The sequence below is a fragment of the Papaver somniferum genome, chromosome 2 (genome assembly GCF_003573695.1).
Source record: "Papaver somniferum cultivar HN1 chromosome 2, ASM357369v1, whole genome shotgun sequence".
NCBI lineage: Eukaryota > Viridiplantae > Streptophyta > Magnoliopsida > Ranunculales > Papaveraceae > Papaver > Papaver somniferum.
The window spans coordinates 110,828,834-110,900,922 of NC_039359.1; the positions used below are offsets into that span (position 1 = coordinate 110,828,834).

Here is a 72,089-nt window from a genome sequence, read left to right on the forward strand (position 1 = left end):
AATACTGCAAAAGGCAACCGGTAAGGAATCATGTAATAACACCATCATCTACCACTTGGAAAATTTGTTGATGGTGAGGTTTTCCATTTGGATATGTAGTAATTTTTAATAGTAATGTAGATGATTGTAAGATGAACATATTAAACAAAAGTTAGTTTTAGTCTTTTAGATTCATTAGTATTTCGGTTTTATAACTAGATTGGTGTTGAAATTGTTAGATGGTTTGAGAATAACCATGTCAAAGAATCCTCCTACGCTTCAAAATATTGTAGTTGTTGCATATCCTTGGAAGAAACTGACTTATAGCATCTCATGTGTATAGAAAGTTTGTTCACCCACAAAAGTATCGGGATAACTACTCGAGAGTATGAAATCACGCATTTATGCATCTAATTTCCACGATCAAGGTTCATTTGAGCGAAAAGGCTTACGCGGTATTTGCTTCAACGGCAGTTGGCCACTTCCTGGATATGCCTAGAACCCTAAACAGTAGTACAGTTTTACATTATTTACTGTCACGAAAAAATGTGTGACCAGATGATGGTGATCCATTTTGTATGAACTTTGGGGTTGGAGGTCATATCTTGAGGTTTGGATGAAAGAATTTGCACTTGCTAGGGGACTTAATTTCAAGTTGACAGCGGCAACAAAGGAAGATCTAGATAACCCCACTCCCAAAATATATCGCGGATTCACTAATCATGAAAACTCATTTCCCTGGGGAAAAAAGGGTAACATTAAGAGAACTCCGGACACGATTAAAAAATGGAGATTTGACCACCTGCACTGACGATGAGAACGCTAAGTTGGCGCTTCTCTTTTTTGTGCACGTTTTGCTTTTGGGCTGCCATCGGTGAGATGTATTAAAGGGAGAATATTGTCATTCGATGGAAAACTTGAATAACTTCAACAAGTTCCCATGGGGTCATGTTACTCTCATAAAAACCATCCACAGCTTTTGATCAGCTCTGGTTGTGAAAGATGGAAAGAAAACTAAGAAAGCCAGTGTTGTCAAGAAAGACGAGGAACCAAAGAAAAGTGGTCGGTTGGGATCCCCTTCCTACAGGGTGTCTGGACTGTCATTCGCTCTGATGGTAAGTTCACATATTTGTTTAAGTGGACTTATTCATCTTGTATACTTGGGAGGTTTGTAGTTTGTACAGTTCAAGTTCTAACTATTGCTGCTATTTCATACTTGGGCATTGGCAAGTATTTCTGCAATTAGGGGTTTATGTGGACAGGTTGTGTTCAAGCATACTTATGGTCGGTGGCGCACTGTCATGGAACATGTATCCTGCACCAAAGAACCGAGATACATTGAACTTGTATTCTTGAGACAGGGGCTAATTGTGGATTATGATGAGTACGATGCTCTCAACTTCTTCCGTTCGAAAACTTGTTGAAAGGTCTGAATAACATAACAAATAACTTTTCATATGTGCGTAATTCTTTCTACAATACAGCTAACTTCTGTAATCAAAGGATGGTATGTTGTAGAACCGAAATCTCATTGTCTTCATACGGAAATTTGAACTCTAGAAAACAACCTGCAAGAATAAGGATTGTTGACAATCGCCTTCAGCAATAATATTAAGAACTTCCATCCGCTGAGATAATGCAAATGCCAGGAGAAAACCGTGAACTTCAGGAAGAATATGTATTATGGAGTTGACGAAAGCTGAGCTAGCACCCAAAACCAAACCATTGCGATCCCTAGGAATTGTAGCAGCATAAGAAAAACGAACAATCAGAAGCAACCGCGGTTTCGACATTCACCTTGATATAGTTAGGAGGGCGGATATAGTGGGGGTGGGGGGGGGGGTGTATGTAGGAAACGACCTTACAAATATAGTTAGAAGCAAACTTTCTTCTGTGAGCTTAGTTTCTTGCTCGAAAAGGTCCTTTTAGGACCAAATCAAGCAAGTTTAATCCGTCTTAAAGTAAACCTTTAGCTTTAATTATTAGTTCTTTGTTATTTTATTAGGCTTTTCATCTAGTTTTTTGTGTGGTTAGTTTGGCAGTGGTTGGCTTCCTTCATGTTGACCATTGGGGTGTCAGTTGTGAAAGGGATGTGCTTTGGTGTCTTTCATAAATTTTTTTGTCATGGTTGGTGAAAACGCGGGGGTCAAACAACCACACCCAATATTTCGTTTGGAAATATGTATGGACAACTCAAATACAATTTCAAGAGACTGAACTAGACAGTCAGACTCAATAAAAGAAAAGTATCCAAGAGTTATATCTCAATGTCTCAAATCAATCTGTAATCGAACAGATAGAAATCTGTGAGCTGGATCGATATGAGAAATAACTTGGATGGTACAAAAGACCAATATCCAAGCATCGATCAATTCATATCCTATAAGCAAGGGATTTACCAATTGATTGAATTACGCACAACTTGTGACATTTCAATTATATAAAATATAATGCGTAAAAGAAATAACACTGACACCAGAAGTTTTGTTAACGAGGAAACCACAAATTCAGAAAAACCCCGGGACCTAGTTTAGATTGAACACCACACTGAATTAAGATGCTACAGACACTAGTCTACCACAAGATTAACTTCGGACTGGAATATAGTTGAGCCCTAACCAATCTCCCACTGATCAAGGTACAGTCGCGTTTCTTACGCCTCTGAATCCCAATAGGACTGTACGTAGTTGATTCCCTTAGCTGATCTTACCCACAACCAAGAGTTGCTACGACCCAAAGTCGAATACTTATAAACCAATCTGTCTCCCACAGAAAAGTCTATTCAGATAGATAAATATGTCTCCCACAGAAGTACCTATGAATTTTTGTTCCATCTTTTGATAAATCCATACATGAACCAATTGATAATCCGGTCTTATATTCCCGAAGAACAACCTAGAAATATATCTCACCTCACAATTACTTAACTATATGGTAGTAGAACAAGTTATTGTGGAATCATAAAGAATGAGACGAAGAGCTTTGTGACTACTTTCTTATATCTTACCTATCAGAGATAAATCTTAGCCCCATTTGTTTGAATGTTTTATAAAAAAATATTTCGACCGAGCTCCCGCCGTCGATCAGTATCTTAGGTAATGTCCACGGCAGAGCCTTAAGTTTGTCAACCTCGCCTTCGTGTTCGGGGAGTGCAATCGCCATCATGATTATTAACGGGTCATTATGATTTCTTCCGCCTTTGGGTGCTTCTAGGGACGAGAAACTAATGGGTTGTTTCATCCATTCCTCCATTGGAGGTTCTTTTGCCACACTAAAATCTTCAGTTCCTTCAAATTTTCATTATGAATCCTCCATGTGATATTTCCTTCTATCGTCGGTGCTACAATGGCTAAATGGGAGATCGTATTGCACCATAAATATTGGGCTTCACGAGGAATTTCCACACGATGCACTTGGGCTCCATTTTCCGGTGGAGCTTGCAATGCGATATACTCTTGGAGTTTTCCATCATCGATCATGTCATGTACCATTTTCATCAGACCTCTGCATGAGTCTGTGGGATGACTATAAAATTGATGGAACTCACAATAGTCTTTTCTGTTTTTGGCGTGTTCAGGTTTTTGTCCTCTGTTCCAGGGGAAATTTATTTTGTATTTCCCATCAACCTTCTTGAAGATTTCATAAATCGGGGTATTTAGCTTCGTGTAGACGGGATCTACAAACTTCCTTTTTTTATGTTGGGCCTGGTCGCACCCTTTCCAGCCCCCACTTCTTTGTTTATGAAATCGTGCAGGTTCATTACGAGGTTGTTCGGGGCCTCGGGCTTGTACTGTGGGGCTTGCGATTTACCACATTTGATCCCCTACTGTTTCCTCAGACCATCTTATTGTACGTCCCATTCTGAAGCTCCTACAGAGCGATATATTCATGAGAAATTTCCTATTTAGTCCAAAAAAACCGACCCGGGTTAATCTGTAGTCCAGCGGGAGAATACATTTAATAGATGGTCCAAAAAATATTTGAAAAAGCTAAAATTACTAAGCTATCCTTAACAACACGCGTGTTAGAGTCACAGGCAGAAAACGCAGAAAAGAAACCACGCGTCAGTTCAGTTTTCTTCTTGTTTTCATCGACAAACAAGAACCCTAACTATTTTCAGTTTTCATTTTGCTGCTCCTGCACTTTTTCAATCTTCTCTTCTTTTTTAGTTTTTTCAATCTTCTTCGGAGAAAACAAAATCTACCAAACAGATCGAAATTGTTTGATCTACAAGCACCGTATCACAAAAGAAATCAAAACTAAACTGATTTCCTACTGAAATTCTCGAACTATTTTGATCTGAAATTCTCGAAGTTAATGGTTAAAAAAGATTGAAAGAAATCGATAAAGGTCACAAAAACAATTACCGAAATTTGAAATCGAAAATCTATCAACAACAGTTACAGAAAACCTAATTTTCAGACCTAATTTTCATTTCATTCAATTGAAGAGAGAAAATGGTATTGAATAGAAAAATTAAGAGGACAATTACAGAAGAAATTACAGAAGAAAACCCTTCTCCAGCAAAAAGAATAAGAAAAAACGATGATGATTCACCAACAACAAACCCCGAAGAAACCCCCCTGATGTAGGAGTAACAAGAAGTAAAGTTGTTACTCCTTCACCAATAACAAGAAGTAGGAGTAAAGTTGTTACTCCTTCACCAACAAAGAGGAAGAAACATATTGATCAGAAAATCGGTAAGTTGTTGTCGTTTTTCTTTTTGATTTCTATGCTCAATGGAATCACTACATATTTGTATGTAGTGCCTGGTATACATGTTTTCATATGTTGTATATTTAATTTGAGATAACATATTTCCAAAGCCTAATTTGTGCTGTTTAATGATAGCATCTCAAATTCATATGTGTGTTACATATTATTGCCTGTAATATATAATGTGTACAAAACTTTTGGTTTACAAAAACAGCAAAAACCAAAGGAAAGAAAGCAGATGCTGCTCCTGAAGCAAAAAGCAAAAGAAAAACAGCAGCGGCAACTACTAAAGCAAAAGGAAAAACAACGACAAAGGCTGCTACTCCTTCACCACCAGCAAAGGTGAACAAAGCACTTGTCCTGAGAGCCGCTACTCCTTCTCCAAAAGGAAAGGGAAAAGCAAAAAGGGGGAAAGCAAAAGCGCTCCTGAAATAAGGTTTGTAATGTTAAAAGTGAAGATAATTCTTAATAACGAGGGGGAGCTGCCCCCTCGACCCCCGTAAATTGTGGTTCATATGTAGTTATCAGTATGTAGTTATAAAATTACCAGTATGTTGTGGTATTTGATATGTAGTTGTTTCATGTTCATGGTAGATACATTAACTACATATTTGATATGGTGTAGGGGACGAGAAGGGGAAGAAAGCACTTGCCTTGAGATCTGCTACTCCTTCACCAAAAGCAAAAGGGGGGAAAGCAAATGTAGAAGGTATGTAGTACAACTACATATAAAAACAAAGCGTATGAATAATATGTATCCTTAATAACATATGTTTATGAGTATGTAATGATGCATTGTTGTGCTTGTTTTTGGTATTAAGTGTTTTTACATTTTTACTGTATCAAAGCAGATACATATGCCATACGTACTATTACAAATCGATATGTAGTTAAAATAATACGTAGTGGTATCTACTATTATATATCAATATGTATAGGTAAATACTTATACTCTCATAACATATTACATATCAATATGTAGAGGTAAATACTTATACTCTCATAACATATAAATATGTAGAGGTAGATACTTATATTCTCGTATGTACTGTTAATAATATGTAGTTTCAAGACTTGGTAGATATTACAACTACATATTGATGATGTAACTACATATTTGATATACCATATTGATATGTACTGTAATAGTTTTTGGTTCTTGTTATTGTGTAGGTGCTAATAAGCGTAAGAAAGGAGATGGAAAACCACGAAGTTTATACCGTGGCGGTTTCAGGGGCTTGTGGGGGCTTGCGAAGACTATTAGGACCACTAAGAAGGCTATTGCGAAGTCCACTGAAAACCTTGAGTTGAGTGAGTTGCAGCTGAAGATGATTTCTAAAGCATCATTCGGTAACATGTTCCTAATGTTCTGGTACACAAGATTTGAGTTGGAACATTGGTTGAAGATTGAAGATGCAATGAAGAAAATGTTACGTTGTTACGTTAGGGGTCAAGATCCAAACAAGCTTAGATTTGTCTTTAAAAGGCATGGCCAACCGAATGAGCTAGTATCCACACCAGAAGAAATGGCACTTATTTGTGGGATGCCGAGAATTCCAAATAGGGAATATCTTGATTATAGGCTTATACAAGTCAATAAAAAAAGTGGATAGCGTGAAACAGAATTTTTCAAAAGGACTTTTCCTACTGATATGAAAGCTGGTGATAAAGTGACTAGGCCAATGATTGTGAAGGCAATCTTGAAAATCCTTAAACGAACACCAATTAATCTGAAAAAGAAGAAGTCTGATGAAGAGTCTCTGCAAAGCGTGGGTGATCAATCAAATGAAGATTCTGAAGAAGACGAGGAAGACGAGGAAGATGCCGAAGATCTTGTTAGGCTTATCTGCCTGTATATGTGCACTTCATTATTTTTTGCTACAAGTGATGCAAACGCTTTGACTTAAAAATATATTGGTTTCGTTCTTGATCTTGAGAAGGCTAAGAATATTTCATGGCCTGACCTCATCCATTCTCATTTAGAGAAAGAGGTGAATGAAAACGTGGAATCCGTAGAACGCACAAATGGTTGTGCTATTTATTTGTTGGTAAGAATCTATTTATTTGTTTATTCTACTTCAAAATGTTTTTGTTTTATGTGTTTTCTACATTTTGATAGTATATCTAATACTGCATATCAATATTTTGCATCCATGGTTTGCGGAGCATACCCATTTGGTGGCGCCCGAGGATATAGTGACAGAACCTGCAGGAATGTATGTGCCAAGAGTGGCTAGGTGGAATCATACAAAGATATGTGCTGAGTTCCTAAAGGATATTGATCTTTCTGAGTATCAGGTAAACTTGCCGTACATATTTTGTCATAATAAAAATATATATTGATAAGTACATGTAGTTCGACATATTGATATGTAGTTATTAGCATATCAATATGTAGTTGTTATTAGCATATCAATATGCTACTACATATTAGCATATCAATATGTAGTAGTTATTAGCATATCAATTTGTGGTGATACATATTGATATGTAGTTATTAGCATATCAATATGTAGTTCTCCCTGTGTATCTAATAGACAAAGAAGTACGACATGTTTTTTTTTGGTAATGTCTAATATGTAGTTTCTTTTTTACATTTATTTTATTTGTACAAGTTCCATGTTGATTTCAAAGACGAGATCATACACGAAGAAAGACAAATCCTTAATCGTATTTCAAGAAGGATTCAACAGGAAGCAAATGATGATGTTTTTTGTTTAGATGACAATTCCGAATCAGAAGAAGATAAAGAAGAATAGGAAGAATAGAAGGAATAAGAGAAGGAAGAAGAGGACTCAGTATTGGGGGGAGAAGATTGGAAGATTAAATACGATGATTTGAGGAATACAATATCTGCCAAATGAAGCGAATCCAACAAAATGCAGCAAGAGGGCGAACCGGTTGACGCTTCAAAGCTTGAGTTCATGTTGCATGATATTTACTGGAAAGCTTTCCCTTTGCAGAGAGAAGCCAGCCAGGAAGATTCGTAACAAAAGGGTCCCGTTAGCATGCAAATTGCTGAAAGCATCTCCACCAGAAATCAGTTGGCAGATAACACAAAAATAGTCTTACTTGCTAAAAGTAATCTGACAGTACATATCACTATTTACCTATTTTCTTTTCTTTTTATTCTTGGTTACATTTAATTTCATGAGTTCAAGAATGTTCAAAAACATATAGCTTTTCCAAACATGTTTTTTTTGGGTATATCTAATATGTAGTGATTTTCAATTTGAATTTGGGTTTAACTTTAATGTAGTGATATTTCAATTGTGTTACTTAAACATGATTTTGTGTTGTTGATAAGCTCCCCCTCGACCCCCGTGAAGATGGTGAATCAGCTGGAAAACCACATATCATAATTAAACTAACCACTACATATCAGTAAGTACTGATTGTTTTCTTTAATATGTACTAACCTGATTGAAACCAAAAAAGTTTTTGTGGAATTGTAATTATGATATGTTCTAAATAATCTTAGTGGAAGATGGTTAAACCACAAACCAGTACATATTTAATTGTTTTCTTGTTACAAACATCTAGTATGGTTACACTACAACCACTACATATCAGTATGTAGTGGTAGATACTAACACTACAATACTGACATGTAATTTCAGTATATAAATACCTCACTAATGGTGATAGATACTGACATTTTGATAGACTTAACAACATATTTCATTATTCGAAAATAACTACAATAACTACATTTTGATAGACTTATAATGTTTCAAAAACCAAAAGATGTTCTAAGAAACAACAAAAACAGTATTTTCAGTACACTTGTAATGTATGTACTGTAAATGAAATACTTATTAACCAAATTCAGTTGGTACTGAAAAAATCAAAAAGAAAAACGGTAGAATAGAACAAGGGCTAGAGGAAAGAATTGTGGAAAAGGAATCTGGCAACATCATCGATATAACATTCTGTTGCACGTTCAATCCTGTGATAAAAGAAAAAGAGAAATCAGAACACTACTTGCTTAAAAGTACATTGTATTGTATCATACTTACTTAATTAAGACATTAATATGTATCTGACTGAAATACATACCCGACACAAAATCATTCTTCAGAAAGTTCATACTGTCAGATAAGATTGCATGTTGCCTTGTTGTGATGAGTCTTCAAATTACAGTTTGAACACTTGACAGATTTTCTACTAGTCTCATATGCAGACTTAATACGTTTCCCTTTTTTCCTGCCTGGTGGAAACCTAATTACTTCTGCTGGTAGAACGATATCGTCTATGTGATACTCATCGGGCCTGTGAGAAAAAAACAGTATCATATATATGGAATGAACCACAACTACATATGAATATGTACACGGTATATTGTTCCTGAAAAAAAAATATCAAAAAATGTAGTGGTATCTACCATTACATATCAGTATGTAACATCCATATGTAAGTAGGTTTATGTTGACAGTTTCAATTTCTATTACATGTGTAAGTGGTATCTACCATTACATATTGTTATGCAAAATATGAAAATGTACTAATTAACGACACATACCTGTCGTGGTTAGGAACGGGTATAATAGCTATTGAATATAGCTTACGAAAAGTGGTAACTTTGAAATAATCTTCAACGTAATCAACAATCCTTCTCCAGATCTAGTAATAGCTGCAGTAGCGTGCGAGCATGGAAAACCATAAACGCGCCATCGTTGGCAAGTACAAGTTTTTCTCTCTAGATCTACCATATGAGATCTGCACAGTACATATTCATGTGTTATTTTTCAGTACACCTAATATACACAGTACATATTTATATGTTATCACAGAAACATGGTGCTTAAAAAAAAAAAAAGTAAATAACATTCAGATGATAGAGATTAGGGGTAAACGCTAACCTTGGAGAATGCACTTCATAACGATTAGCATCTGACTGGCTAACTTTCCTGGGACGGCCAATTTGGATGTGTAGTTCAAGCAAGGCTTGATACGTAGGGGTTAGCAGTTCTGGGTCCATCGAGAGACTCTCTTCACGACGTTCTGACATCATTTCCATCATATGTATCCTACACGACAAGGGAATAGCAAGTCTATTATACTAAAAATATACGTAGATTAACAGAACATATATGCTAATACTGTTACAAAAAGAAAACTAATATAAGCTTGTACTGTGACTAAGGAAACTGATACAAACCGGATCGAGTCAACGAACGCACACGCAGGTAATTTCTTCTCTTTGTTAATCCAGCTATTAAACGATTCAGCAACGCTAGATGAAGTGTAACCATAACTACAACCCTTGAAGAAAGCACTAGACCACTTTTCTTTTGGAATGTTGCGGCAGTAGTCAGCAACCCAAGGCCTTCCCAAATTAATCATTTCTTGAAGTCATTCCTCGTATGTTGCAGGAGAAAGAGCATATGTCGCCTTTCGGAAAGCATCAGTCACTTCCTTATACTTTTCATCAGACTTTGCGATAGGTAAGTTTTTGTCCAAATGGAAGTAACAATATCTCTGATGAGAATCAGGGAACTCTTTGGGAATATATTTAACCAACCCTTCACCTCGGTCAGTCATAAAAGTGATTGGGCGATCATCATTCAAAGCCTCCTTCAGTTTCTTGAAAAACCATTCCCAGCTGATATTGTCTTCACCGGGTACTAAAGCAAACGCAAGCGGATAAAATCCTGCAAAAAGGAATTACTAGTTATTTTAAGAAACTAATATTGACACTACATATTGACATGAAGTATGGTTTACCTCTTTGTTGATATGTGAAAACCTGACACTACATAATGACATGTTAAGCAACTGATTGACACTACATTTTCACATGTAGTATGGTTTATCTCATACTCAGTAAGGTCAATATGTAGTATGTAGTATGGTCAATACTCATTGTCAGATAGTGAAGTAAGGTCAATATGAGTGATCTAACTACCAGAGGCTACATATCAAAAAAAAAAGAACCAGTTACCTTGATTGCCATTAAGGCATGTTGCTGTCATGAGACCTCCTTTAAAAGTTCCAATGAGAAATGTACAGTCACAGAAAATCATGGGACGACATAGTTTATATCCCTCTATACAAGCTTCAAAGCAAACAAAAAATCTATTGAATCTTTTTGTAGCATCATTGAAATCGAAATCAATAAATGACCCAGGGTTTGTTTCCCTAACAACATTCACCCACCAAGCAAGATCAGTGTACGACTTCACATCAATACCAAAAATCTGTTTATGCGACAACTCAATTGCATGATATGCGTGGTGATACTGGATTTCAATGCCACCACCAACTTTAAGATAATCTATGATCTCTACTGGTGTTATGCGAGGGTTGTGCCTGACCATCTCATGAATTAGACTGTTCATGAGTTTTTTTGTAACTCTTGGATTCTTCAACATATAACCACCGCCACAGGTGTGCCTTCCCACATATTCCTTTATCTTAAAAACATCAATAGAACTACCAATGGCAGTTGCGTGAAGCTTTCGTGAACAACCTTTCACACTACATACGGCGGTGAATCTCTCAAGGTCATTCTTCTTCTTAATTACCTCATATCCAGTTCTCATGCAGTATTTTTGGCATGCTATACGTACGGCATAAACACCACCATAGAATAATTGATCTGTATCATCAAAAATCTTATCCAACCATCTGGAAAAAAAAACACTCTCGGGGCTTCTTTACCTTTCTTTCAAATAACTATTCTTTGCACTGACAACTAAGTCTGTATTACTGTCAACTTCCATACGCCTAGATGCGCCATTTGAAATTACATCCACGTGCAAATCAAAGAAAGCTGATTGCTTTGAAGAATGTAATGCAGAGATGCCCTGGAGTGTTACATCGGCAAGAATAGGAACTATCGCTTGATTCTGGAAATAGTTAACCAGAATAGTCGATGGAGTCAACCAGCTCCACATATTACAGATGCAAAATTTCAAATCCTCTAAAGTTGAAAACGATGTAACCTCATATGCAAAATGATATTGCTTATGGTATACATGAGAATAGATGGAGAAGTCTGGTCTGGGAGCAACGTCAGACATGTTAATCCTGTAAAAAATGACATGTACTGAGATGAAACAAAAAGAGTCTTTGTATTGACATGCTATAAGCAGTACGTATAGACATGTACTGACTCATATTGATATGTATTGGCATCTACTGCAGGATGAAAAAACAGCATGCTATATGCAGGACGTATTGACATGTACTGACTCATATTCATATGTATTGGCATCTACTACAGAATGAAAAGAGAGCACGCTATATGCAGTACATATTGGTAATACATACTACACGATCTGTCTAATGAAAACTAAACAGAACAGCAGCAGAAAAACGTAGAAAATACAAAAAATCAGATTACAAAAAACAGAACAGAAATCATAAAAAGAAATCATACCTTGTTCGAATCTGAGATAAACCTAATTCGAAGCTCAAATACCTAATTGAAACACACAAAAATCACGAAAATTACTTCGAAACTGAATTGACATTGTAAATCATCATAAAACAGAAATCATAAAACGAAATCATAAAAAGTTGACAATGTACATCATATACAATTATCCTGATAGAAATCAGATCAGAATAAACCTAATTATTCATCAATATTTCTAGAACAGCAGCAGAAGAGGATGATTGAAAGGATAAATACCTTGGTTCGAAGCTCAGATGACCTAATTCGAAACTCAGAAGAACCTAATTCGAAGCTCAGATGAAGATGATTGAAAAACAGTACCAGAAATTGATTCTATCCAAAACACAGAGTGAGAGAAACCGATCTGAGAAGAAAAAAAGCGGAAAGAAACTGACTTGGTTTTATGTTCGTCACTTTGAGTTGCAGAAGGGTATGTTGGGAATATTTGAAAACTGGTCTTGTGTAAACCGCACGTGGATGGACTAGGGGATAAAGTTTCTGGTCCAAAAACATGTTTTTGGACCAGAGGATAAATCAATTCTGGGAGTGGACTAGCCAGTAACCGATTCCCTCATTCCTGGACTAGCCAGTAATTCCTAGTATATTCATCATAAATTTCCCTCAATTTCCCTAGACATGGGGGCATTATTTCGTACATTCTTACGAAGATTGGGTCACTATTCCTTACTATTTTTGAAACCTAAGATCACATAGGCTTCGGGGACTCGTCGATCTTGGCACAGAGTTTTCTCCATCTAGTTACCGAAGACCGTAGAGACTCGTTTGGTCCTCTACTTATTTGGAATAGCATGTCAATCTCCGTTTTGACTCATTGTGCATCTAGGCTTCTAAGAAAAGCTCAGATAAATGTGAAAACGACTTGACTGATTCCTTTGGTAGGTTATTAAACCACATCAGCGCCTCTTCTTTAAGACTGGTTTGGAAGAATTTGCACATCACGACAGTGACTCCATTGTTTTAACGGCATACGATATGACCAGAGATGTTCAATGGCATCGCCTGTACCATTAAAGGTGGTAGTGAAGTTTGGAAGCGAGGATTTCCTCGGGAACGGGTTAGCTAGTAAGCTCGTCGCTATGGGAGATTGCGTTGCCTCCTGAATTACTTCTGCCAGCTTCTGTCCTCCTAGCCTTCCTATGGATTCTTTGTACGTCGCCTTTAATTGACATAATCTAACCTGCAGTTGATCATCGATATGCCTCCTTTCAGCGTTTTTTTTTCTCCCTTCTTCTCTTTCGGGTGAGAAAGATACTTCTTCGTGACGATACCTTGATCGTACTGAATCCTCATCTGACTGTTCTTCGTACGATGTATGTTTGGCATGGGTCGATCTCTCTCGCGAGATCTCAGGTGTGTGATTTATTTTGACCTCGTCCTTATTTGATTTATCAACTCGTTTGTGTCTAGGGTTAATATCGAACGAGCCTTCCGAATGATCATCTTCATGATCTCGGGATGCATTGCTTCCTCGTGGGAATCTATCCTCTGGTACTTCGTTCGAGGTATCAGGTATATGGATATGCTCTTCGTCCTGCAAATTCTACAAGGGATTGTCCTCCTCGGGGACCTCCTTCGGGCCAGCGAACGTCACTTTGTTTTTCGCCAGATGTCTCAATTTCCTGTTTTCCTTTTCCAATCTTTTGTTACATCGTTCGAGTTTTCTCATTCGCTCTTCCTGCATTTTTTGTGCTCTCATGATGGATGCAAGGGCAGCAATATTGTTATCAAGGCTAGAGGTATCATCCTTTTTAGTTACGGTGTTTGTCACTTGATTTGGAGGCCCTCCTGGCTGGGTCAAATGGATATCACCTTATCCTTCGAAGGGATTTTCTTCCTCCCAAAAATCTGAGTTATCTGTTAACCCTTCACGATATTGGTTATCGGGTTTCCCCTCGCCTGGGAGCACACCATTGAGCCGAGATTTTCCTAGCTCTATCGCGTCAAGTCCTTCGTGTGACGTGCCACCAGTGTCTTCTTGGATTGTACGAGCAGATCGTCTCGTATCCATAGTCTCACCTGCAAAATATACAATAATTCTTAATTTGTCTTTTCTTTTAGAAAAGTGGGACCCTAATTTTGCAGGTCACGTGCAATTACTAAGTCATAGTTAAGATTATGCAGGTAGTTCAGAAAGACTTACTGGTACATTTTGTGAAGATGTAATGATGTCAAAAAATTCCCCAATTCAATAAAGTTTTGGTGACGGGAAAAAGGCGTTTTGTTTTCCTCTTTTTTCGAGTAAACTACCTCCCACTACATGTCATACTTTTAATGGGTAAAAACCAAATTATGAATATTGAGCACATTATTCCATTTTTGGAAGTGTCTCTCAATGCCTTGAATTTTTTATTTTTGACAAACTAAAGTTTGGTGAATGATTATATACTCTTTTAACCTCTCTTCCTTGCTTATATTTGAGTTTCTAAGAAGAATATTTTTGGTCATATGGAGTTTCAAAAGATGAAGAACACTTCAAACTACTCTTTCTTTGAGTTTTTTCAACTGTCGTAGCATATTTCTTCTCTACGAACCCTACTTACTCAGATTTTGTTCCCAGCTTATTCATGGAGGAGGTTTTTTGAACTTTTACAAGAAGCTTTAAGATTCTCTGATGTTCTAACCATCTTCTCTCCCGAGCCTCTTTAGGAAGCTAGTCAATAGACTACGAAAAACAAACGCTTTAAAAAAATAAAGGCTAAAATTGTAGATCTGATGCCTTTTGAGAGTTTGTTAGACCCTGTTGTTAAATAGATCTAGCTACTTTCCGAGATCGACTCACTACTCTAAAGGAGATCGACAAAGAAAGGTAAGAAACAACTTTTTTAAGAGATTTTGAAAACAACTTTGAAAACTTGTCAAGGGAGGTAGATAAATTCTTCATACCTCCCTGTTTCTAGCGACAAAATGTAGTTGCATCTTTTCTGATGACTGCACCCAAGTAGATCTAACGACTATAAAACTATAAACATTCAAGATTGAAGCTAAAATAAGATAAACATAACTTTAAAGTAAAGAAGAACACAAGCATATAACGTGGTTCAACCATGTTGGCCTACATCCACGGTGAAACAAACTATCTCTTTATTATGAAGGTCTTACCCTTAGATGAATTACAAATATCACTTAGATTTCTCTCTTTACTTTTATCTAAATCTCTCTCTAGAATTCTATGCAGAATGACCATCTAAAATTACATGTCAATTTCCTTCTATATGGACTGGTATTTATAGACAGACTGGACTCATGGGGGTGCAACCTGATGTAGCTCGGATGGTGATGTTGTCGTACATCTTGCCTTTACTCGGACTGATCTTCTGTAATTCTCCTTAGAAGTGTCTCGTTCGAGTCTCCTCTTCGAGTTATCTCGCTTTGTTCATTCATCGTGTTATTCCTTCTTTGGGGACATCGTACTACACCTTCTTCGGATAATACTAATCGTCCTTCGTCCGAGTATTTGACATGATGTATTCTTGTCACAGTCGTGTCACACCTCCTCTGATCCTTCACTAAATGTTTTGCTATCTTTTTAGAATTGACCGTCTGAGTGATCTGAAAACTCCATACACGCGTCATACATGTGGCTATGTAGTAGATATCTCGATTCAGTTGCAAATCTCCTTTTAGGGCATGATTCGGTGTATTCTTCTCACCTTCTCATCATGAGATCACCTCCTGTGATGCTTCCACGTGGTGATTGGGTATTTTACCCTCACACATAACCCAATATTCTTCATATTTGTTGAAGGACTTATTCTTGAGGTTGAAAATGACCTTGAAAGGGCACTTTGTTTTCTTCGTCTTTGTACTATTCTTTCTCTCGGTCTTCCCAACATATACAAAACCCTTTTTAGCCTTGCTATCAGCGCTTCCACTTTGCTCACAAATCATTTCAAACCGATCCCGTCGGCTTTGTCGTCCACAAACTAGTACGCAATTTATTTTCATTGCATGTTCCTCAGCCCAGTCATGTGCTTCGGGTTTACTTTTCCATGTCTACGTTCATTTAAACAAAAATAATTAGTAAGAAAAACTTCGGAATATTCCAACAACATTAAGTTAAACACCAAATTCTTACATACCAAATCATTTTGGAATTGATCCTTAGTATCTTCGTGAATTACGTCTACGGGATCAGGTTAATCGTCCATCGGTACAAGTTCACCAAGCACAATCTACAATTAACCAACTGGCCGAACCTAGTACATTTAAAAGGTTCGGCTATTACGATATTCCAAATATGTGCTGAACCTTTAACAAATTCTGACCCCAACAATTCTCAGGAATACTAATGATAATGTTCGACATGTATATTAATTAAGTAACAAGCCGAACCAAGTATTTACAAAGGTTCGTCTCTTATGTGAATCGCCAAATAAGCCGAACCAGTAACAAGTTTTTTCCAACAACTTACGAGAATAGGTTCGGCCTGTTATGAAACTTTCATATAAGACGAACAAAGATCTAGCAAATAGGCGCAAAGTTATAAAATACAGGTTCCGTGGAAAAATTAAACATTTCAGCTAGCTGAAATGTTCATCATTTATACAGTTGCAGGTGGGTTCGGTTGCCAATTATAAGCCGAACATATTCCTGGTTCGCCGAACCTTGGTGAAAAAATTCGAACTTTTGATGATTTCAACCTAGAAAAATGAAATTAAACATAAGATAGAAGTATACATGTGTATTACTAGCATTGGGTTCATCATCAATGTCTTCATCATCTGGATTTGACTCATAAAAGTCATCATCAGTTTGAGTTTGAGTTTGAGTTTGAGCTTGAGTTTGTGTAAAATCATTCTCATAATCTAAGAAATCAGTCATTTCTGGATCATTGTTGTAACTGATGTGTATTTTACTAGGTTTTTGGATAAAGATTATCCCTCCTGAATCAAAAAGTTTTTTTCTCACTTTCCCCTTCTCCTTCTCCAAATAAACCTAACTTTTTTTTCTTCCTCGAAATTTTTCATCTACACAAACTTTTATAACTAAATTATCTTAATCACTAATCAAGATTATTAATAACTAATCATTATCATTAACACTAATACTGAAAGGGCAGATTTGCCATTACCAAAAATATTTGGTTAAGGGGCTAATGATTTTACTATTTCCAACCTTTTTTTTAAATTCGTTTGCCATACCACCTGGTATGTCAAACATGTATTTTTAATCTTGTGAATGAGTCCAAATCTGTTCACACTCTAACGAGTGTATGTTTCACATATTCTTCTGATTGGTTGATTATTTAACTGATGACCCCATTACCCTCCATGTTTAGAATCACGACCCTCGTTATATAACTCCCTAAATTAAATCAAGGGTAGAGATTGAAATGTGAAATATACACTCGTTAAAGAGTGTGCACGAATTCGCACTCCTTGTGAATAGGAATAGGCCTAATGACTCATGGCTGCCAAATTTGGTAGGATAGTGACTCATAGCTTCCAAATTTGGTAGGATAGTGTTGTCATTGTCGATACCTATAAACCATGACGATCCAAGCTGCCAAATTCATTGTCGATACCTATAAACCATGATGATTCAAGCTGCCAAATTCCTGGTTTTCCTGGAATTTATGGTTTGCTAGGATCACACCCGTTAATAATGACTCATAGCTACCAATTTTAAGTGAGATAGAATCGTCATGGTCGCCACCTATAAACCAAAGACCAAATACTGAAACCCGTTTTCAGTAACAAGTACCGGGTCGGGTAGGAGACATAGCTCCTGAAAGTAGGACAATAATTTTTACGCCGCCCTGCCCAGGCCTTGCACAACCCGTAGGAAAAAGAGTTTTCCATATGCCATGCCGCAAAGGTTACGGAGCAGTGAGTGGGTACACTACTCTAGTTGGATTTACGCATTCGCGACCGTTAAAGTAGAATACCCGTAGTCCCTTCTTAGCCGATGGTGTAACAAGTTCGCATGCTGAGGGTATAGCCATCGTAAAATTTAACCCTGGTGAATGGCCCGTACACATGAACAAGAATCCATGGATACGGCTGACCACCCAAAGGGCATATCGCCAGATGCTGATATAACGACGGCCTTAACGGTCAACATTGTTGAAGGGTCCGGTAGTCTGGTCATTCCGTCCTAGGCCAATGCAATGATTTATCCCCAAAAACAAAGAACCAAAGCTCTTTTTCCAGTAGCAAGTACTAGGTAGATGGTAGGTTAGGAAACCTACAATAAAATACTGCAAGTGCACAGCGTCTAAGTAGTAGACAATGGCAAGTACAGGTCGTTCTCACGAGATGTGTGAAAATACTACTACTAACTAATACCAAGAACTAAGTAATCAAATTCAATATTTCAGAGATTTATGGATTGGTAACTAAAATTATGAAACTAAAAAAGTGAAATAATGAAATACGTAACCAAAGATGTGAAGGTAACTAAAGTTTTATGGAATCCACCACTATTTCTATTCAATTACTGAAATGAAACATAATTATGAATATTTTTTTATCTTTCGTTCTATTGACATCACCTATTATAAGCATAGAGTCGCAAATGTCACTGGTATACCCTAAGCATGGCATATCAAAAGATTAAACTCATGCGTGCACCATAAAATTGCATCAGCAATAAAATTATATGAAGCTGAATATTAATTCACAAATATTATTTGACTATTCTAAGCATAACCTATCAAAGAATTTAACCCAAGTATGGACTATCAAATACTGAAACCAAAAATATTTATAAAACTATCAATTACGCGCATAGGTTCGTAGAACCGGCAATGCAACAACTCATTTTCCAATTAACTGATAAACAATAATAAAAAATCAATCAATTCAAATCATAATGGTCTATTGCTTCACTATTCAGTTCAACTAAAAGTAACCTCAAACCCCAAGTAGCTTCAATCATAAAAACCCTAGTTACAAGTTATTACCAAAGCATGACTTTCTTAAAAGCCGTAAACATAATATAGAGAATCACTCGGCTAATCAAAATGGAGGAAAACACAAGAATCGCTAACCAGAAAACACAAGAATCGCAATCCTTTCTCTTCATTGTTTCAGCTCTGCAGCCGGCCATCGGCCTTTTTTTTTTTTTTTCTCACTGTCGCTTTCTATATAATCCAGCACCAAGTATGATTAAACCTAACAGAACATTTTCCAAGAGCCCGAATTGGACTGTTCAAGCACTGCCAAAAATTGCCAAAGGCCCAGTCCACTGCTTCGACTGACCTGACCCTCCAAAGCATCTCCAGTTCAATACTCCGGCCACAACAATTTCCCATTCTCTGTACGTTCAATCTTCATCACCGTGTTACCATTTCAGAACGAACTCCTAACCATTTCAGTCTCGGCACCAGTTCCTTCCATTTCAGTTCCGTACGAACCCCCAACTGATGTTGTTATCAGTCTCGACACTCCATCGGCAAGTAGCATCACAATCTCCTCCGAGTCAACAGCTTGCAGTCCATCAGTGTCCAGAAAAACCAACTGCAGTTGACTGCTACTCTTAACCCAGTTCCCCGTCCTTTCATGTACATCATCACCAGCATCTCAATCATCTTCTACACATCTGCCATTTACCACCAGACCAAACCCATTGCAATTCTTTCCTGCCATTTGAACGTCAACACCTTAAAATCAAAACTGCACCTCCAAGCATTCCTCGCTGCCAAGAATCCCATAAACAACAACGGACACAACCCTTTCTACTGAGCTTCATCGTTGCCGTTACTTCTCAACCATTCTTCTATTTTCTTCTTGTCTTTCAGTACAGCCAACACTACCCATCTTAACTAATTCCATCTTCTCTAAACTCCAGCTGACATATGGACTCTCTCTCTCCTACACAGCCACCATCTGAATATCGACAGCACCACCAGTTCTATTTTCCTTCTCACATCTGTATGCAAGTATCAAGACGGACAACACCGGTATGAGAATAAAAATCATCACTGCCAGCTACGATCACAGCAAAATCTACCATTCTCTGACCTTCTTGCCTTTCTCTCTCAGACACAGCTCCGATTCAGATTCGTATCCACATTTCTTCATGCTCTTGACTCTCTTGTTTAAATCCATGACCATGGCAGCAACCCTTATCAACAGACAATCCGTCACCACCATCAACTGTTCAACTCCGGCAACTGTCAGCAGATGTTAACCTCCCATCATCCATATCTTCACCGCAACCTGACAGCAACACAAGACTTTTCTTTTGTCTAATAAGAAATGCACATTTCTGTGTTTGGCAGAGAACATAAGATGTCGATTGGTGCTTAAGAATATTCCCACGTCCACTCATCTCTTAAGCTAAGAGCTTCACGTGCCAAGAGTAAACAAAAGAATTTTTGTTCCATGCACTGGTTTCTGCCATGATATAAAAGTGCTGCTGATATTATAGAAATACCAGGCCAGCCACATTCATTTTCGTCGCAAACTCATTTTACTTCCATTTAGCCATTTCTTCTCAGGATGATGAGAATTACTTGTACTTTCTACAAAAGCACAAAAATAGTGTTATTAGTCAAAACATCGAGTCCTAACTAATATAAGTATGGGCATAAAATGTAGCACATACGTACTTATCAACACCCGCACACTTATATTTTTCTAATCCTCGAGCAAAACAAAGAATTGACCCGCTACACAGCTGGTCATATCATAAGAGAGAGTTAGACCAGCTACACAGCTGGTCATTAAATGAAAATTTGAAATACCATACCAAGACCCGCTACGCAGCTGGTCATAGAAAATATCATACAAAAGATCTGCTACACAGCTGGTCATGACAAATACCATACGCAAGACCCGCTACACAGTTGGTCATAATCCTGAAAATCATAATGATAATAATATTTTTTTAAGACCCGCTACACAGCTGATCATCTCTTTTTTTTTTAGACCCGCTACACAGCTGGTCATAACATTATTTTTTTTAAATCATAATTCTTAAAGAAAACACCACTCCCCCACACTTAAACATTACATTGTCCTCAATGTAATTGAGTCATTCAACGTAGAAATTAAGGTGAGAATTCTAAGATATGATATGCAAAAACTACACAAATAAAAATAAAAGATAGAGAGAAGAGAACAAATCTGATGGGTTGACTCCCATGAAGCGAAAGTTATTTGTTTCCCTGCTTGCTAGTACCACGTTCTCAAAAAAAATTGAGGTTGGTACCCCAAAGTAAACTGTCACTCATATATATAGAGTCTGAAAAGTTGGGGATCAACCCAACTAGTCCGGTCGGCTGAAAATATGCACCTGCAAACACTATATTCATCCAAAAATATATGTGAACCCATTCCCCTTTTAAAATAATCTTTAGTAATCAAGCCATGCATTGTCGGGATATGTAAATCATTCACACAATGAGATATAAACTGTTCAATAGTGTCTTGTTGAGGTGCGTGCCCTAAATCAGGTTCTAAATCAGCGGAAATAACTTCCACGGATATTGGTTCAAATTCAACAAAATGAGACAAACGAATTGTTCAATATGCAATGATCTATCCCCATCACGATGAAATTTTCGAAGATTACCCGGGCCTGTCGGCCAAGGCTATATACTCGTTGAATACATCAGTGTAGCGCGCGTGCGGCCCAGAACATCCAAGGGCATCACATCTTCGTGGCCTAAACGGCCATAGTCCCTCTAAAAAGCTGGTCGCGAAGGGAATCCTCTGCATAGCTAGTTAGCAGGCTGAGGTCTCGTCCGTTAACGGAATAAACCAGAAAAATCGCTCCACCAACTAAGAACGGCCATGCACCACCATCCATAGAATCAAGAAAGAGCTCTCAGTCTGTCAATCCTTACTATGTCATTTCAATGATTTATCCCCATCACGATGAGATTTTCGAAGATTATCCGGGCTTGTCGGCCAAGGATATATACTCGTTGAATACAACAGTGTAGCGCGCGTGCAGCCCAGAACATTTAAGAGCATCACAGACTTGTTATTGCCTCAAACTTCCGTGGCCTAAACGGCCATAATCCCTCTAAGAAGCTGGCCGCTGAGGGAATCCTCCGCATGGCTAGTTAGCAGGCTGAGGTCTCGTTCATTAACGGAATTAACCAGACAAATCGCTCCACCAACTAAGAACGGCCATGCACCACCACCCATAGAATCAAGAAAGGGCTACCTGTAAACCATCGCTACCCAATCCGCCAAAATTTGAGTTTTCCCTAGAGCTCGATACCAATAAACAATGACAGCTGGAGCTCGATACCAATAAACAATGACGACCCAATCCGCCAAATTTAAAGTTTTTCCCGGAGCTTTAGGTATTGCTAGGGTCGCATTGGTTAATACCATATGCCATAATTCTCAGACGTGTTAGCCTAAATGCTAAGTTTTTGGTTCAGTTACCCTAAAGTTTAACCTTTTGCTGGTTAAATTTTAAGCTTTGCAAACAAATGGGTTGGGAGATGTCATTCGACTGGGAGTCAACACTCCAACCTCCTAGATAGTTACAAGGGAACTTCGCCAAATGGATAATCAAGTATAATATTGAGCTGGTTAAGTATTCTCATAAACTAGATTTGAGTTGCTGAAGAATGGAGTCATTGTCACAAAATGGAATAACACATTACAAGAACACATGCAACATTATCCATACAAAGTAGCTACCCCACAAATGAGAACGTTAACTCACATAAAGATCCCCAGAGAAGTACAAATTCAGTTTTCAGTGAAAATATAAAGAAAAATAAAGATGCATACATTCAAATAGATGATAAAAGCATCACCGTACTAACCCCCCTGCAACAACAAAAAGAATAGATTCAAGAGTTGGCAGTGCAGCCAAGGCATATTACTATGAAGAGGGTGAAAAAGAAGCCAAGGAAAAGAACTTGCCGTGAGATGAAAGTGTCTCTCAGCGTGGCATCCCAACGATTGTTTGTGAGCATGAGCTTTTTGTATTATGAATGGATTGCCCAAAATAAATCAATGCAGCCGAAAAATAAACAGTTCATATGTTTATATAGGAAGCTTTTGAGTCACGTTTAGCTTCAAGGAAATTCTGAAAGTGACATGCAATGATCTTTAATTAGGATGGCCTTCTCTGCTTTTCACATGTAATATACTGTCCTACGATTAACAGTCAGGAAGAGGAGAAGAAAAGCATTACATTGTGATGCATACAATCGCGGGTGACTTCATCGAGTTCCTCCAAAATCTCGTTGCTGCCCTGGTGCTCCATAGACTAATTGAGCAAAATAATAGGAAAATGGGATTAAGAATAAGAATGATTGGGTTTGAAGCATTTAGGAAGATATGACGAGATCAACATATTTTCCACATAACTCAAAAGCTTCGGAGCCAAAGTACTGAAGTAGTTACCTTGACCTGAGCATTCTTAGAAGGTACTGCATTCGAACAAAAGTTCCTAGAAGCTCCTTGGGAGAGCCTTTGAGAAACGAGTCTTCCTACAGCTCTCAGTGCCATTTTCAGAAGCTGTCTCTCTTTAGCCTTAAAAAGAAAGAATAGATTTCCTTAACATGCTCAAACCTTACAATCATCAAAAAAGAAGACACATAATATATTTGATATTTCTCTAATCACATGAGGTTGTGTGTGTATAATTCGACACCATAAATACGATTGAAGCAACAGGATAGCATCGATACTGCAAACCATGCACCATGTTAGTGCTATCTATTTCATGGCTAGAGGTGTGAATATCTTATAGCCACTACAGACACTGTACATGGTATTGTAGCAAAACTAAATTCAGTGTGTAAAAACACATCGTATGCAATAAACTATGGCCCATCTAGACCTATATTAGATGCAGAACGGAGAAAGAAAATCTCTTCGACAGAAGTAGTTTTCCATCCCATCTCTCGCTAACACATTAAAACCGCAATTGAGGTTAAAATCCCCCAATGATGAAAATATCAATTCAATAATTTGATATATATTCTTATTATAACCTAAAAAATTTACCCAAATTGGATATTCGCATAAATTTCTACAACGAACAGATGAAGATACAGAAAACCCTTAAATTGAAGCTTCTTTACACACAAAAATAAATATAAATCTTTAAGGAAAAAAAATGAAAAAACCGAAGCTAGAAATTAGAGTAAAAGAAGGGAAATCGATCAAACTCTGAAACCAACGTAGATAAATATACCTCTTACCTCCCCTCTACAAATTTTGGTTGGAAAACGCTGATCTTTCTCCCTCTCGGTTTAACGTCTTTTCCTTTTTCTTTTCTCTCGGATGCCCCAGGAATAATTGATTGTTTCGTACTCCGTCCGTACCACAGAGGGACCAATTCTGTTTTAGATTAAGACACTTTTATTCATTTTATACATTTCTATGTTTTTTCCAGTTTTACTCTTAATTATATTCCCAATATTAGAGACATATATTTAATTGTGATGATTTCCAAATAAATAAATAGCGATAATATAAGTAAAAAACCGTTTTGAAATTTGGACTTCACTTATATATTGGTACAAGGAAAAATGGAAATTCCGCATATATAATAGGTACGGAGTGAGTATATAAAAGGGGAGAGAGAAATGCTTCAAAAAAAAAGAAAAAAGGGAGAGAGAGGTCTGTCCCGGACACGTGTCTGGATTGTCAATGGGATTTCAATTCCGTAATCGATAATCTGGGTTTCTATTGGAAATTTTCCGACATAACAATAATGGAAAAACGATACTGGAATGTCGGTGATTTTTGTCTTACCGGAACGGTATCAGTTGAGGCACTTACTGTTAGGTTAATTACGAATGCTGGTAATTATTACCACACGATATCAGTTGCATGTGTTTTTTTTCTAATACGAAAATAAATTCATTGATAGGAGGATTAAACGGCGAGTTTTTATCCATTTGGATTTTTAAACTATTCCATTCTAGAATATTGTCTTGATATCTCCAACTAACGGAATTATTTAGAGTAATTACAAAATTGACTAAAGAATGAGCCACATCATTGGCTTTCCTGGATGCATAAGTGCATACCCAATTATTAAAACTACTGCCTAGAACATCTAAAATGTCTATAATAATACTATTTGAGGTCCACCTCACAGCATTCCTATTCCCGTTAATGACAGCAATTACATTTTTGCAGTCTCCTTTTATAAGTAGATTACTGCAACCTGTTGTCTTTGCCCACTGGATTCCTTTGTATGCTACAATGGCCTAAGCTTGCTCAGTATTTATGGGTATGTCTGGTGTTCATCCAACTCCATGTTGCTCACCTGCAATATTGTGAATCCTGGTCCTGATTTCTTATTTAATAAGTCAAATGGAGCATCAAAATTTAATTTTAAATAATACTGAGCAGGAGGATCCCAAGAATCCGTGTAATGTTAGTATCACTCTTATATTCTTCTTGACTTCTTATATTCAGTCACCGTTAGTCTCAACAGAAACAAAAAGAAAAAAAAATCGAGAAAGAGAGAAAGAGACCCACTAATAAACCAGAGAGAAAGTGATAGAGAGAAACCAGAAAGAAAGATGTCGAAAGCTTTTGAAATGATGATTATGATGAATCATATGTCCAGTGAAGATATGAATCTAGTTTTGGTAAATCTTATTTATATAATTTGTTTTCTCATAACTTTTGTGATGAACATGTAAGTGAATTCGAGATCTGAGTCAATAATAATAATACTACTAGAAGTTGTCATTGATTGAATTTGAATTGATAACAATAATAATACTCCCTTCGTTCCTAAATAATAGGATGGTTTATATAAATAGATGTTTCAAGAAAATAGGTTGATTTCCTAATTGGGAAAGTCAAATGTTACTTTAGTTTTTTGGGACCACTTTTCTCTTAACTTCTTTTAATGACAAGTGTCATGGGGACCATTTCACTTCACTTCTTTTATTGACAAGTGTCATAAGGACCACTTTCAATGATTAATTCTCTTCATTTCCTTAATTTTCTATAAAAACAAAACCAGTCTATTAATTAGGAACGGAGGGAGTAATAAGAGCTTCTCCAATGGTGAATATGGACGTTTCCTACGTGGCATCATTTTTAAGACATCCTCTAGGTATAACATCCTAAATATTAGGAGAAAATAAATTTTATCTCCAACCCATAAAGTGTTGTATCCTTTTTTTACTTATTTGTAGGTATATAATTGGTTAAAATTATTTCCATTTTTGTTTATAATGATTTTTATTAATAAAAGTGTGACTAGGATGAGAAGACATCCTCTAAGTGAATGTCTAAAATTAGAGGTTCACCTAGAGGATGTTTAACCTTTTTTTGCCACATTATCCACACATCAATGGGTTGGAGATGATTTTTTATAAAAATGTTTGTGTTTCCTATGTGGATGAAGACTTTTTCCTTCACACACATTCCATTGGAGAAGCTCTAATAATGATTGTGTGTAATGGCCAAGTTTTATAGTGAGAGATTCTTTCTTTTTATAACTTTTTCAGCTACCGGTATTTATCGGTAATATTACCGATCTCCGGTAATTTAACGTAACAGTAACGGTTTAAATTTTGAAAATTCCGCCAAAAACTAACGGTATCGGAATACCGATAGGAAATATCAGTAACGGTAACGGTTGATCCAGTTACAGTTTTAATAGGTTCCATTGACATCCCTAGATCTGGTTAGGGATGAGCAAAGCACCCATACTCACAGATTTTATCCAAACAAGTCTGTGTTTTAGCGGGTGGACACTCAATTCGTTTCTCGGCGGACTCGGTGCGAGTGAATTTTTGAAATCGGTCGTTTTAACGGGTCAGACGCGGGTGATATATCACTCATCCGTCGAACACTCAATCCGGAAGGTAGTTTTGGTGTCATATCAGAATATGAAGGATAGGCTAGAGCGTGAGCAAGGTGCTTACCTTTAGAAGTCAGAGAAATAACTAGGATCGGAATGAAAGATAAGGACAAATTTAAGGATATTACAATATGCATGATCACTAATCTTTTGTTGTTTGTGTTTATTGTACACATTATTAATATTAGTCTTTTGTAATTAATATGTTGAAATCCGTCAACCCATCCGCATCGACCCAGTTCATCCATTTACTTGTGGGTATTTTACTCATTTGGCAATGGACTGGACGTGGGTGCATTTCTAATAACCTTCATTTTAATGGATTGGATTGGATGGTACCGAATCCGCATTTACCCACCCATTGCTCACCCTTAAGTCTGGTAGGTTGAACTCATAGTGTTATTTGTTGGGCCATGAAATATAAGGTTTTATTTAGATAACAATAGAAAGCATCAGGGACCTATTTAACAAGCTCCTACAAAGCTTTGATAAGGTCAGCATCCCGCAAGTATCCAGGAATAGAGTAAGACAAAATGCTCTAGCTTTACTGGGGTCAGCAATACCTGGGTTTGTAAAAGAACAATTAATGTTGGAGTACTGGATAGACCATCTGTGAGCTCGAAACTGAAAAGAAGAAGACCCAGATCTTGAACCTAACACAATCAGAAATTTATGGTTCCTGGATGGAAAAAATCTTAAAATATTTAAAATTCAAAGTACTTCCACTTAATTCACTGGAAGCACGAAGAACCACAACCAAGTCTGCAGGATATCATCTCGCGGGAGATGACCTGTACAAGAAAACCTACTTGGGTCCTCAGCTAAAATGTGTGATGGAAACATAAGTGAAGCTGATAATAGACGGAGACTACGGCAACCATGCTGGTAAAAGATCTTAACTGGCAAAACGAGGTTGCAAGGCTGTTTTCAGCCAAATACAACACAACAAAGCTGATAAAGCAAAATTGCAATAAGCACAGTGTCAAAGGTAACCTCGATCTCAACTTACAATCTTAAAATGTTCATAAGCTTCCAGCTCGAAATGAATGTCATTTAAATGTGAAAATGACTCAGAGAAGTCGGAAAAAGCTCAATATCTGTGAAAAATCAATGATTTATAAGATATGACAACAAGATACTCGCACCATCTGAAATTCAGTATAATGTGTCATCTCCATGTCCATTCGTGCAGTGGATGATGGGTATCACGGGACCGTTTACAACGATAAAAACAAAATCTGCTCTAAAATGAGCTCTGTTGAATATACGTTACTGCAAGGAAAAGCGTAAAACGCGTGGATACTAACTCACCTATATAAATAGACTCTAGGTGGAAGAAAATTAGTAACAGTGACGATGATTATTTCTAGAAATGGGTTGAGGCAAAAAAGCGTAGTAACAATCACAGAGAAGAATATCAGGAAGTTCATCTAGGAGTACATTATCAGCAGGTTTGGTATGCCAATGACAATAATAGAAGATAATGAACCTCCGAGAACGATATTGCCAAGATAAACTTGACTCAAATTTATTGATATGCTTGTGATTGTCTAATTAGTCATGAGATATAGTCCCATAGATAGAAAGATGAATATAACTTGAGAAATAGGTGGTTCGGTCTTCACTTACCTTTTGTTGAAAAACTTTTTCAAAAGGTTCAGTTGATCTTCACACCTTCAAGCGGTAGAATGCAGTGATGCCCGATTCTCAACTACACACTTCTATCCTAATCTGAGACTTGACTAATTGTAGACTAGAAATCAAGACTTGTGAGTTCGACCGAGCAATGCTCCATGGGTTTCATGGGAGCGACTTTCTCTTTCATACCTTTAGGACTATTGCCCTTTTGGATACTTTGTGAAACATCCTTTCTCCATTTTGGAACATCAGATCTTGTCTTCGTATTTACAAAGTCATGTCTTTTTCTATAATCAGGTCTTTTATGAGATGACCTTGTCGAGCGATAGGTAAAACTTGAACTATCATTATAATAATTCTTTTGCCTAAACTTAGGACAATAACGATCTAATTTCTTTAAGAGAGCAAACTTAGCCAATTCGTTTGATACAAAGGAAAGTGCATCCTACATCTTACAAACTTTGCATCCACATTACAAGTTTCCTTTATTGCCACAAAAATAACAATGCTTAGTAATATAAGAAGTGTGAGTTTTAATGTTACCTTTTTATAGATCCACTTGCATTGTACCTCGAAGCTTCTTATCTTTGTTCAACATTGTTACTTTCTTGATATTAGCAGAAATGCTTTCTTTGATAATTGTACTTGAAGAGTCTGGTTGAAAACGATTCTTATCCTTGACAACCTTTACTTCTTTACAAGAAATAAGAACATCTTTGTCATCAGTGGAAGTCTCTGGTTGACAAGAATTTGTATCTTTGATAAATTTTACCTATGTGCTAGTATTTGAAGCATTTATTCCCTTATAGCCTAATCCTTGTGTATCACGATGATTTTTTACTTTCTTCTAGTATTGAGGTTAATATGTTTGAGACACAATTGAACTTTTTCAAGTCCTCTTCCAACGTCTTGATTTTATCAAGATTACCAGTAAGATCAGCCTCAAAGCGTTTTCCCTAGAGGGACAGACATGCACCTTCTTTCTCTTAAAAGCTAACTTGTTGAGAGTTAATCCTTGCTTCAGATTCAGCAAGTTTATTTTCCAACAAATTGACCTTTTCAAGAGAAGCATCACGATCTTTCTCTAATAGTTCTATTCGAGAAAGACCGGCACTTACTTTGTCTTCAAGACTCTGTATTTATTGAGAATCATTTTCACTCAACTTTTCGTGATCTAGACGAAACCTTTCACATTCTGTAGTCTTTGATTGTAAAGCAACATGAAGTTCTTATCTCGTTAGATATATTTAGGTTATTTTTGTAAGTAATTGCTCATAGACTGATTATGAGAGTGGTTCGACAACCTCTTCCGATACGTTAACTGAGTCTCTCATTAATTTTCGCTTTTGCTTAATCTTACTTTGACTCGTGTATTATAGGTTGGGTCGCACCAAACACAAATTGTTAGATTTTTTTTTGTTTGCCTGCTCTGGTACCAATTGAAATGACGAGGATCCCCAAATGCACCATAAACATTTCGTTTCAACCTATAATTTCGATATCTTGTATGATCGTCTATGGACAAAGTCGAGACAATACGACAACAAGATATTTACTTGACCATAGTTATGGTACTTAAACCGATTGACTACAGGATCAACATCAAGTAATATGGATTAACATACAAGTGTATTTACTTTATTTTAACTAGAAAATTATAATGCGGAAGTAAAGTAAATAATACAAACAAGATTTTGTTAATGAGGAAACTGCAAATGCAGAAAAATCCCGGGACCTAGTCCAGTTGAATACTCTCAAAATTAAGCCATTATGCAAAGAACGAAAGTAAAACTCGTATAGTTGAGACCAGGTAAACTACCCCTAGTTACTTATTTTCCCCAGTATCCCTGCATCTTCGACCTTTTGGTCACGCACGTGAATCTCAAGAGAGAATTCACTATCTCGAGTTGCTTTACTAAGTAAAGTCTTATGTACTCAACTCCTTTTGATCGTATTCCAAACAATAAAGGAACAAATCTGTTTGGTAACCAATCTATTCAATCTTTGGTAAAAGATATGTTGAGTTGTTGACAAAGTTTCTTATGTATAATCTAATAAACTCATTTGTCGGGTAAGATCAATCTGAATCAGTAACTTAGATTCAAATTCATAACTATCAGATTCGGATATTGAAGAATACCACCAAATGATAGTTGCTGATCTAAACGAATTTATGATCGGATAAATCTAATATAAGTCGGCTTCCAACCGATAAAAGTTTTACACAAATATCATGGGAATTCACTTCTTAGCATCCATATATTATTATAAGATTTCTAATCACATGTCATGAGTTCAAAAAACTATGAGACCATGCCTTAAGTTTGAATAAAATACCTTTAATCATGTGACACTTAAAAAAAATAAGAATATAGCAATGCCCTAAAACGTAGCAACAGAGTGAAAAACTTGACAAAGCATAATTAATAAGAAAATTTGATGCAACAAATTCGACACGTAATGGAATCAGTAACCATTCTCAAATCAACTTGTAAAGAAAACATGCCAAAAAAATAAATTATTCGATGAATCACATAGATTGTTACTTCAATTGTTTTCGCAAGTAATATATGCAATGTTACTTATATTGTTAAAGAGGAACCAATGATGCCGCAACTTCGGAAAAATCATATCCAGATGCTACTATTCCACCCAAAATATACTATAAAATATTTTTTTTCTATTACTCGATGGTTTTCTCACAAATTCTCAATTCTTTTCCTACCGGATCTCCTCCTTCAATTTGCCTCCTCTTCAACATAAAAAAAAGCTGCCTATATATAGTCACTTCCCATCAACTACTTTGGATAATAATCTTCGTTATTGATTTTCCAGTAATACAATTTGTGTATTATCCACCGATCCATCACAATCTTTTGTAACATGGTTTTCATTTATGTATTACATTTCGTAATACCAACAACAAAACAAGAAAAGAAGGATAAAAAAATATGATCAATAACAAAACTTAAACAAACTTATTTAGGTGTATTGAGGCGAGTAATCTCCTTACTTAAGACATTTAAGCCATGTACTTCATGTTATTACAGTGTATGGCATATGTCTCCAGCATTCAAAAATACCTTTAGATCTTCTCACATCACTTGAGGATCACCAAACATCGAACCCGAATGGATGTAGCACAAACTCTTCTTTAACTCTTGAAGACAACATGCAAACTACAATTTTTCTAGTACTAGTTTTGACTCTAAAAATCATTCATGCAATGGAGAATGTGTGGGGTTTATATAGGTTCAAGGAGACTCTTGGAGATATACTTTCGCGAAGAGTCACATCGTTTTTGGAGAGTCACATCCCTTGGGATAAGACATCATATGTTGCAAAGGATTAAGTGAGTGGACACACTAATTCATATTTCTATGTAAAATTTCCAACAATCCCCACATTGAATAGGAATTCTTGCAAACTTAATGAAGACAACAGAAAGAGTTTGTGCGCGGAACATCATTGCATCGGGATTGGTAGCTTTGTGCTTTGGGTCTTCCGTAGTGAATACCTACCGGTTTACTAGTTGCTCAGTGAACGATGTCTGGAACTGCTCAACTTTTGATGTAAACCGATGCAATAGATATATATCACACAATTTATTCCCTTACATATTCGGTTTTCGGTTGTGTTTATTTCGGCTCTGAATGATGTTGTTTTTTCATGAGTGCTCTAGAGTAACGTAGTCTTATAGTTATCATAAAAGTTGCACCATTTCACACTCATATAGGTGATTTCCTATTTGAAAGTATCCTGCCATATTTTCTTAGTCTAACTAAGCCATGGGAATCATTAAGAAAAATTCATGACTTAAAACCACTAAAATGAGGTTTGCTAATGTGAACTACTAGCTAGGACTTATCTGTAAAGTGAAGAAAAAACCAAAAAAAAAATGAAAATGTTCTACTTATATTTAATTCATGTTTTATTATTTATTTATTAAGAGAGAATTCGCTTATGTAATTAAAGTCTATTTACTCGTAAAAAACGAGCACATTCCAGAATACGTAATTCTGAATCAACAACTAAAATTAAGATCCACCGATGATGAGGTTTGGTATTTCGTAATCTCTTTTTTTAAATTATATTGAATTCTTGAAAACAAGCATATCCTCAAAGCATTCTCAGATTGTAAATGTTACTCCAATATAGTAGTAAGGTCACTGGTTGATGATACCCGTGACCTGAATTCGAAATTCGTAGCATCAATCGCGGGTGACTTCATCGAGTTCCTCCAAAATCTCGTTGCTGCCCTGGTGCTCCATAGACTAATTGAGCAAAATAATAGGAAAATGGGATTAAGAATAAGAATGATTGGGTTTCAAGCATTTAGGAAGATATGACGAGATCAACATATTTTCCACATAACTCAAAAGCTTCGGAGCCAAAGTACTGAAGTAGTTACCTTGACCTGAGCATTCTTAGAAGGTACTGCATTCGAACAAAAGTTCCTAGAAGCTCCTTGGGAGAGCCTTTGAGAAACGAGTCTTCCTACAGCTCTCAGTGCCATTTTCAGAAGTTGTCTCTCTTTAGCCTTAAAAAGAAAGAATAGAGATTTCCTTAACATGCTCAAACCTTACAATCATCAAAAAAGAAGACACATAATATATTTGATATTTCTCTAATCACATGGTTGTGTGTGTATAATTCGACACCATAAATACGATTGAAGCAACAGGATAGCATCGATACTGCAAACCATGCACCATGTTAGTGCTATCTATTTCATGGCTAGAGGTGTGAATATCTTATAGCCACTACAGACACTGTACATGGTATTGTAGCAAAACTAAATTCAGTGTGTAAAAACACATCGTATGCAATAAACTATGGCCCATCTAGACCTATATTAGATGCAGAACGGAGAAAGAAAATCTCTTCGACAGAAGTAGTTTTCCATCCCATCTCTCGCTAACACATTAAAACCGCAATTGAGGTTAAAATCCCCCAATGATGAAAATATCAATTCAATAATTTGATATATATTCTTATTATAACCTAAAAAATTTACCCAAATTGGATATTCTCATAAATTTCTACAACGAACAGATGAAGATACAGAAAACCCTTAAATTGAAGCTTCTTTACACACAAAAATAAATATAAATCTGTAAGGAAAAAAAATGAAAAAACCGAAGCTAGAAATTAGAGTAAAAGAAGGGAAATCGATCAAACTCTGAAACCAACGTAGATAAATAACCTCTTACCTCCCCTCTACAAATTTTGGTTGGAAAACCCTGATCTTTCTCCCTCTCGGTTATCGCGTCTTTTCCTTTTTCTTTTCTCTCGGATGCCCCAGGAATAATTGATTGTTTCGTACTCCGTCCGTACCACAGAGGGACCAATTCTGTTTTAGATTAAGACACTTTTATTGATTTTATACATTTCTATGTTTTTTCCAGTTTTACTCTTAATTATATCCCAATGTTAGAGACATATATTTAATTGTGATGATTTCCAAGTAAATAAATAGCGATAATATAAGTAAAAAACCGTTTTGAAATTTGGACTTCACTTATATATTGGTACAAGGAAAATGGAAATTCCGCATATATAATAGGTACGGAGTGAGTATATAAAAGGGGAGAGAGAATGCTTCAAAAAAAAGGAAAAAAGGGAGAGAGAGGTCTGTCCCGGACACGTGTCTGGATTGTCAATGGGATTTCAATTCCGTAATCGATAATCTGGGTTTCTATTGGAAATTTTCGACATAACAATAATGGAAAAACGATACTGGAATGTCGGTGATTTTTGTCTTACCGGAACGGTATCAGTTGAGGCACTTACTGTTAGGTTAATTACGAATGCTGGTAATTATTACCACACGATATCAGTTCATGTGTTTTTTTTTCTAATACGAAAATAAATTCATTGATAGGGGATTAAACGGCGAGTTTTTATCCATTTGGATTTTTAAACTATTCCATTCTAGAATATTGTCTTGATATCTCCAACTAACGGAATTATTTAGAGTAATTACAAAATTGACTAAAGAATGAGCCACATCATTGGCTTTCCTGGATGCATAAGTGCATACCCAATTATTAAAACTACTGCCTAGAACATCTAAAATGTCTATAATAATACTATTTGAGGTCCACCTCACAGCATTCCTATTCCCGTTAAGGCAGCAATTACATTTTTGCAGTCTCCTTTTATAAGTAGATTACTGCAACCTGTTGTCTTTGCCCACTGGATTCCTTTGTATGCTACAATGGCCTCAGCTTGCTCAGTATTTATGGGTATGTCTGGTGTTCATCCAACTCCATGTTGCTCACCTGCAATATTGTGAATCCTGGTCCTGATTTCTTATTTAATAAGTCAAATGGAGCATCAAAATTTAATTTTAAATAATACTGAGCAGGAGGATCCCAAGAATCCGTGTAATGTTAGTATCACTCTTATATTCTTCTTGACTTCTTATATTCAGTCACCGTTAGTCTCAACAGAAACAAAAAGAAAAAAAATCGAGAAAGAGAGAAAGAGACCCACTAATACCAGAGAGAAAGTGATAGAGAGAAACCAGAAAGAAAGATGTCGAAAGCTTTTGAAATGATGATTATGATGAATCATATGTCCAGTGAAGATATGAATCTAGTTTTGGTAAATCACTACTTTATTATATAATTTGTTTTCTCATAACTTTTGTGATGAACATGTAAGTGAATTCGAGATCTGAGTCTAATAATAATACTACTAGAAGTTGTCATTGATTGAATTTGAATTGATAACAATAATAATACTCCCTTCGTTCCTAAATAATAGGATGGTTTCTATAAATAGATGTTTCAAGAAAATAGGTTGATTTCCTAATTGGGAAAGTCAAATGTTACTTTAGTTTTTTGGGACCACTTTTCTCTTAACTTCTTTTAATGACAAGTGTCATGGGGACCATTTCACTTCACTTCTTTTATTGACAAGTGTCATAAGGACCACTTTCAATGATTAATTCTCTTCATTTCCTTAATTTTCTATAAAAACAAAACCAGTCTATTAATTAGGAACGGAGGGAGTAATAAGAGCTTCTCCAATGGTGAATATGGACGTTTCCTACGTGGCATCATTTTTAAGACATCCTCTAGGTATAACATCCTAAATATTAGGAGAAAATAAATTTTATCTCCAACCCATAAAGTGTTGTATCCTTTTTTTACTTATTTGTAGGTATATAATTGGTTAAAATTATTTCCATTTTTGTTTATAATTTTATTAATAAAAGTGTGACTAGGATGAGAAGACATCCTCTAAGTGAATGTCTAAAATTAGAGGTTCACCTAGAGGATGTTTAACCTTTTTTTGCCACATTATCCACACATCAATGGGTTGGAGATGATTTTTTATAAAAATGGTTGTGTTTCCTATGTGGATGAAGACTTTTTCCTTCACACACATTCCATTGGAGAAGCTCTAATAATGATTGTGTGTAATGGCCAAGTTTTATAGTGAGAGATTCTTTCTTTTTATAACTTTTTCAGCTACCGGTATTTATCGGTAATATTACCGATCTCCGGTAATTTAACGTAACGGTAACGGTTTAAATTTTGAAAATTCCGCCAAAAACTAACGGTATCGGAATACCGATAGGAAATATCAGTAACGGTAACGGTTGATCCAGTTACAGTTTTAATAGGTTCCATTGACATCCCTAGATCTGGTTAGGGATGAGCAAAGCACCCATACTCACAGATTTTATCCAAACAAGTCTGTGTTTTAGCGGGTGGACACTCAATTCGTTTCTCGGCGGACTGGGTGCGAGTGAATTTTTGAAATCGGTCGTTTTAACGGGTCAGACGCGGGTGATATATCACTCATCCGTCGAACACTCAATCCGGAAGGTAGTTTTGGTGTCATATCAGAATATGAAGGATAGGCTAGAGCGTGAGCAAGGTACTTACCTTTAGAAGTCAGAGAAATAACTAGGATCGGAATGAAAGATAAGGACAAATTTAAGGATATTACAATATGCATGATCACTAATCTTTTGTTGTTTGTGTTTATTGTACACATTATTAATATTAGTCTTTTGTAATTATATGTTGAAATCCGTCAACCCATCCGCATCGACCCAGTTCATCCATTTACTTGTGGGTATTTTACTCATTTGGCAATGGACTGGACGTGGGTGCATTTCTAATAACCTTCATTTTAATGGATTGGATTGGATGGTACCGAATCCGCATTTACCCACCCATTGCTCACCCTTAAGTCTGGTAGGTTGAACTCATAGTGTTATTTGTTGGGCCATGAAAATATAAGGTTTTATTTAGACAACAATAGAAAGCATCAGGGACCTATTTAACAAGCTCCTACAAAGCTTTGATAAGGTCAGCATCCCGCAAGTATCCAGGAATAGAGTAAGACACAAATGCTCTAGCTTTACTGGGGTCAGCAATACCTGGGTTTGTAAAAGAACAATTAATGTTGGAGTACTGGATAGACCAGCAATCTGTGAGCTCGAAACTGAAAAGAAGAAGACCCAGAGCTTGAACCTAACACAATCAGAAATTTATGGTTCCTGGATGGAAAAAATCTTAAAATATTTAAAATTCAAAGTACTTCCACTTAATTCACTGGAAGCACGAAGAACCACAACCAAGTCTGCAGGATATCATCTCGCGGGAGATGACCTGTACAAGAAAACCTACTTGGGTCCTCAGCTAAAATGTGTGATGGAAACATAAGTGAAGCTGATAATAGACGGAGACTACGGCAACCATGCTGGTAAAAGATCTTTAACTGGCAAAACGAGGTTGCAAGGCTGTTTTCAGCCAAATACAACACAACAAAGCTGATAAAGCAAAATTGCAATAAGCACAGTGTCAAAGGTAACCTCGATCTCAACTTACAATATTAAAATGTTCATAAGCTTCCAGCTCGAAATGAATGTCATTTAAATGTGAAAATGACTCAGAGAAGTCGGAAAAAGCTCAATATCTGTGAAAAATCAATGATTTATAAGATATGACAACAAGATACTCGCACCATCTGAAATTCAGTATAATGTGTCATCTCCATGTCCATTCGTGCAGTGGATGATGGGTATCACGGGACCGTTTACAACGATAAAAACAAAATCTGCTCTAAAATTGAGCTCTGTTGAATATACGTTACTGCAAGGAAAAGCGTAAAACGCGTGGATACTAACTCACCTATATAAAATAGACTCTAGGTGGAAGAAAATTAGTAACAGTGACGATGATTATTTCTAGAAATGGGTTGAGGCAAAAAAGCGTAGTAACAATCACAGAGAAGAATATCAGGAAGTTCATCTAGGAGTACATTATCAGCAGGTTTGGTATGCCAATGACAATAATAGAAGATAATGAACCTCCGAGAACGATATTGCCAAGATAAACTTGACTCAAATTTATTGATATGCTTGTGATTGTCTAATTAGTCATGAGATATAGTCCCATAGATAGAAAGATGAATATAACTTGAGAAATAGTGGTTCGTTCTTCACTTACCTTTTGTTGAAAAACTTTTTCAAAAGGTTCAGTTGATCTTCACCTTCAAGCGGTAGAATGCAGTGATGCCCGATTCTCAACTACACACTTCTATCCTAATCTGAGACTTGACTAATTGTAGACTAGAAATCAAGACTTGTGAGTTCGACCGAGCAATGCTCCATGGGTTTCATGGGAGCGACTTTCTCTTTCATACCTTTAGGACTTTCCCTTTTGGATACTTTGTGAAACATCCTTTCTCCATTTTGGAACATCAGATCTTGTCTTCGTATTTACAAAGTCATGTCTTTTTCTATAATCAGGTCTTTTATGAGATGACCTTGTCGAGCGATAGGTAAAACTTGAACTATCATTATAATAATTCTTTTGCCTAAACTTAGGACAATAACGATCTAATTTCTTTAAGAGAGCAAACTTAGCCAATTCGTTTGATACAAAGGAAAGTGCATCCTACATCTTACAAACTTTGCATCCACATTACAAGTTTCCTTTATTGCCACAAAAATAACAATGCTTAGTAATATAAGAAGTGTGAGTTTTAATGTTACCTTTTTATAGATCCACTTGCATTGTACCTCGAAGCTTCTTATCTTTGTTCAACATTGTTACTTTCTTGATATTAGCAGAAATGCTTTCTTTGATAATTGTACTTGAAGAGTCTGGTTGAAAACGATTCTTATCCTTGACAACCTTTACTTCTTTACAAGAAATAAGAACATCTTTGTCATCAGTGGAAGTCTCTGGTTGACAAGAATTTGTATCTTTGATAAATTTTACCTATGTGCTAGTATTTGAAGCATTTATTCCCTTATAGCCTAATCCTTGTGTATCACGATGATTTTTTACTTTCTTCTAGTATTGAGGTTAATATGTTTGAGACACAATTGAACTTTTTCAAGTCCTCTTCCAACGTCTTGATTTTATCAAGATTACCAGTAAGATCAGCCTCAAAGCGTTTTTCCCTAGAGGGACAGACATGCACCTTCTTTCTCTTAAAAGCTAACTTGTTGAGAGTTAATCCTTGCTTCAGATTCAGCAAGTTTATTTTCCAACAAATTGACCTTTTCAAGAGAAGCATCACGATCTTTCTCTAATAGTTCTATTCGAGAAAGACCGGCACTTACTTTGTCTTCAAGACTCTGTATTTATTGAGAATCATTTTCACTCAACTTTTCGTGATCTAGACGAAACCTTTCACATTCTGTAGTCTTTGATTGTAAAGCAACATGAAGTTCTTATCTCGTTAGATATATTTAGGTTATTTTTGTAAGTAATTGCTCATAGACTGATTATGAGAGTGGTTCGACAACCTCTTCCGATACGTTAACTGAGTCTCTCATTAATTTTCGCTTTTGCTTAATCTTACTTTGACTCGTGTATTATAGGTTGGGTCGCACCAACACAAATTGTTAGATTTTTTTTTGTTTGCCTGCTCTGGTACCAATTGAAATGACGAGGATCCCCAAATGCACCATAAACATTTCGTTTCAACCTATAATTTCGATATCTTGTATGATCGTCTATGGACAAAGTCGAGACAATACGACAACAAGATATTTACTTGACCATAGTTATGGTACTTAAACCGATTGACTACAGGATCAACATCAAGTAATATGGATTAACATACAAGTGTATTTACTTTATTTTAACTAGAAAATTATAATGCGGAAGTAAAGTAAATAATACAAACAAGATTTTGTTAATGAGGAAACTGCAAATGCAGAAAAATCCCGGGACCTAGTCCAGTTGAATACTCTCAAAATTAAGCCATTATGCAAAGAACGAAAGTAAAACTCGTATAGTTGAGACCAGGTAAACTACCCCTAGTTACTTATTTTCCCCAGTATCCCTGCATCTTCGACCTTTTGGTCACGCACGTGAATCTCAAGAGAGAATTCACTATCTCGAGTTGCTTTACTAAGTAAAGTCTTATGTACTCAACTCCTTTTGATCGTATTCCAAACAATAAAGGAACAAATCTGTTTGGTAACCAATCTATTCAATCTTTGGTAAAAGATATGTTGAGTTGTTGACAAAGTTTCTTATGTATAATCTAATAAACTCATTTGTCGGGTAAGATCAATCTGAATCAGTAACTTAGATTCAAATTCATAACTATCAGATTCGGATATTGAAGAATACCACCAAATGATAGTTGCTGATCTAAACGAATTTATGATCGGATAAATCTAATATAAGTCGGCTTCCAACCGATAAAAGTTTTACACAAATATCATGGGAATTCACTTCTTAGCATCCATATATTATTATAAGATTTCTAATCACATGTCATGAGTTCAAAAAACTATGAGACCATGCCTTAAGTTTGAATAAAATACCTTTAATCATGTGACACTTAAAAAAAAATAAGAATATAGCAATGCCCTAAAACGTAGCAACAGAGTGAAAAACTTGACAAAGCATAATTAATAAGAAAATTTGATGCAACAAATTCGACACGTAATGGAATCAGTAACCATTCTCAAATCAACTTGTAAAGAAACTACATGCCAAAAAAATAAATTATTCGATGAATCACATAGATTGTTACTTCAATTGTTTTCGCAAGTAATATAGCAATGTTACTTATATTGTTAAAGAGGAACCAATGATGCCGCAACTTCGGAAAAATCATATCCAGATGCTACTATTCCACCCAAAATATACTATAAAATATTTTTTTTCTATTACTCGATGGTTTTCTCACAAATTCTCAATTCTTTTCCTACCGGATCTCCTCCTTCAATTTGCCTCCTCTTCAACATAAAAAAAAGCTGCCTATATATAGTCACTTCCCATCAACTACTTTGGATAATAATCTTCGTTATTGATTTTCCAGTAATACTTTGTGTATTATCCACCGATCCATCACAATCTTTTGTAACATGGTTTTCATTTATGTATTACATTTCGTAATACCAACAACAAAACAAGAAAAGAAGGATAAAAAAATATGATCAATAACAAAACTTAAACAAACTTATTTAGGTGTATTGAGGCGAGTAATCTCCTTACTTAAGACATTTAAGCCATGTACTTCATGTTATTACAGTGTATGGCATATGTCTCCAGCATTCAAAAATACCTTTAGATCTTCTCACATCACTTGAGGATCACCAAACATCGAACCCGAATGGATGTAGCACAAACTCTTCTTTAACTCTTGAAGACAACATGCAAACTACAATTTTTCTAGTACTAGTTTTGACTCTAAAAATCATTCATGCAATGGAGAATGTGTGGGGTTTATATAGGTTCAAGGAGACTCTTGGAGATATACTTTCGCGAAGAGTCACATCGTTTATGGAGAGTCACATCCCTTGGGATAAGACATCATATGTTGCAAAGGATTAAGTGAGTGGACACACTAATTCATATTTCTATGTAAAATTTCCAACAATCCCCCACATTGAATAGGAATTCTTGCAAACTTAATGAAGACAATAGAAAGAGTTTGTGCGCGGAACATCATTGCATCGGGATTGGTAGCTTTTGGCTTTGGGTCTTCCGTAGTGAATACCTACCGGTTTACTAGTTGCTCAGTGAACGAGATGTCTGGAACTGCTCAACTTTTTGATGTAAACCGATGCAATAGATATATATCACACAATTTATTCCCTTACATATTCGGTTTTCGGTTGTGTTTATTTCGGCTCTGAATGATGTTGTTTTTTCATGAGTGCTCTAGAGTAACGTAGTCTTATAGTTATCATAAAAGTTGCACCATTTCACACTCATATAGGTGATTTCCTATTTGAAAGTATCCTGCCATATTTTTCTTAGTCTAACTAAGCCATGGGAATCATTAAGAAAAATTCATGACTTAAAACCACTAAAATGAGGTTTGCTAATGTGAACTACTAGCTAGGACTTATCTGTAAAGTGAAGAAAAAACCAAAAAACTGAAAATGTTCTACTTATATTTAATTCATGTTTTATTATTTATTTATTAAGAGAGAATTCGCTTATGTAATTAAAGTCTATTTACTCGTAAAAAACGAGCACATTCCAGAATACGTAATTCTGAATCAACAACTAAAATTAAGATCCACCGATGATGAGGTTTGGTATTTCGTAATCTCTTTTTTTAAATTATATTGAATTCTTGAAAACAAGCATATCCTCAAAGCATTCTCAGATTGTAAATGTTACTCCAATATAGTAGTAAGGTCACTGGTTGATGATACCCGTGACCTGAATTCGAAATTCGTAGCATCAATCGCGGGTGACTTCATCGAGTTCCTCCAAAATCTCGTTGCTGCCCTGGTGCTCCATAGACTAATTGAGCAAAATAATAGGAAAATGGGATTAAGAATAAGAATGATTGGGTTTGAAGCATTTAGGAAGATATGACGAGATCAACATATTTTCCACATAACTCAAAAGCTTCGGAGCCAAAGTACTGAAGTAGTTACCTTGACCTGAGCATTCTTAGAAGGTACTGCATTCGAACAAAAGTTCCTAGAAGCTCCTTGGGAGAGCCTTTGAGAAACGAGTCTTCCTACAGCTCTCAGTGCCATTTTCAGAAGCTGTCTCTCTTTAGCCTTAAAAAGAAAGAATAGATTTCCTTAACATGCTCAAACCTTACAATCATCAAAAAAGAAGACACATAATATATTTGATATTTCTCTAATCACATGAGGTTGTGTGTTATAATTCGACACCATAAATACGATTGAAGCAACAGGATAGCATCGATACTGCAAACCATGCACCATGTTAGTGCTATCTATGGCTAGAGGTGTGAATATCTTATAGCCACTACAGACACTGTACATGGTATTGTAGCAAAACTAAATTCAGTGTGTAAAAACACATCGTATGCAATAAACTATGGCCCATCTAGACCTATATTAGATGCAGAACGGAGAAAGAAAATCTCTTCGACAGAAGTAGTTTTCCATCCCATCTCTCGCTAACACATTAAAACCGCAATTGAGGTTAAAATCCCCCAATGATGAAAATATCAATTCAATAATTTGATATATATTCTTATTATAACCTAAAAAATTTACCCAAATTGGATATTCTCATAAATTTCTACAACGAACAGATGAAGATACAAAACCCTTAAATTGAAGCTTCTTTACACACAAAAATAAATATAAATCTGTAAGGAAAAAAAATGAAAAAACCGAAGCTAGAAATTAGAGTAAAAGAAGGGAAATCGATCAAACTCTGAAACCAACGTAGATAAATATACCTCTTACCTCCCCTCTACAAATTTTGGTTGGAAAACCCTGATCTTTCTCCCTCTCGGTTATCGCGTCTTTTCCTTTTTCTTTTCTCTCGGATGCCCCAGGAATAATTGATTGTTTCGTACTCCGTCCGTACCACAGAGGGACCAATTCTGTTTTAGATTAAGACACTTTTATTGATTTTATACATTTCTATGTTTTTTCCAGTTTTACTCTTAATTATATTCCCAATGTTAGAGACATATATTTAATTGTGATGATTTCCAAGTAAATAAATAGCGATAATATAAGTAAAAAACCGTTTTGAAATTTGGACTTCACTTATATTGGTACAAGGAAAAATGGAAATTCCGCATATATAATAGGTACGGAGTGAGTATATAAAAGGGGAGAGAGAAATGCTTCAAAAAAAAGGAAAAAAGGGAGAGAGAGGTCTGTCCCGGACACGTGTCTGGATTGTCAATGGGATTTCAATTCCGTAATCGATAATCTGGGTTTCTATTGGAAATTTTCCGACATAACAATAATGGAAAAACGATACTGGAATGTCGGTGATTTTTGTCTTACCGGAACGGTATCAGTTGAGGCACTTACTGTTAGGTTAATTACGAATGCTGGTAATTATTACCACACGATATCAGTTGCATGTGTTTTTTTTCTAATACGAAAATAAATTCATTGATAGGAGGATTAAACGGCGAGTTTTTATCCATTTGGATTTTTAAACTATTCCATTCTAGAATATTGTCTTGATATCTCCAACTAACGGAATTATTTAGAGTAATTACAAAATTGACTAAAGAATGAGCCACATCATTGGCTTTCCTGGATGCATAAGTGCATACCCAATTATTAAAACTACTGCCTAGAACATCTAAAATGTCTATAATAATACTATTTGAGGTCCACCTCACAGCATTCCTATTCCCGTTAATGGCAGCAATTACATTTTTGCAGTCTCCTTTTATAAGTAGATTACTGCAACCTGTTGTCTTTGCCCACTGGATTCCTTTGTATGCTACAATGGCCTCAGCTTGCTCAGTATTTATGGGTATGTCTGGTGTTCATCCAACTCCATGTTGCTCACCTGCAATATTGTGAATCCTGGTCCTGATTTCTTATTTAATAAGTCAAATGGAGCATCAAAATTTAATTTTAAATAATACTGAGCAGGAGGATCCCAAGAATCCGTGTAATGTTAGTATCACTCTTATATTCTTCTTGACTTCTTATATTCAGTCACCGTTAGTCTCAACAGAAACAAAAAGAAAAAAAATCGAGAAAGAGAGAAAGAGACCCACTAATAAACCAGAGAGAAAGTGATAGAGAGAAACCAGAAAGAAAGATGTCGAAAGCTTTTGAAATGATGATTATGATGAATCATATGTCCAGTGAAGATATGAATCTAGTTTTGGTAAATCACTACTTTATTTATATAATTTGTTTTCTCATAACTTTTGTGATGAACATGTAAGTGAATTCGAGATCTGAGTCAATAATAATAATACTACTAGAAGTTGTCATTGATTGAATTTGAATTGATAACAATAATAATACTCCCTTCGTTCCTAAATAATAGGATGGTTTCTATAAATAGATGTTTCAAGAAAATAGGTTGATTTCCTAATTGGGAAAGTCAAATGTTACTTTAGTTTTTTGGGACCACTTTTCTCTTAACTTCTTTTAATGACAAGTGTCATGGGGACCATTTCACTTCACTTCTTTTATTGACAAGTGTCATAAGGACCACTTTCAATGATTAATTCTCTTCATTTCCTTAATTTTCTATAAAAACAAAACCAGTCTATTAATTAGGAACGGAGGGAGTAATAAGAGCTTCTCCAATGGTGAATATGGACGTTTCCTACGTGGCATCATTTTTAAGACATCCTCTAGGTAACATCCTAAATATTAGGAGAAAATAAATTTTATCTCCAACCCATAAAGTGTTGTATCCTTTTTTTACTTATTTGTAGGTATATAATTGGTTAAAATTATTTCCATTTTTGTTTATAATGATTTTTATTAATAAAAGTGTGACTAGGATGAGAAGACATCCTCTAAGTGAATGTCTAAAATTAGAGGTTCACCTAGAGGATGTTTAACCTTTTTTTGCCACATTATCCACACATCAATGGGTTGGAGATGATTTTTTATAAAAATGGTTGTGTTTCCTATGTGGATGAAGACTTTTTCCTTCACACACATTCCATTGGAGAAGCTCTAATAATGATTGTGTGTAATGGCCAAGTTTTATAGTGAGAGATTCTTTCTTTTTATAACTTTTTCAGCTACCGGTATTTATCGGTAATATTACCGATCTCCGGTAATTTAACGTAACGGTAACGGTTTAAATTTTGAAAATTCCGCCAAAAACTAACGGTATCGGAATACCGATAGGAAATATCAGTAACGGTAACGGTTGATCCAGTTACAGTTTTAATAGGTTCCATTGACATCCCTAGATCTGGTTAGGGATGAGCAAAGCACCCATACTCACAGATTTTATCCAAACAAGTCTGTGTTTTAGCGGGTGGACACTCAATTCGTTTCTCGGCGGACTGGGTGCGAGTGAATTTTTGAAATCGGTCGTTTTAACGGGTCAGACGCGGGTGATATATCACTCATCCGTCGAACACTCAATCCGGAAGGTAGTTTTGGTGTCATATCAGAATATGAAGGATAGGCTAGAGCGTGAGCAAGGTACTTACCTTTAGAAGTCAGAAATAACTAGGATCGGAATGAAAGATAAGGACAAATTTAAGGATATTACAATATGCATGATCACTAATCTTTTGTTGTTTGTGTTTATTGTACACATTATTAATATTAGTCTTTTGTAATTATATGTTGAAATCCGTCAACCCATCCGCATCGCCCAGTTCATCCATTACTTGTGGGTATTTTACTCATTTGGCAATGGACTGGACGTGGGTGCATTTCTAATAACCTTCATTTTAATGGATTGGATTGGATGGTACCGAATCCGCATTTACCCACCCATTGCTCACCCTTAAGTCTGGTAGGTTGAACTCATAGTGTTATTTGTTGGGCCATGAAAATATAAGGTTTTATTTAGACAACAATAGAAAGCATCAGGGACCTATTTAACAAGCTCCTACAAAGCTTTGATAAGGTCAGCATCCCGCAAGTATCCAGGAATAGAGTAAGACACAAATGCTCTAGCTTTACTGGGGTCAGCAATACCTGGGTTTGTAAAAGAACAATTAATGTTGGAGTACTGGATAGACCAGCAATCTGTGAGCTCGAAACTGAAAAGAAGAAGACCCAGAGCTTGAACCTAACACAATCAGAAATTTATGGTTCCTGGATGGAAAAAATCTTAAAATATTTAAAATTCAAAGTACTTCCACTTAATTCACTGGAAGCACGAAGAACCACAACCAAGTCTGCAGGATATCATCTCGCGGGAGATGACCTGTACAAGAAAACCTACTTGGGTCCTCAGCTAAAATGTGTGATGTAAACATAAGTGAAGCTGATAATAGACGGATACTACGGCAACCATGCTGGTAAAAGATCTTTAACTGGCAAAACGAGGTTGCAAGGCTGTTTTCAGCCAAATACAACACAACAAAGCTGATAAAGCAAAATTGCAATAAGCACAGTGTCAAAGGTAACCTCGATCTCAACTTACAATCTTAAAATGTTCATAAGCTTCCAGCTCGAAATGAATGTCATTTAAATGTGAAAATGACTCAGAGAAGTCGGAAAAAGCTCAATATCTGTGAAAAATCAATGATTTATACAGATATGACAACAAGATACTCGCACCATCTGAAATTCAGTATAATGTGTCATCTCCATGTCCATTCGTGCAGTGGATGATGGGTATCACGGGACCGTTTACAACGATAAAAACAAAATCTGCTCTAAAATTGAGCTCTGTTGAATATACGTTACTGCAAGGAAAAGCGTAAAACGCGTGGATACTAACTCACCTATATAAAATAGACTCTAGGTGGAAGAAAATTAGTAACAGTGACGATGATTATTTCTAGAAATGGGTTGAGGCAAAAAAGCGTAGTAACAATCACAGAGAAGAATATCAGGAAGTTCATCTAGGAGTACATTATCAGCAGGTTTGGTATGCCAATGACAATAATAGAAGATAATGAACCTCCGAGAACGATATTGCCAAGATAAACTTGACTCAAATTTATTGATATGCTTGTGATTGTCTAATTAGTCATGAGATATAGTCCCATAGATAGAAAGATGAATATAACTTGAGAAATAGTGGTTCGTTCTTCACTTACCTTTGTTGAAAAACTTTTTCAAAAGGTTCAGTTGATCTTCACCTTCAAGCGGTAGAATGCAGTGATGCCCGATTCTCAACTACACACTTCTATCCTAATCTGAGACTTGACTAATTGTAGACTAGAAATCAAGACTTGTGAGTTCGACCGAGCAATGCTCCATGGGTTTCATGGGAGCGACTTTCTCTTTCATACCTTTAGGACTATTCCCTTTTGGATACTTTGTGAAACATCCTTTCTCCATTTTGGAACATCAGATCTTGTCTTCGTATTTACAAAGTCATGTCTTTTTCTATAATCAGGTCTTTTATGAGATGACCTTGTCGAGCGATAGGTAAAACTTGAACTATCATTATAATAATTCTTTTGCCTAAACTTAGGACAATAACGATCTAATTTCTTTAAGAGAGCAAACTTAGCCAATTCGTTTGATACAAAGGAAAGTGCATCCTACATCTTACAAACTTTGCATCCACATTACAAGTTTCCTTTATTGCCACAAAAATAACAATGCTTAGTAATATAAGAAGTGTGAGTTTTAATGTTACCTTTTTATAGATCCACTTGCATTGTACCTCGAAGCTTCTTATCTTTGTTCAACATTGTTACTTTCTTGATATTAGCAGAAATGCTTTCTTTGATAATTGTACTTGAAGAGTCTGGTTGAAAACGATTCTTATCCTTGACAACCTTTACTTCTTTACAAGAAATAAGAACATCTTTGTCATCAGTGGAAGTCTCTGGTTGACAAGAATTTGTATCTTTGATAAATTTTACCTATGTGCTAGTATTTGAAGCATTTATTCCCTTATAGCCTAATCCTTGTGTATCACGATGATTTTTTACTTTCTTCTAGTATTGAGGTTAATATGTTTGAGACACAATTGAACTTTTTCAAGTCCTCTTCCAACGTCTTGATTTTATCAAGATTACCAGTAAGATCAGCCTCAAAGCGTTTTTCCCTAGAGGGACAGACATGCACCTTCTTTCTCTTAAAAGCTAACTTGTTGAGAGTTAATCCTTGCTTCAGATTCACAAGTTTATTTTCCAACAAATTGACCTTTTCAAGAGAAGCATCACGATCTTTCTCTAATAGTTCTATTCGAGAAAGACCGGCACTTACTTTGTCTTCAAGACTCTGTATTTATTGAGAATCATTTTCACTCAACTTTTCGTGATCTAGACGAAACCTTTCACATTCTGTAGTCTTTGATTGTAAAGCAACATGAAGTTCTTATCTCGTTAGATATTTAGTTATTTTTGTAAGTAATTGCTCATAGACTGATTATGAGAGTGGTTCGACAACCTCTTCCGATACGTTAACTGAGTCTCTCATTAATTTTCGCTTTTGCTTAATCTTACTTTGACTCGTGTATTATAGGTTGGGTCGCACCAAACACAAATTGTTAGATTTTTTTTTGTTTGCCTGCTCTGGTACCAATTGAAATGACGAGGATCCCCAAATGCACCATAAACATTTCGTTTCAACCTATAATTTCGATATCTTGTATGATCGTCTATGGACAAAGTCGAGACAATACGACAACAAGATATTTACTTGACCATAGTTATGGTACTTAAACCGATTGACTACAGGATCAACATCAAGTAATATGGATTAACATACAAGTGTATTTACTTTATTTTAACTAGAAAATTATAATGCGGAAGTAAAGTAAATAATACAAACAAGATTTTGTTAATGAGGAAACTGCAAATGCAGAAAAATCCCGGGACCTAGTCCAGTTGAATACTCTCAAAATTAAGCCATTATGCAAAGAACGAAAGTAAAACTCGTATAGTTGAGACCAGGTAAACTACCCCTAGTTACTTATTTTCCCCAGTATCCCTGCATCTTCGACCTTTTGGTCACGCACGTGAATCTCAAGAGAGAATTCACTATCTCGAGTTGCTTTACTAAGTAAAGTCTTATGTACTCAACTCCTTTTGATCGTATTCCAAACAATAAAGGAACAAATCTGTTTGGTAACCAATCTATTCAATCTTTGGTAAAAGATATGTTGAGTTGTTGACAAAGTTTCTTATGTATAATCTAATAAACTCATTTGTCGGGTAAGATCAATCTGAATCAGTAACTTAGATTCAAATTCATAACTATCAGATTCGGATATTGAAGAATACCACCAAATGATAGTTGCTGATCTAAACGAATTTATGATCGGATAAATCTAATATAAGTCGGCTTCCAACCGATAAAAGTTTTACACAAATATCATGGGAATTCACTTCTTAGCATCCATATATTATTATAAGATTTCTAATCACATGTCATGAGTTCAAAAAACTATGAGACCATGCCTTAAGTTTGAATAAAATACCTTTAATCATGTGACACTTAAAAAAAATAAGAATATAGCAATGCCCTAAAACGTAGCAACAGAGTGAAAAACTTGACAAAGCATAATTAATAAGAAAATTTGATGCAACAAATTCGACACGTAATGGAATCAGTAACCATTCTCAAATCAACTTGTAAAGAAACTACATGCCAAAAAAATAAATTATTCGATGAATCACATAGATTGTTACTTCAATTGTTTTCGCAAGTAATATAGCAATGTTACTTATATTGTTAAAGAGGAACCAATGATGCCGCAACTTCGGAAAAATCATATCCAGATGCTACTATTCCACCCAAAATATACTATAAAATATTTTTTTTCTATTACTCGATGGTTTTCTCACAAATTCTCAATTCTTTTCCTACCGGATCTCCTCCTTCAATTTGCCTCCTCTTCAACATAAAAAAAAGCTGCCTATATATAGTCACTTCCCATCAACTACTTTGGATAATAATCTTCGTTATTGATTTTCCAGTAATACAATTTGTGTATTATCCACCGATCCATCACAATCTTTTGTAACATGGTTTTCATTTATGTATTACATTTCGTAATACCAACAACAAAACAAGAAAAGAAGGATAAAAAAATATGATCAATAACAAAACTTAAACAAACTTATTTAGGTGTATTGAGGCGAGTAATCTCCTTACTTAAGACATTTAAGCCATGTACTTCATGTTATTACAGTGTATGGCATATGTCTCCAGCATTCAAAAATACCTTTAGATCTTCTCACATCACTTGAGGATCACCAAACATCGAACCCGAATGGATGTAGCACAAACTCTTCTTTAACTCTTGAAGACAACATGCAAACTACAATTTTTCTAGTACTAGTTTTGACTCTAAAAATCATTCATGCAATGGAGAATGTGTGGGGTTTATATAGGTTCAAGGAGACTCTTGGAGATATACTTTCGCGAAGAGTCACATCGTTTTATGGAGAGTCACATCCCTTGGGATAAGACATCATATGTTGCAAAGGATTAAGTGAGTGGACACACTAATTCATATTTCTATGTAAAATTTCCAACAATCCCCCACATTGAATAGGAATTCTTGCAAACTTAATGAAGACAAGAAAGAGTTTGTGCGCGGAACATCATTGCATCGGGATTGGTAGCTTTTGGCTTTGGGTCTTCCGTAGTGAATACCTACCGGTTTACTAGTTGCTCAGTGAACGAGATGTCTGGAACTGCTCAACTTTTTGATGTAAACCGATGCAATAGATATATATCACACAATTTATTCCCTTACATATTCGGTTTTCGGTTGTGTTTATTTCGGCTCTGAATGATGTTGTTTTTTCATGAGTGCTCTAGAGTAACGTAGTCTTATAGTTATCATAAAAGTTGCACCATTTCACACTCATATAGGTGATTTCCTATTTGAAAGTATCCTGCCATATTTTTCTTAGTCTAACTAAGCCATGGGAATCATTAAGAAAAATTCATGACTTAAAACCACTAAAATGAGGTTTGCTAATGTGAACTACTAGCTAGGACTTATCTGTAAAGTGAAAAAAAACCAAAAAACTGAAAATGTTCTACTTATATTTAATTCATGTTTTATTATTTATTTATTAAGAGAGAATTCGCTTATGTAATTAAAGTCTATTTACTCGTAAAAAACGAGCACATTCCAGAATACGTAATTCTGAATCAACAACTAAAATTAAGATCCACCGATGATGAGGTTTGGTATTTCGTAATCTCTTTTTTTAAATTATATTGAATTCTTGAAAACAAGCATATCCTCAAAGCATTCTCAGATTGTAAATGTTACTCCAATATAGTAGTAAGGTCACTGGTTGATGATACCCGTGACCTGAATTCGAAATTCGTAGCATCAATCGCGGGTGACTTCATCGAGTTCCTCCAAAATCTCGTTGCTGCCCTGGTGCTCCATAGACTAATTGAGCAAAATAATAGGAAAATGGGATTAAGAATAAGAATGATTGGGTTTGATGCATTTAGGAAGACATGGCGAGATCAACATATTTTTCACATAACTCAAAAGCTTCGGAGCCAAAGTACTGAAGTAGTTACCTTGACCTGAGCATTCTTAGAAGGTACTGCATTCGAACAAAAGTTCCTAGAAGCTCCTTGGGAGAGCCTTTGAGAAACGAGTCTTCCTACAGCTCTCAGTGCCATTTTCAGAAGCTGTCTCTCTTTAGCCTTAAAAAGAAAGAATAGATTTCCTTAACATGCTCAAACCTTACAATCATCAAAAAAGAAGACACATAATATATTTGATATTTCTCTAATCACATGAGTTTGTGTGTGTATAATTCGACACCATAAATACGATTGAAGCAACAGGATAGCATCGATACTGCAAACCATGCACCATGTTAGTGCTATCTATTTCATGGCTAGAGGTGTGAATATCTTATAGCCACTACAGACACTGTACATGGTATTGTAGCAAAACTAAATTCAGTGTGTAAAAACACATCGTATGCAATAAACTATGGCCCATCTAGACCTATATTAGATGCAGAACGGAGAAAGAAAATCTCTTCGACAGAAGTAGTTTTCCATCCCATCTCTCGCTAACACATTAAAACCGCAATTGAGGTTAAAATCCCCCAATGATGAAAATATCAATTCAATAATTTGATATATATTCTTATTATAACCTAAAAAATTTACCCAAATTGGATATTCTCATAAATTTCTACAACGAACAGATGAAGATACATAAAACCCTTAAATTGAAGCTTCTTTACACACAAAAATAAATATAAATCTGTAAGGAAAAAAAATGAAAAAACCGAAGCTAGAAATTAGAGTAAAAGAAGGGAAATCGATCAAACTCTGAAACCAACGTAGATAAATATACCTCTTACCTCCCCTCTACAAATTTTGGTTGGAAAACCCTGATCTTTCTCCCTCTCGGTTATCGCGTCTTTTCCTTTTTCTTTTCTCTCGGATGCCCCAGGAATAATTGATTGTTTCGTACTCCGTCCGTACCACAGAGGGACCAATTCTGTTTTAGATTAAGACACTTTTATTGATTTTATACATTTCTATGTTTTTTCCAGTTTTACTCTTAATTATATTCCCAATGTTAGAGACATATATTTAATTGTGATGATTTCCAAGTAAATAAATAGCGATAATATAAGTAAAAAACCGTTTTGAAATTTGGACTTCACTTATATATTGGTACAAGGAAAAATGGAAATTCCGCATATATAATAGGTACGGAGTGAGTATATAAAAGGGGAGAGATAAATGCTTCAAAAAAAAGGAAAAAAGGGAGAGAGAGGTCTGTCCCGGACACGTGTCTGGATTGTCAATGGGATTTCAATTCCGTAATCGATAATCTGGGTTTCTATTGGAAATTTTCCGACATAACAATAATGGAAAAACGATACTGGAATGTCGGTGATTTTTGTCTTACCGGAACGGTATCAGTTGAGGCACTTACTGTTAGGTTAATTACGAATGCTGGTAATTATTACCACACGATATCAGTTGCATGTGTTTTTTTTTCTAATACGAAAATAAATTCATTGATAGGAGGATTAAACGGCGAGTTTTTATCCATTTGGATTTTTAAACTATTCCATTCTAGAATATTGTCTTGATATCTCCAACTAACGGAATTATTTAGAGTAATTACAAAATTGACTAAAGAATGAGCCACATCATTGGCTTTCCTGGATGCATAAGTGCATACCCAATTATTAAAACTACTGCCTAGAACATCTAAAATGTCTATAATAATACTATTTGAGGTCCACCTCACAGCATTCCTATTCCCGTTAATGGCAGCAATTACATTTTTGCAGTCTCCTTTTATAAGTAGATTACTGCAACCTGTTGTCTTTGTCCACTGGATTCCTTTGTATGCTACAATGGCCTCAGCTTGCTCAGTATTTATGGGTATGTCTGGTGTTCATCCAACTCCATGTTGCTAACCTGCAATATTGTGAATCATGGTCCTGATTTCTTATTTAATAAGTCAAATGGAGCATCAAAATTTAATTTTGAATAATACTGAGCAGGAGGATCCCAAGAATCCGTGTAATGTTAGTATCACTCTTAATAAAAGTGTGACTAGGATGAGAAGACATCCTCTAAGTGAATGTCTAAAATTAGAGGTTCACCTAGAGGATGTTTAACCTTTTTTTTGCCACATTATCCACACATCAATGGGTTGGAGATGATTTTTTATAAAAATGGTTGTGTTTCCTATGTGGATGAAGACTTTTTCCTTCACACACATTCCATTGGAGAAGCTCTAATAATGATTGTGTGTAATGGCCAAGTTTTATAGTGAGAGATTCTTTCTTTTTATAACTTTTTCAGCTACCGGTATTTATCGGTAATATTACCGATCTCCGGTAATTTAACGTAACAGTAACGGTTTAAATTTTGAAAATTCCGCCAAAAACTAACGGTATCGGAATACCGATAGGAAATATCAGTAACGGTAACGGTTGATCCAGTTACAGTTTTAATAGGTTCCATTGACATCCCTAGATCTGGTTAGGGATGAGCAAAGCACCCATACTCACAGATTTTATCCAAACAAGTATGTGTTTTAGCGGGTGGACACTCAATTCGTTTCTCGGCGGACTGGGTGCGAGTGAATTTTTGAAATCGGTCGTTTTAACGGGTCAGACGCGGGTGATATATCACTCATCCGTCGAACACTCAATCCGGAAGGTAGTTTTAGTGTCATATCAGAATATGAAGGATAGGCTAGAGCGTGAGCAAGGTACTTACCTTTAGAAGTCAGAGAAATAACTAGGATCGGAATGAAAGATAAGGACAAATTTAAGGATATTACAATATGCATGATCACTAATCTTTTGTTGTTTGTGTTTATTGTACACATTATTAATATTAGTCTTTTGTAATTATATGTTGAAATCCGTCAACCCATCCGCATCGACCCAGTTCATCCATTTACTTGTGGGTATTTTACTCATTTGTCAATGGACTGGACGTGGGTGCATTTCTAATAACCTTCATTTTAATGGATTGGATTGGATGGTACCGAATCCGCATTTACCCACCCATTGCTCACCCTTAAGTCTGGTAGGTTGAACTCATAGTGTTATTTGTTGGGCCATGAAAATATAAGGTTTTATTTAGACAACAATAGAAAGCATTAGGGACCTATTTAACAAGCTCCTACAAAGCTTTGATAAGGTCAGCATCCCGCAAGTATCCAGGAATAGAGTAAGACACAAATGCTCTAGCTTTACTGGGGTCAGCAATACCTGGGTTTGTAAAAGAACAATTAATGTTGGAGTACTGGATAGACCAGCAATCTGTGAGCTCGAAACTGAAAAGAAGAAGACCCAGAGCTTGAACCTAACACAATCAGAAATTTATGGTTCCTGGATGGAAAAAATCTTAAAATATTTAAAATTCAAAGTACTTCCACTTAATTCACTGGAAGCACGAAGAACCACAACCAAGTCTGCAGGATATCATCTCGCGGGAGATGACCTGTACAAGAAAACCTACTTGGGTCCTCACCTAAAATGTGTGATGGAAACATAAGTGAAGCTGATAATAGACGGAGACTACGGCAACCATGCTGGTAAAAGATCTTTAACTGGCAAAACGAGGTTGCAAGGCTGTTTTCAGCCAAATACAACACAACAAAGCTGATAAAGCAAAATTGCAATAAGCACACTGTCAAAGGTAACCTCGATCTCAACTTACAATATTAAAATGTTCATAAGCTTCCAGCTCGAAATGAATGTCATTTAAATGTGAAAATGACTCAGAGAAGTCGGAAAAAGCTCAATATCTGTGAAAAATCAATGATTTATAAAGATATGACAACAAGATACTCGCACCATCTGAAATTCAGTATAATGTGTGATCTCCATGTCCATTCGTGCAGTGGATGATGGGTATCACGGGACCGTTTACAACGATAAAAACAAAATCTGCTCTAAAATTGAGCTCTGTTGAATATACGTTACTGCAAGGAAAAGCGTAAAACGCGTGGATACTAACTCACCTATATAAAATAGACTCTAGGTGGAAGAAAATTAGTAACAGTGACGATGATTATTTCTAGAAATGGGTTGAGGCAAAAAAGCGTAGTAACAATCACAGAGAAGAATATCAGGAAGTTCATCTAGGAGTACATTATCAGCAGGTTTGGTATGCCAATGACAATAATAGAAGATAATGAACCTCCGAGAACGATATTGCCAAGATAAACTTGACTCAAATTTATTGATATGCTTGTGATTGTCTAATTAGTCATGAGATATAGTCCCATAGATAGAAAGATGAATATAACTTGAGAAATAGTTGGTTCGGTATTCACTTACCTTTTGTTGAAAAACTTTTTCAAAAGGTTCAGTTGATATTCACCTTCAAGCGGTAGAATGCAGTGATGCCCGATTCTCAACTACACACTTCTATCCTAATCTGAGACTTGACTAATTGTAGACTAGAAATCAAGACTTGTGAGTTCGACCGAGCAATGCTCCATGGGTTTCATGGGAGCGACTTTATCTTTCATACCTTTAGGACTATTGCCCTTTTGGATACTTTGTGAAACATCCTTTCTCCATTTTGGAACATCAGATCTTGTCTTCGTATTTACAAAGTCATGTCTTTTTCTATAATCAGGTCTTTTATGAGATGACCTTGTCGAGCGACAGGTAAAACTTGAACTATCATTATAATAATTCTTTTGCCTAAACTTAGGACAATAACGATCTAATTTCTTTAAGAAAGCAAACTTAGCCAGTTCGTTTGATACAAAGGAAAGTGCATCCTACATCTTACAAACTTTGCATCCACATTACAAGTTTCCTTTATTGCCACAAAAATAACAATGCTTAGTAATATAAGAAGTGTGAGTTTTAATGTTACCTTTTTATAGATCCACTTGCATTGTACCTCGAAGCTTCTTATCTTTGTTCAACATTGTTACTTTCTTGATATTAGCAGAAATGCTTTCTTTGATAATTGTACTTGAAGAGTCTGGTTGAAAACGATTCTTATCCTTGACAACCTTTACTTCTTTACAAGAAATAAGAACATATTTGTCATCAGTGGAAGTCTCTGGTTGACAAGAATTTGTATCTTTGATAAATTTTACCTATGTGCTAGTATTTGAAGCATTTATTCCCTTATAGCCTAATCCTTGTGTATCACGATGATTTTTTACTTTCTTCTAGTATTGAGGTTAATATGTTTGAGACACAATTGAACTTTTTCAAGTCCTCTTCCAACGTCTTGATTTTATCAAGATTACCAGTAAGATCAGCCTCAAAGCGTTTTTCCCTAGAGGGACAGACATGCACCTTCTTTCTCTTAAAAGCTAACTTGTTGAGAGTTAATCCTTGCTTCAGATTCAGCAAGTTTATTTTCCAACAAATTGACCTTTTCAAGAGAAGCATCACGATCTTTCTCTAATAGTTCTATTCGAGAAAGACCGGCACTTACTTTGTCTTCAAGACTCTGTATTTATTGAGAATCATTTTCACTCAACTTTTCGTGATCTAGACGAAACCTTTCACATTCTGTAGTCTTTGATTGTAAAGCAACATGAAGTTCTTATCTCGTTAGATATATTTAGGTTATTTTTGTAAGTAATTGCTCATAGACTGATTATGAGAGTGGTTCGACAACCTCTTCCGATACGTTAACTGAGTCTCTCATTAATTTTCGCTTTTGCTTAATCTTACTTTGACTCGTGTATTATAGGTTGGGTCGCACCAAACACAAATTGTTAGATTTTTTTTTGTTTGCCTGCTCTGGTACCAATTGAAATGACGAGGATCCCCAAATGCACCATAAACATTTCGTTTCAACCTATAATTTCGATATCTTGTATGATCGTCTATGGACAAAGTCGAGACAATACGACAACAAGATATTTACTTGACCATAGTTATGGTACTTAAACCGATTGACTACAGGATCAACATCAAGTAATATGGATTAACATACAAGTGTATTTACTTTATTTTAACTAGAAAATTATAATGCGGAAGTAAAGTAAATAATACAAACAAGATTTTGTTAATGAGGAAACTGCAAATGCAGAAAAATCCCGGGACCTAGTCCAGTTGAATACTCTCAAAATTAAGCCATTATGCAAAGAACGAAAGTAAAACTCGTATAGTTGAGACCAGGTAAACTACCCCTAGTTACTTATTTTCCCCAGTATCCCTGCATCTTCGACCTTTTGGTCACGCACGTGAATCTCAAGAGAGAATTCACTATCTCGAGTTGCTTTACTAAGTAAAGTCTTATGTACTCAACTCCTTTTGATCGTATTCCAAACAATAAAGGAACAAATCTGTTTGGTAACCAATCTATTCAATCTTTGGTAAAAGATATGTTGAGTTGTTGACAAAGTTTCTTATGTATAATCTAATAAACTCATTTGTCGGGTAAGATCAATCTGAATCAGTAACTTAGATTCAAATTCATAACTATCAGATTCGGATATTGAAGAATACTACACCAAATAATAGTTGCTGATCTAAACGAATTTATGATCGGATAAATCTAATATAAGTCGGCTTCCAACCGATAAAAGTTTTACACAAATATCATGGGAATTCACTTCTTAGCATCCATATATTATTATAAGATTTCTAATCACATGTCATGAGTTCAAAAAACTATGAGACCATGCCTTAAGTTTGAATAAAATACCTTTAATCATGTGACACTTAAAAAAAATAAGAATATAGCAATGCCCTAAAACGTAGCAACAGAGTGAAAAACTTGACAAAGCATAATTAATAAGAAAATTTGATGCAACAAATTCGACACGTAATGGAATCAGTAACCATTCTCAAATCAACTTGTAAAGAAACTACATGCCAAAAAAATAAATTATTCGATGAATCACATAGATTGTTACTTCAATTGTTTTCGCAAGTAATATAGCAATGTTACTTATATTGTTAAAGAGGAACCAATGATGCCGCAACTTCGGAAAAATCATATCCAGATGCTACTATTCCACCCAAAATATACTATAAAATATTTTTTTTCTATTACTCGATGGTTTTCTCACAAATTCTCAATTCTTTTCCTACCGGATCTCCTCCTTCAATTTGCCTCCTCTTCAACATAAAAAAAAGCTGCCTATATATAGTCACTTCCCATCAACTACTTTGGATAATAATCTTCGTTATTGATTTTCCAGTAATACAATTTGTGTATTATCCACCGATCCATCACAATCTTTTGTAACATGGTTTTCATTTATGTATTACATTTCGTAATACCAACAACAAAACAAGAAAAGAAGGATAAAAAAATATGATCAATAACAAAACTTAAACAAACTTATTTAGGTGTATTGAGGCGAGTAATCTCCTTACTTAAGACATTTAAGCCATGTACTTCATGTTATTACAGTGTATGGCATATGTCTCCAGCATTCAAAAATACCTTTAGATCTTCTCACATCACTTGAGGATCACCAAACATCGAACCCGAATGGATGTAGCACAAACTCTTCTTTAACTCTTGAAGACAACATGCAAACTACAATTTTTCTAGTACTAGTTTTGACTCTAAAAATCATTCATGCAATGGAGAATGTGTGGGGTTTATATAGGTTCAAGGAGACTCTTGGAGATATACTTTCGCGAAGAGTCACATCGTTTATGGAGAGTCACATCCCTTGGGATAAGACATCATATGTTGCAAAGGATTAAGTGAGTGGACACACTAATTCATATTTCTATGTAAAATTTCCAACAATCCCCACATTGAATAGGAATTCTTGCAAACTTAATGAAGACAATAGAAAGAGTTTGTGCGCGGAACATCATTGCATCGGGATTGGTAGCTTTTGGCTTTGGGTCTTCCGTAGTGAATACCTACCGTTTACTAGTTGCTCAGTGAACGAGATGTCTGGAACTGCTCAACTTTTTGATGTAAACCGATGCAATAGATATATATCACACAATTTATTCCCTTACATATTCGGTTTTCGGTTGTGTTTATTTCGGCTCTGAATGATGTTGTTTTTTCATGAGTGCTCTAGAGTAACGTAGTCTTATAGTTATCATAAAAGTTGCACCATTTCACACTCATATAGGTGATTTCCTATTTGAAAGTATCCTGCCATATTTTTCTTAGTCTAACTAAGCCATGGGAATCATTAAGAAAAATTCATGACTTAAAACCACTAAAATGAGGTTTGCTAATGTGAACTACTAGCTAGGACTTATCTGTAAAGTGAAGAAAAAACCAAAAAATGAAAATGTTCTACTTATATTTAATTCATGTTTTTATTTATTTATTAAGAGAGAATTCGCTTATGTAATTAAAGTCTATTTACTCGTAAAAAACGAGCACATTCCAGAATACGTAATTCTGAATCAACAACTAAAATTAAGATCCACCGATGATGAGGTTTGGTATTTCGTAATCTCTTTTTTTAAATTATATTGAATTCTTGAAAACAAGCATATCCTCAAAGCATTCTCAGATTGTAAATGTTACTCCAATATAGTAGTAAGGTCACTGGTTGATGATACCCGTGACCTGAATTCGAAATTCGTAGCATCAATCGCGGGTGACTTCATCGAGTTCCTCCAAAATCTCGTTGCTGCCCTGGTGCTCCATAGACTAATTGAGCAAAATAATAGGAAAATGGGATTAAGAATAAGAATGATTGGGTTTGAAGCATTTAGGAAGATATGACGAGATCAACATATTTTCCACATAACTCAAAAGCTTCGGAGCCAAAGTACTGAAGTAGTTACCTTGACCTGAGCATTCTTAGAAGGTACTGCATTCGAACAAAAGTTCCTAGAAGCTCCTTGGGAGAGCCTTTGAGAAACGAGTCTTCCTACAGCTCTCAGTGCCATTTTCAGAAGCTGTCTCTCTTTAGCCTTAAAAAGAAAGAATAGATTTCCTTAACATGCTCAAACCTTACAATCATCAAAAAAGAAACACTAATTATTGATATTTCTCTAATCACATGAGTTGTGTGTGTATATTCGACACACCATAATACGATTGAAGCACGGATAGCATCGATACTGCAAACCATGCACCATTTATGCATCTATTTCATGGCTAGAGGTGTGAATATCTTATAGCCACTACAGACACTGTACATGGGATTGTAGCAAAAACTAAATTCAGTGTGTAAAAACACATCGTATGCAATAAACTATGGCCCATCTAGACCTATATTAGATGCAGAACGGAGAAAGAAAATCTCTTCGACAGAAGTAGTTTTCCATCCCATCTCTCGCTAACACATTAAAACCGCAATTGAGGTTAAAATCCCCCAATGATGAAATATCAATTCAATAATTTGATATATTTCTTATTATAACCTAAAAAATTTACCCAAATTGGATATTCGCATAAATTTCTACAACGAACAGATGAAGATACAGAAAAACCCTTAAATTGAAGCTTCTTTACACACAAAAATAAATAAATCTTAAGGAAAAAAATGAAAAAACCGAAGCTAGAAATTAGAGTAAAAGAAGGGAAATCGATCAAACTCTGAAACCAACGTAGATAAATATACCTCTTACCTCCCCTCTACAAATTTTGGTTGGAAAACCCTGATCTTTCTCCCTCTCGGTTTCGTCTTTTCCTTTTTCTTTTCTCTCGGATGCCCCAGGAATAATTGATTGTTTCGTACTCCGTCCGTACCACAGAGGGACCAATTCTGTTTTAGATTAAGACACTTTTTTTTTTTTATACATTTCTATGTTTTTTCCAGTTTTACTCTTAATTATATTCCCAATGTTAGAGACATATATTTAATTGTGATGATTTCCAAGTAAATAAATAGCGATAATATAAGTAAAAAACCGTTTTGAAATTTGGACTTCACTTATATATTGGTACAAGGAAAAATGGAAATTCCGCATATATAATAGGTACGGAGTGAGTATATAAAAGGGGAGAGAAAATGCTTCAAAAAAAAGGAAAAAAGGGAGAGAGAGGTCTGTCCCGGACACGTGTCTGGATTGTCAATGGGATTTCAATTCCGTAATCGATAATCTGGGTTTCTATTGGAAATTTTCCGACATAACAATAATGGAAAAACGATACTGGAATGTCGGTGATTTTTGTCTTACCGGAACGGTATCAGTTGAGGCACTTACTGTTAGGTTAATTACGAATGCTGGTAATTATTACCACATATCAGTTGCATGTGTTTTTTTTCTAATACGAAATAAATTCATTGATAGGAGGATTAAACGGCGAGTTTTATCCATTTGGATTTTTAAACTATTCCATTCTAGAATATTGTCTTGATATCTCCAACTAACGGAATTATTTAGAGTAATTACAAAATTGACTAAAGAATGAGCCACATCATTGGCTTTCCTGGATGCATAAGTGCATACCCAATTATTAAAACTACTGCCTAGAACATCTAAAATGTCTATAATACTACTATTTGAGGTCCACCTCACAGCATTCCTATTCCCGTTAATGGCAGCAATTACATTTTTGCAGTCTCCTTTTATAAGTAGATTACTGCAACCTGTTGTCTTTGCCCACTGGATTCCTTTGTATGCTACAATGGCCTAGCTTGCTCAGTATTTATGGGTATGTCTGGTGTTCATCCAACTCCATGTTGCTCACCTGCAATATTGTGAATCCTGGTCCTGATTTCTTATTTAATAAGTCAAATGGAGCATCAAAATTTAATTTTAAATAATACTGAGCAGGAGGATCCCAAGAATCCGTGTAATGTTAGTATCACTCTTATATTCTTCTTGACTTCTTATATTCAGTCACCGTTAGTCTCAACAGAAACAAAAAGAAAAAAAATCGAGAAAGAGAGAAAGAGACCCACTAATAAACCAGAGAGAAAGTGATAGAGAGAAACCAGAAAGAAAGATGTCGAAAGCTTTTGAAATGATGATTATGATGAATCATATGTCCAGTGAAGATATGAATCTAGTTTTGGTAAATCTTATTTATATAATTTGTTTTCTCATAACTTTTGTGATGAACATGTAAGTGAATTCGAGATCTGAGTCAATAATAATAATACTACTAGAAGTTGTCATTGATTGAATTTGAATTGATAACAATAATAATACTCCCTTCGTTCCTAAATAATAGGATGGTTTATAAATAGATGTTTCAAGAAAATAGGTTGATTTCCTAATTGGGAAAGTCAAATGTTACTTTAGTTTTTTGGGACCACTTTTCTCTTAACTTCTTTTAATGACAAGTGTCATGGGGACCATTTCACTTCACTTCTTTTATTGACAAGTGTCATAAGGACCACTTTCAATGATTAATTCTCTTCATTTCCTTAATTTTCTATAAAAACAAAACCAGTCTATTAATTAGGAACGAGGGAGTAATAAGAGCTTCTCCAATGGTGAATATGGACGTTTCCTACGTGGCATCATTTTTAAGACATCCTCTAGGTATAACATCCTAAATATTAGGAGAAAATAAATTTTATCTCCAACCCATAAAGTGTTGTATCCTTTTTTTACTTATTTGTAGGTATATAATTGGTTAAAATTATTTCCATTTTTGTTTATAATGATTTTTATTAATAAAAGTGTGACTAGGATGAGAAGACATCCTCTAAGTGAATGTCTAAAATTAGAGGTTCACCTAGAGGATGTTTAACCTTTTTTTGCCACATTATCCACACATCAATGGGTTGGAGATGATTTTTTTAAAAATGGTTGTGTTTCCTATGTGGATGAAGACTTTTTCCTTCACACACATTCCATTGGAGAAGCTCTAATAATGATTGTGTGTAATGGCCAAGTTTTATAGTGAGAGATTCTTTCTTTTATAACTTTTTCAGCTACCGGTATTTATCGGTAATATTACCGATCTCCGGTAATTTAACGTAACAGTAACGGTTTAAATTTTGAAAATTCCGCCAAAAACTAACGGTATCGGAATACCGATAGGAAATATCAGTAACGGTAACGGTTGATCCAGTTACAGTTTTAATAGGTTCCATTGACATCCCTAGATCTGGTTAGGGATGAGCAAAGCACCCATACTCACAGATTTTATCCAAACAAGTCTGTGTTTTAGCGGGTGGACACTCAATTCGTTTCTCGGCGGACTGGGTGCGAGTGAATTTTTGAAATCGGTCGTTTTAACGGGTCAGACGCGGGTGATATATCACTCATCCGTCGAACACTCAATCCGGAAGGTAGTTTTGGTGTCATATCAGAATATGAAGGATAGGCTAGAGCGTGAGCAAGGTACTTACCTTTAGAAGTCAGAGAAATAACTAGGATCGGAATGAAAGATAAGGACAAATTTAAGGATATTAAATATGCATGATCACTAATCTTTTGTTGTTTGTGTTTATTGTACACATTATTAATATTAGTCTTTTGTAATTATATGTTGAAATCCGTCAACCCATCCGCATCGACCCAGTTCATCCATTTACTTGTGGGTATTTTACTCATTTGGCAATGGACTGGACGTGGGTGCATTTCTAATAACCTTCATTTTAATGGATTGGATTGGATGGTACCGAATCCGCATTTACCCACCCATTGCTCACCCTTAAGTCTGGTAGGTTGAACTCATAGTGTTATTTGTTGGGCCATGAAAATATAAGGTTTTATTTAGACAACAATAGAAAGCATCAGGGACCTATTTAACAAGCTCCTACAAAGCTTTGATAAGGTCAGCATCCCGCAAGTATCCAGGAATAGAGTAAGACAAAATGCTCTAGCTTTACTGGGGTCAGCAATACCTGGGTTTGTAAAAGAACAATTAATGTTGGAGTACTGGATAGACCAGCAATCTGTGAGCTCGAAACTGAAAAGAAGAAGACCCAGAGCTTGAACCTAACACAATCAGAAATTTATGGTTCCTGGATGGAAAAAATCTTAAAATATTTAAAATTCAAAGTACTTCCACTTAATTCACTGGAAGCACGAAGAACCACAACCAAGTCTGCAGGATATCATCTCGCGGGAGATGACCTGTACAAGAAAACCTACTTGGGTCCTCAGCTAAAATGTGTGATGGAAACATAAGTGAAGCTGATAATAGACGGAGACTACGGCAACCATGCTGGTAAAAGATCTTTAACTGGCAAAACGAGGTTGCAAGGCTGTTTTCAGCCAAATACACAAACAAAGCTGATAAAGCAAAATTGCAATAAGCACAGTGTCAAAGGTAACCTCGATCTCAACTTACAATCTTAAAATGTTCATAAGCTTCCAGCTCGAAATGAATGTCATTTAAATGTGAAAATGACTCAGAGAAGTCGAAAAAAGCTCAATATCTGTGAAAAATCAATGATTTATACAGATATGACAACAAGATACTCGCACCATCTGAAATTCAGTATAATGTGTCATCTCCATGTCCATTCGTGCAGTGAATGATGGGTATCACGGGACCGTTTACAACGATAAAAACAAAATCTGCTCTAAAATGAGCTCTGTTGAATATACGTTACTGCAAGGAAAAGCGTAAAACGCGTGGATACTAACTCACCTATATAAAATAGACTCTAGGTGGAAGAAAATTAGTAACAGTGACGATGATTATTTCTAGAAATGGGTTGAGGCAAAAAAGCGTAGTAACAATCACAGAGAAGAATATCAGGAAGTTCATCTAGGAGTACATTATCAGCAGGTTTGGTATGCCAATGACAATAATAGAAGATAATGAACCTCCGAGAACGATATTGGCAAGATAAACTTGACTCAAATTTATTGATATGCTTGTGATTGTCTAATTAGTCATGAGATATAGTCCCATAGATAGAAAGATGAATATAACTTGAGAAATAGGTGGTTCGTTCTTCACTTACCTTTTGTTGAAAAACTTTTTCAAAAGGTTCAGTTGATCTTCACCTTCAAGCGGTAGAATGCAGTGATGCCCGATTCTCAACTACATACTTCTATCCTAATATGAGACTTGACTAATTGTAGACTAGAAATCAAGACTTGTGAGTTCGACCGAGCAATGCTCCATGGGTTTCATGGGAGAGACTTTCTCTTTCATACCTTTAGGACTATTTCCCTTTTGGATACTTTGTGAAACATCCTTTCTCCATTTTGGAACATCAGATCTTGTCTTCGTATTTACAAAGTCATGTCTTTTTCTATAATCAGGTCTTTTATGAGATGACCTTGTCGAGCGATAGGTAAAACTTGAACTATCATTATAATAATTCTTTTGCCTAAACTTAGGACAATAACGATCTAATTTCTTTAAGAGAGCAAACTTAGCCAATTCGTTTGATACAAAGGAAAGTGCATCCTACATCTTACAAACTTTGCATCCACATTACAAGTTTCCTTTATTGCCACAAAAATAACAATGCTTAGTAATATAAGAAGTGTGAGTTTTAATGTTACCTTTTTATAGATCCACTTGCATTGTACCTCGAAGCTTCTTATCTTTGTTCAACATTGTTACTTTCTTGATATTAGCAGAAATGTTTTCTTTGATAATTGTACTTGAAGAGTCTAGTTGAAAACGATTCTTATCCTTGACAACCTTTATTTCTTTACAAGAAATAAGAACATCTTTGTCATCAGTGGAAGTCTCTGGTTGACAAGAATTTGTATCTTTGATAAATTTTACCTATGTGCTAGTATTTGAAGCATTTATTCCCTTATAGCCTAATCCTTGTGTATCACGATGATTTTTTACTTTCTTCTAGTATTGAGGTTAATATGTTTGAGACACAATTGAACTTTTTCAAGTCCTCTTCCAACGTCTTGATTTTATCAAGATTACCAGTAAGATCAGCCTCAAAGCGTTTTTCCCTAGAGGGACAGACATGCACCTTCTTTCTCTTAAAAGCTAACTTGTTGAGAGTTAATCCTTGCTTCAGATTCAACAAGTTTATTTTCCAACAAATTGACCTTTTCAAGAGAAGCATCACGATCTTTCTCTAATAGTTCTATTCGAGAAAGACCGGCACTTACTTTGTCTTCAAGACTCTGTATTTATTGAGAATCATTTTCACTCAACTTTTCGTGATCTAGACGAAACCTTTCACATTCTGTAGTCTTTGATTGTAAAGCAACATGAAGTTCTTATCTCGTTAGATATATTTAAGTTATTTTTGTAAGTAATTGCTCATAGACTGATTATGAGAGTGGTTCGACAACCTCTTCCGATACGTTAACTGAGTCTCTCATTAATTTTCGCTTTTGCTTAATCTTACTTTGACTCGTGTATTATAGGTTGGGTCGCACCAAACACAAATTGTTAGATTTTTTTTTGTTTGCCTGCTCTGGTACCAATTGAAATGACGAGGATCCCCAAATGCACCATAAACATTTCGTTTCAACCTATAATTTCGATATCTTGTATGATCGTCTATGGACAAAGTCGAGACAATACGACAACAAGATATTTACTTGACCATAGTTATGGTACTTAAACCGATTGACTACAGGATCAACATCAAGTAATATGGATTAACATACAAGTGTATTTACTTTATTTTAACTAGAAAATTATAATGCGGAAGTAAAGTAAATAATACAAACAAGATTTTGTTAATGAGGAAACTGCAAATGCAGAAAAATCCCGGGACCTAGTCCAGTTGAATACTCTCAAAATTAAGCCATTATGCAAAGAACGAAAGTAAAACTCGTACAGTTGAAACCAGGTAAACTACCCCTAGTTACTTATTTTCCCCAGTATCCCTGCATCTTCGACCTTTTGGTCACGCACGTGAATCTCAAGAGAGAATTCACTATCTCGAGTTGCTTTACTAAGTAAAGTCTTATGTACTCAACTCCTTTTGATCGTATTCCAAACAATAAAGGAACAAATCTGTTTGGTAACCAATCTATTCAATCTTTGGTAAAAGATATGTTGAGTTGTTGACAAAGTTTCTTATGTATAATCTAATAAACTCATTTGTCGGGTAAGATCAATCTGAATCAGTAACTTAGATTCAAATTCATAACTATCAGATTCGGATATTGAAGAATACCACCAAATGATAGTTGCTGATCTAAACGAATTTATGATCGGATAAATCTAATATAAGTCGGCTTCCAACCGATAAAAGTTTTACACAAATATCATGGGAATTCACTTCTTAGCATCCATATATTATTATAAGATTTCTAATCACATGTCATGAGTTCAAAAAACTATGAGACCATGCCTTAAGTTTGAATAAAATACCTTTAATCATGTGACACTTAAAAAAAATAAGAATATAGCAATGCCCTAAAACGTAGCAACAGAGTGAAAAACTTGACAAAGCATAATTAATAAGAAAATTTGATGCAACAAATTCAACACGTAATGGAATCAGTAACCATTCTCAAATCAACTTGTAAAGAAACTACATGCCAAAAAAATAAATTATTCGATGAATCACATAGATTGTTACTTCAATTGTTTTCGCAAGTAATATATGCAATGTTACTTATATTGTTAACGAGGAACCAATGATGCCACAACTTCGGAAAAATCATATCCAGATGCTACTATTCCACCCAAAATATACTATAAAATATTTTTTTTCTATTACTCGATGGTTTTCTCACAAATTCTCAATTCTTTTCCTACCGGATCTCCTCCTTCAATTTGCCTCCTCTTCAACATAAAAAAAAGCTGCCTATATATAGTCACTTCCCATCAACTACTTTGGATAATAATCTTCGTTATTGATTTTCCAGTAATACAATTTGTGTATTATCCACCGATCCATCACAATCTTTTGTAACATGGTTTTCATTTATGTATTACATTTCGTAATACCAACAACAAAACAAGAAAAGAAGGATAAAAAAATATGATCAATAACAAAACTTAAACAAACTTATTTAGGTGTATTGAGGCGAGTAATCTCCTTACTTAAGACATTTAAGCCATGTACTTCATGTTATTACAGTGTATGGCATATGTCTCCAGCATTCAAAAATACCTTTAGATCTTCTCACATCACTTGAGGATCACCAAACATCGAACCCGAATGGATGTAGCACAAACTCTTCTTTAACTCTTGAAGACAACATGCAAACTACAATTTTTCTAGTACTAGTTTTGACTCTAAAAATCATTCATGCAATGGAGAATGTGTGGGGTTTATATAGGTTCAAGGAGACTCTTGGAGATATACTTTCGCGAAGAGTCACATCGTTTTATGGAGAGTCACATCCCTTTGGATAAGACATCATATGTTGCAAAGGATTAAGTGAGTGGACACACTAATTCATATTTCTATGTAAAATTTCCAACAATCCCCCACATTGAATAGGAATTCTTGCAAACTTAATGAAGACAACAGAAAGAGTTTGTGCGCGGAACATCATTGCATCGGGATTGGTAGCTTTGTGCTTTGGGTCTTCCGTAGTGAATACCTACCGGTTTACTAGTTGCTCAGTGAACGAGATGTCTGGAACTGCTCAACTTTTTGATGTAAACCGATGCAATAGATATATATCACACAATTTATTCCCTTACATATTCGGTTTTCGGTTGTGTTTATTTCGGCTCTGAATGATGTTGTTTTTTCATGAGTGCTCTAGAGTAACGTAGTCTTATAGTTATCATAAAAGTTGCACCATTTCACACTCATATAGGTGATTTCCTATTTGAAAGTATCCTGCCATATTTTTCTTAGTCTAACTAAGCCATGGGAATCATTAAGAAAAATTCATGACTTAAAACCACTAAAATGAGGTTTGCTAATGTGAACTACTAGCTATGACTTATCTGTAAAGTGAAGAAAAAACCAAAAAACTGAAAATGTTCTACTTATATTTAATTCATGTTTTATTATTTATTTATTAAGAGAGAATTCGCTTATGTAATTAAAGTCTATTTACTCGTAAAAAACGAGCACATTCCAGAATACGTAATTCTGAATCAACAACTAAAATTAAGATCCACCGATGATGAGGTTTGGTATTTCGTAATCTCTTTTTTTAAATTATATTGAATTCTTGAAAACAAGCATATCCTCAAAGCATTCTCAGATTGTAAATGTTACTCCAATATAGTAGTAAGGTCACTGGTTGATGATACCCGTGACCTGAATTCGAAATTCGTAGCATCAATCGCGGGTGACTTCATCGAGTTCCTCCAAAATCTCGTTGCTGCCCTGGTGCTCCATAGACTAATTGAGCAAAATAATAGGAAAATGGGATTAAGAATAAGAATGATTGGGTTTCAAGCATTTAGGAAGATATGACGAGATCAACATATTTTCCACATAACTCAAAAGCTTCAGAGCCAAAGTACTGAAGTAGTTACCTTGACTTGAGCATTCTTAGAAGGTACTGCATTCGAACAAAAGTTCCTAGAAGCTCCTTGGGAGAGCCTTTGAGAAACGAGTCTTCCTACAGCTCTCAGTGCCATTTTCAGAAGTTGTCTCTCTTTAGCCTTAAAAAGAAAGAATAGATGATTTCCTTAACATGCTCAAACCTTACAATCATCAAAAAAGAAGACACATAATATATTTGATATTTCTCTAATCACATGAGGTTGTGTGTGTATAATTCGACACCATAAATACGATTGAAGCAACAGGATAGCATCGATACTGCAAACCATGCACCATGTTAGTGCTATCTATTTCATGGCTAGAGGTGTGAATATCTTATAGCCACTACAGACACTGTACATGGTATTGTAGCAAAACTAAATTCAGTGTGTAAAAACACATCGTATGCAATAAACTATGGCCCATCTAGACCTATATTAGATGCAGAACGGAGAAAGAAAATCTCTTCGACAGAAGTAGTTTTCCATCCCATCTCTCGCTAACACATTAAAACCGCAATTGAGGTTAAAATCCCCCAATGATGAAAATATCAATTCAATAATTTGATATATATTCTTATTATAACCTAAAAAATTTACCCAAATTGGATATTCTCATAAACTTCTACAACGAACAGATGAAGATACAGAAAACCCTTAAATTGAAGCTTCTTTACACACAAAAATAAATATAAATCTGTAAGGAAAAAAAATGAAAAAACCGAAGCTAGAAATTAGAGTAAAAGAAGGGAAATCGATCAAACTCTGAAACCAACGTAGATAAATAAACCTCTTACCTCCCCTCTACAAATTTTGGTTGGAAAACCCTGATCTTTCTCCCTCTCGGTTATCGCGTCTTTTCCTTTTTCTTTTCTCTCGGATGCCCCAGGAATAATTGATTGTTTCGTACTCCGTCCGTACCACAGAGGGACCAATTCTGTTTTAGATTAAGACACTTTTATTGATTTTATACATTTCTATGTTTTTTCCAGTTTTACTCTTAATTATATTCTCAATGTTAGAGACATATATTTAATTGTGATGATTTCCAAGTAAATAAATAGCGATAATATAAGTAAAAAACCGTTTTGAAATTTGGACTTCACTTATATATTGGTACAAGGAAAATGGAAATTCCGCATATATAATAGGTACGGAGTGAGTATATAAAAGGGGAGAGAGAAATGCTTCAAAAAAAAGGAAAAAAGGGAGAGAGAGGTCTGTCCCGGACACGTGTCTGGATTGTCAATGGGATTTCAATTACGTAATCGATAATCTGGGTTTCTATTGGAAATTTTCTGACATAACAATAATGGAAAAACGATACTGGAATGTCGGTGATTTTTGTCTTACCGGAACGGTATCAGTTGAGGCACTTACTGTTAGGTTAATTACGAATGCTGGTAATTATTACCACACGATATCAGTTACATGTGTTTTTTTTTCTAATACGAAAATAAATTCATTGATAGGGGGATTAAACGGCGAGCTTTTATCCATTTGGATTTTTAAACTATTCCATTCTAGAATATTGTCTTGATATCTCCAACTAACGGAATTATTTAGAGTAATTACAAAATTGACTAAAGAATGAGCCACATCATTGGCTTTCCTGGATGCATAAGTGCATACGCAATTATTAAAACTACTGCCTAGAACATCTAAAATGTCTATAATAATACTATTTGAGGTCCACCTCACAGCATTCCTATTCCCGTTAACGGCAGCAATTACATTTTTGCAGTCTCCTTTTATAAGTAGATTACTGCAACCTGTTGTCTTTGCCCACTGGATTCCTTTGTATGCTACAATGGCCTCAGCTTGCTCAGTATTTATGGGTATGTCTGGTGTTCATCCAACTCCATGTTGCTCACCTGCAATATTGTGAATCCTGGTCCTGATTTCTTATTTAATAAGTCAAATGGAGCATCAAAATTTAATTTTAAATAATACTGAGCAGGAGGATCCCAAGAATCCGTGTAATGTTAGTATCACTCTTATATTCTTCTTGACTTCTATATTCAGTCACCGTTAGTCTCAACAGAAACAAAA

General features: G+C 35.6%; 4 long non-coding RNA genes across 8 annotated transcripts; all 4 read right to left on the reverse strand.

Annotated features, from left to right (window-relative positions):
- Positions 1 to 22,955: 22,955 nt before the first annotated feature.
- On the reverse strand, positions 22,956 to 24,372 carry LOC113353799. 2 transcript variants are annotated; one of them, XR_003361535.1, is made up of 4 exons: positions 24,243 to 24,372; positions 23,440 to 23,568; positions 23,228 to 23,302; positions 22,956 to 23,119 (listed from the first exon to the last, which is right to left on the reverse strand). It is a non-coding gene; the product is annotated as an uncharacterized LOC113353799 (long non-coding RNA). The 2 variants fall into 2 exon arrangements; XR_003361536.1 differs by having other exon boundaries at positions 24,236 to 24,358.
- A 17,782-nt stretch (positions 24,373 to 42,154) lies between these two features.
- Positions 42,155 to 43,303, reverse strand: LOC113353800. Of its 2 annotated transcripts, none has more exons than XR_003361538.1 (3): positions 43,200 to 43,303; positions 42,405 to 42,533; positions 42,155 to 42,267 (listed from the first exon to the last, which is right to left on the reverse strand). It is a non-coding gene; the product is annotated as an uncharacterized LOC113353800 (long non-coding RNA). The 2 variants fall into 2 exon arrangements; XR_003361537.1 differs by having other exon boundaries at positions 43,193 to 43,264.
- An 8,328-nt stretch (positions 43,304 to 51,631) lies between these two features.
- On the reverse strand, positions 51,632 to 52,788 carry LOC113353801. Of its 2 annotated transcripts, none has more exons than XR_003361540.1 (3): positions 52,685 to 52,788; positions 51,882 to 52,010; positions 51,632 to 51,744 (listed from the first exon to the last, which is right to left on the reverse strand). It is a non-coding gene; the product is annotated as an uncharacterized LOC113353801 (long non-coding RNA). The 2 variants fall into 2 exon arrangements; XR_003361539.1 differs by having other exon boundaries at positions 52,678 to 52,749.
- A 7,527-nt stretch (positions 52,789 to 60,315) lies between these two features.
- Positions 60,316 to 61,404, reverse strand: LOC113353802. 2 transcript variants are annotated; one of them, XR_003361541.1, is made up of 3 exons: positions 61,348 to 61,404; positions 60,566 to 60,694; positions 60,316 to 60,428 (listed from the first exon to the last, which is right to left on the reverse strand). It is a non-coding gene; the product is annotated as an uncharacterized LOC113353802 (long non-coding RNA). The 2 variants fall into 2 exon arrangements; XR_003361542.1 differs by having other exon boundaries at positions 61,355 to 61,391.
- Between the last annotated feature and the right edge of the window lie 10,685 nt (positions 61,405 to 72,089).